General features: G+C 34.1%; 1 protein-coding gene and 1 long non-coding RNA gene across 3 annotated transcripts; one reads left to right on the top strand and one right to left on the bottom strand.

Moving 5' to 3' along the window:
* The first annotated feature begins 27,818 nt into the window (after positions 1 to 27,818).
* Positions 27,819 to 37,048, top strand: LOC120081609. 2 transcript variants are annotated; one of them, XR_005482891.1, is made up of 4 exons: positions 27,819 to 27,936; positions 28,945 to 29,124; positions 35,704 to 36,721; positions 36,876 to 37,048. It is a non-coding gene; the product is annotated as an uncharacterized LOC120081609 (long non-coding RNA). The 2 variants fall into 2 exon arrangements; XR_005482890.1 differs by having other exon boundaries at positions 35,704 to 37,048.
* A 323-nt stretch (positions 37,049 to 37,371) lies between these two features.
* On the bottom strand, positions 37,372 to 41,589 carry LOC120081608 (cytokinin dehydrogenase 6-like). The gene is made up of 5 exons (XM_039036637.1): positions 39,212 to 41,589; positions 38,746 to 38,873; positions 38,395 to 38,655; positions 38,027 to 38,289; positions 37,372 to 37,944 (listed from the first exon to the last, which is right to left on the bottom strand). Exons 1-5 carry the CDS (start codon positions 39,879 to 39,881, stop codon positions 37,623 to 37,625), a joined length of 1,644 nt encoding a protein of 547 aa, XP_038892565.1. The 5' UTR covers positions 39,882 to 41,589; the 3' UTR covers positions 37,372 to 37,622.
* Between the last annotated feature and the right edge of the window lie 26,236 nt (positions 41,590 to 67,825).

The following is a 67,825-nucleotide window of genomic DNA, read 5'->3' as shown; positions in this document are numbered from 1 at the left end:
TATATATATATATATATAATTAATTAATTAATTAATTTTAATTTAATAAAGGGGAGAGTTGCAACTCTCTTCCCCTAATTTCTCATAGCACTTTACGTGCAATGCGTGGTTGGGAATTCATTCATCTGTCTTCCTCCTCTAATTGAGGATCTAAAAAAACAAAAGATTATCTCTGAAGACAATTTTACAGAGAAAAAATTCTTCTTCGTCTTCTCTTCCCTTCTCAATCTCCTTCCTTTCCTCTTTCAAAGAATTGAGCAGGGCCCACACCTCCTGTTCAATTCTAATCCCTAAAGAGAATACTAGAAGGTTCTCAAGTGGTGGTGTTTTAGTTGGGAGATCGGTTCGTGATCTAGATTGTGGGAATCGTGTAGAAGTACTGGGTTTCAAGGGTGTGTATTCTTCTTCTCAATTTCCCTTAAAAAGCATGTTGTAAATGTTAGATATCATGCATAATTTTGTTAATTTTATCATTATAAAATTGTGTTGAAACAAAAAATGTAATCGATCACTACTTCCACATCGAAACCTCAGTCGGTTTCCCTTGAAGGAAAACTCTAAATTGTCAAGGAAGGTAGAATAATAATCTCCAAAGATAGAGAAGTCATCCATGAAAACTTCAATAGACTATTCATGAAACTTAGAAAAAATAGCCATCATGCACATTTGGAATGTTCCTGACACATTGCATAGCCCAAAGGGCATGCGTCATAATGCAAAGGTTCCAAAGGGGCAAGTGAAAGTTATCTTATCTTGATCTTCTAGGGCACTTAGAATCTAATTGTAACCAGAATAACCATCTAGTAAGCAATAGAACTCTTTTCAAAGTCTATCTAACATTTGGTCAATGAAAGGAAGTGAAAAGTGATCTTTCTCTATCATTACATTCAACTTTCTATAGTCCATGCAAATACACCACCCGGTGACTGTCCTAGATGGAATCAACTCGTTGTTTTTGTTGAAGACTACAGTGTGCCTCCTTTCTTTGGCACGCATTGAATTGGGCTAACCCAGCTACTGTCAGAGATGGGGTAAATGACCTTATGTCGAGCCACTTTATAATTTATTTTTTTACCACTTCTTTTATGATAGGTTTGAGCCTGTGTTAGGTTAACAGATCTGGTTTTCCTTATTCCAATCTTATTTTATGCATACAGTATGATGGACTAATTCCTCAAATATCAGTCAACATCCATCCTATGGGTCACATATGCCTCTTTAGTATTTGCAACAAAAGTTTTTCATTAGTATGAGAGAGTCTTGATGAAATAATCACAGGCAAAGTACAATTATTTCCAAGAAAAGCATATTTTAGACGATCATGGAGTATTTTAACCTTAAACATTGGCGACTCCTAGAGAGAATGGGGCGTTGGCTTTGATTGCTACTCGTCCAGGTAGAGTGGTTCGAACTTCTTTGTACTGTCAGAGTGGTTTGAACTTCTATGTACTGTCACTACGGATTGGACCTTACATTTTAGGTCCTGCTTTTCCTGGCTTTCCTCTTCTTCAAGTAATTCAAAAGTTTCAATTGACAGGCACGGTTCCAACTCATCTAAGAAATTTAATATGTTGAATACATTGAATTTGACCTCTTGATCATCTACTCGCATTGTAAGCCCCTTTTGATGTATGTCGCTGAGAACTTTTTCGGTGGACAAAAAGGGAGGCCCAAGAATAATTGGGATATCTTCATCTGCTTCATAATCCAGGATTATGAAGTATGTAGGAAAGATGAACTCATCAACCTTCACGAGTACATCTACAATTTTTCTTTTGGGGTAAGTAATGGATCTATGGGCCAGCTGCAATGTTACCATGGTTGGATTGGCTTCGTCAATTCCTAACTTCTTGAAAATTGACAAGGGCATTAAATTGATACTCATGCCTAAATCGCATAATGCATGCTGATAACAGGCAGAAATGCACGTTATCATAGTGCTAAGTTCTTAAACAATGTTGGATTGCGTTGATGAAATATGTTACTTTGCGTCCATTAAGCATCAATTTCGTAATATTGTGGTCGCATGCAGTCAGCGCATTGGAACAGTTGATTTTTGTATTTTTGTGTAGAATATGTGTTAACGCAATGCAAAGATTGCGATCATAGGAATTCATTGGTCGAGCGTAACTTCACCACAAGGCTTTGCGTTGATCATGCCCGCAAACATTCGCCCGAGAAGGATCGCCACAACTTGGTCAGTGCAACATGGTGGGCGCATCTGGGTGAAAGGCCAATTAAGGGCGATGGGATAGAAAGCTGATGACAGTCGAATCCAAATTAAGTTGACAGCCGATAACGGTCACAAAGTACATTCAGCTTTATCGGTCATAATTATTCGGCGCATCAATCAGGAGATAAAGCTGTCCCATATGTACAACCAGGAGAGAGAAGCTGCCTTTCACTATGGAATGCTCTATAAATACCAAGGGCGTTCTTCAGAGAAGGGGTTAACAAGTTGAACAGTTCGCACGTCTTTGTTCTTAGTTTTCTTTCATTTTATGGTGGACGCGAGGGAGAAAGTTGTGCCGGTAGATCGTTCTGGTAAGCTTGGGAGAGTGCCGAAAGCTCCAAGGACTGAGAGAGAGCCGACGCCATCAAAAGCGAGAGCATCTTTAGATAAGAATAGAGATTTCAGTGTAAAAAGCCTCGGTCAGCAAAGAATTGCTACCAGGCTCTCTACCTTTAACTTCCATTGTCATTTTGTACTCAACTCATTTATAAGAATGAAATTTCTTTCTCTATATCTGTTTACTCTCCGTTATTCACGCATGAGTAGCTAAATCAATTGAATAGGTTGAGAAGCATTTAGCTAGCACAACTAGGGAATCTTCATTGTTTGCGATTATTTTGTTTATGTATGCTTCATTCGTCCATTAGGGATACTCGGGAGGGTAGTCTAAGGACAAGATCTAGGCCTGGGAAGGTTAGGCTAGAATCTAGGCTCGGGAGAGTCAGATTAGAATGCATAATACAAGATATAGGCACTTAGGAATGAGCACTATTTGTTATCAACGCATCGCATGCATCCTAGAGATAGGATATGATTGTATGCGGTCACCTTGCTTTCATGCATTTTGCATCATTGCATAGGACAAGAGTAGAGACTTAGGGATGAGCTCTTTGGACATTTTGTATTTAACACATGCATCCTAGATTTAAGAGCGTCGCATTTACATTGGAAAATGACTTGTTGTGCATGGAAGTAACATGATCGCATAGTTTGAAGCATTCTCAAGTAACGCTAGCTAAAGATCTTCTCAACTCGTTCATCGCATATTCAATGCATCTATCAACGCAACTGTCTTTTCTCAACTTCGCCGCATTTGTTTATTTCTTTTTCATCTATGCAAACAACAAACCCAACTCTTTATTTATTTATCCGGTTACCGCAAAGTCTTTATAAAAATTACCAACGCAATTTGTTTTCACAAGTCCCTGTGTTCAACCCTGGACTTACCAGGAAACTCAAAGAAATTTATACTTGGATTCTGCTGGGAAACTTGAGTGCACAACGCAATTCCATCAACGTATAGCATCCATGATTCCACTTCATAAATATAAGCATCACATGCCCCAGGTCGATTCCTCCAATTGAGCATGGGATTGTAAAGTTATTCGAGTCACATTTCTTTTCAGGGATATTTCTTTTGAATAGCACACTACATTCTTGAGTTAATGCCACGATTTCAGCTTCATTGATTCTTCTTTTCTTTGACAGAATATCTTTTAAAAAATTAACATAACTGGGCTTTTACTCCAACGCTTTTACTAGTGGGATATTGTTATCTAGCTGTTTATAAACGTCTCGAAAAAAGTTGAATTGCTTTTCGTCATCCTTTTTCTGCAAGCGTCGAGGGAAGATTGCAGTTGGACACACATCAGATGTTCCCCTTACATTGGAGGTACTTGCTGGAGAATGGTTTGTAGAGTCAGATGCTCTATCTACTCCAACTCTTTCAGATACGTTGATTTTCTCAAATTATTGCTCAAGTGTGTTTGTTGTTGGATGAGGGCGATAATCTTCTCTTGGTTCTTTTCTTCTATCCTCAGCCAGAGGTCTACCACTTTGCAGTGTCACCACTTGACACTACTCTTTACCATTGTTCTGTTGTCTTGGGGCTTCAGTATTGCTTGGCAAGGCACCCTTTGGCTGGTTCTATGGCTCGTTAGCAATCTGGCCTACTTGTATCTCCAAGTTTCTAATTGATGACGCCTGAATGTTCAACAATGCGTCATTTTGAACTATGTACTCCTTCAACAGAGCTTCAAGTGAAGATGAAGAACTAGACACGTTGGTACCTCTGTTATGAGATTGATGCTATGGTTATTGTTATTGTACGTGCTGGAATCCAAGAGGGTGACCCTACCTATGTTACTGTGGCATATTAGACCGATCTTGGTTTTGCTGATGACCTCCCCAAGAGAAGTTAGGATGGTTTCTCCCTCCTGGGTTGTATGTGCTGGAGAATGAGTTATTCTTCACAAAGCAAAAGGTTTGTGGGTTTTGTGGACAAGCATCAAAGAAATGTGGCTTGTTGCAACCCACATAGCTAATTATGGGTTAACCCAACGCATGGATCTAATGAACAATCTGCATTTAAGTTGCGTTTATGGTTAAATTATTCAACATGTTCGTCATGGCAGCCACTAGGGTTGGCAATGGGGTGGGGCGGGAGCGGGGATGTACATGTTGGGATTGGTGTCCTAATTCTCCCAGAGTCTCGTTATTTTGTAAAGATACACATTGTTCAATGAATAAAATAAGTGTTATTTAATTCTGGCATTTACTCATATCCAATAAACAAAGCTCCTTGGTTATCTTATGTGAACTTAAGCATGTATATGTGATATACAAGTGGATCATGCCTTAAGTGATAACCTAAATTGGTCTGTAGTTTAAGGATTAAGGTGGGATACCTGATCCTAGTGACACTATAGATACGACCCGCTTTGTAGAGGTTTGCAAGTATTGTAAACTACTACAAATGGTAGATCCTGACCATTCGTGTAGAGATGTGGAGTGGGGGTTTCCCATACAAAGAGTTTGTGTAAGACTTGGACCATGAGATGACTAGACTCTGTATATAACGCCGTTGATACTAGAGACTTGCATCTCACCTAAACGACCATAAGTGACACGACTTCAATCCTGAGTGTTTTCTGAACTCCTGCCTTTGAGGGTTGTCCTTTGATTAGTATGGGTGAGAGTGGCCAAATTGCCAAATCAACATGCCTACCTTTTCGGGGACTTGTCTGATCTGGGAGCAGGGAACTCAATCCACAATATGGAATTCACTCCTTTCCCGAAGCAGGTACAAGTAGAGAGATTGCTCTCTTAAGGGCTGATTCCAAGGCTTGAACATAGTGGCCATAACTTCCCTTTAGAAGATAAAACTCAGTCATAGTAAGACTATGATTTATGTTCATTAGAGGGATGAGTGGTACTTCAGGACACAGATGTAACTACAGAGGCATAACGGCTATTGGCCCAGCTGTACTTACTAGCGATCTATGAAGGGTTGTCGCACTGCTGATTGGTTAAGATGGACACATAATATATCTGTAGTGAGAAGAGTTCAGCTGTCGGTCTTTAGTGAAGTGCCTGGCAGTTAACGAGTGGTGGATCCCGTGACTAAAGAGTTTAGTTAGTTATTCACGTACCGTTGGAGCTTCAGATCTACTGGTCCATGAGGTCCCCTTGTTAGCTTAGATTCATGTTGAAGGATCAGTTCTTGGTGTTAACTTGACATGTTCAAATTGACAAGAGGTATTTTGATTATAAGTGATATAATGGATATGATGTATGGGATACATCTAGTGGAGGATTGATGTAAATGATATTTACATTAAACACCATGGAATAGGAAAAGAACTATGGTTTATATGTTTCATGAGATGAAATATTAAACTATAGGTTATAAATATAGTATGATAAGTTGGTTATCATTTATGTTTAGAATAATATTAATTATTAGATAATTAATACTTTTTCTTTTAAATAACCAAAGTAGTGGGTGGTTATTAATCATGGTAACCGTGAGTTTAAAAGGAAATCGGTTTCCTATTTTGAAAAAGAGTTTTTACAGAAGTTTTCAAAAAATTTTGAAAAGAATTTCAGTTTTCTCTCAGGCAAAAAGAAACTCACGGAAGTCGTCAAGTAAATACAGATTTACTAAATGACGGCTAAGCTAAGTAAACGATCGTGCAAGTGCTAGCTAAACGATCATGCAGTGTTTACTAAATGATTGCATAGCTTTCCTAGACGATCGCTGGCCTAAGGTAAACGATTGTGTAAAATCGACCGAGCTAAACGATAGACCTAAATGATCGCATAGCTTTTGCTAAACGATCGCATAGTTTTATTTAAACGATTGGGTTATCGGCCTATATGATAGGTCTCTGACTTCTCCCACTTACTCAGTCGTGTACTCGATCGTTGTTTCCTCAGCTCATCTGCCTTACACCAAGTCTGAACAGAGCCCACCCTTTGGATTCTCACACCGGGAATAGCAAGGTCGCCTGACTCAACTCGACATCGTCGAGGTTTTTCGGAGGCTGTTCGTGTGGTACTGCGGAGGCCATTCGCTATTGCGGAGGAGATCGTGACAAAGGAGATCGTTGAGGACCAGTGCGAAGTGTTCGTGCGGGTTTGCGGTCATGTAAATCGAGCGCTCGTTGTTTGCTGTTGTTCGATCAAGTGTGCATCCGAGTTTTGCTGACGCTTCTACCGTTGTTTATACAGTTTTTTCCATCTGTACATTTGTTGTTTTCATGTTTATTTCTTGTACAATGTATAACTGCTTGTTTTGAAGTCGACTGTAAATGATTTGTTGATTCATGTTGTAATTTGGAATACTCTTGCTTCCGCTTGCTCACGAAAATCATCGTTCTGATTTCCTTCAATTGGTATCAGAGCCAGGTTCTCTGATATTCCAAATTACATTATCTGAATCGAACGGTTTTTTATAGTCGTGGTGGTTTCTGCATTTGTGGTTACTATTCTACATTTATGATGTGAATTTGATGAATGTTTCGGGTTATAAATTTCCTTTTTGTTAAAGCTTTCGTTATTACTATGTATATTGTAGTAATTGTGAAGCCGTAGACTGACTGCGTTTTCTGGCGAAATTAACTTCATTCGAGTCTGTAATTCGAAAAGTTTGAGTTTGTCGAGTCGTTCGTGATGAAGCTTTGGCACATGGTGATGCAGTTCTCAACAAAGAAGAAGATCAAGCGTTGATCGGATCGTGTAGCCTCAGGTTAAACGACGTAGGGATTTTACTAAGCGATCGTTTAGTTTTTTTTCTAGGTGATCATATAGTATTTTCTAAACGATCGTTTAGCTAATGTTAAGCGATGGGGTTAAATCATTTACCAATATCGTGTACGTTGGTTGTGCGATCGCGTAAGGCGCTGGAGGTAGCGCTCGTAGTGGAGCGCCCAGGCGCACGCTAGATGATCGTGTAGTTAGCAAGCTTCATCGCTTAGTTACTACCTATGTGATCGTGCGTATGCGATACGGAGGCACTAGCTTAGTGGTCGCTTAGGCAATGGGGCTTCGCGGCATCGTAGTCGCTTAAACGATCGCAGAAGGTGGGCGTCGTGCTGAGCGCACTGAGCGATCGCATACTTCAGGCTTCATCGCTTAGTAAAGGTACATGATCGTGTAGTAATAGCTAAGCGATCATTTGAATTGTTCTAGACGATCGTATAGGAGATGCTAAACGATCGTTTAACTCTAGGAGCGCTGGTAAGCAATAGAACGAAGGGTTTATTTTATCGTACAGACAATCGCGGGGAGCTTAGTACACGATGGATGGTTGGAGAAGCGATTCTTTGTCAAGCAGTTCAAGACCTGGTTCGCTTATTTGAACCGGAGACTCCTTGTCTTTGTAAAAGTTAGCTTTCCCTTTGTGTTTTAAGGCAATTTTACCCGGTTCATCAACTTTTATTTCTTATACATGTGATGTATGGTTCTTATATGTCAAAGTGTTTGTCATATAGTTAAAAACCCACCTTAGGTTGTGCAATTACTCAGGCATCATATATTATAAATGTTATAATCAAGCATGAAGAAATTACTTGAAAGCATGCACATGCATCATGAAATATAAGAGTTATATTTTGCATGTATTGAGCATTATCATGCATCATCCTTTTATTATAAATGTGAATAGTCTAAGGGTGAATGGAAGCATGTTTTTCTTGTTTCATTGCAGTTTTGTATAAGTATTATATAAAAGAAGTAGCAATGAATGGACAATGCATTAAACATGACACTTAGGCCGTTTATAAGCGTTATGAATGCCTTGCATGTGTTAGCTTCACATTGTGGTTGTTTCCGTTTATAAGTGTTATAAAGGAAATTAGACCTAAAATCAATAATTCAGAGTTACATGCGAACTTAGGGTGAACTCAAGTTTTTTAAAAGGGTTTTAAAATTGAATTAAGATAGACCTAAGCTCAAGTGGTTCTGAAGAGTTTAGTAACCTAGATTAATCTTTTAAAATTGCTTTAATAAGAAATTGGTTGGAATAAAAGATTAAATTTGTTGTAAACCTATCTATAAGGGACCTTTTGTCTAAGGCGAGTTCTAGCTAGGCTGGGGTTCTTAAGTTGACGGAAACGTAACACCCCTATCTGGGAACCTACCTGGAAAGGTGAATTAGATAGATTTTCAACAAGCATACGACAATTTGGTCAAAGACTCCATTAAAGAGTTTAATGGATGATAATCAAAAGTTGTTCAACTATCCAAAGTAAAAGTTACTCTTGGGAAAACCTAAAAGTCACTTAGTTAAAATCCTTAGCCATGTTTTTTTCTAAGTAAACTAAACCCTAGGTTATAAAATACTTAATACGAAGAGGAGGCGTATCAGATATGTCTATGATTCCACTCACATTTCTCCATGTATGTTCACAACATGAGATTCATGCTTGGCCTCGAGATGCCCCATGATGCATCCCCCTTCAAATGGTGTTTGCATGAGTCAGTATCAAGGTGGATGGAGAGAGTATTTATAGTAAGTGGGTGAAGGGTGTGTGCCAACACGTCCTATGGTCTTTGTTTTTGGTTCACACTGTGAGATCATTCTGTATGCCCTCGTGTCACCTTTGATGTGGCCCCCTTCGGATGGGTTTTGTGCAGTTGGTCAATATCAAGATGAACTCCAAAAATGGATAGGGTCGCTTTAGGTTTTGCCCCAATCGGATTTTTTCCCTTCAGATTGGCCTTTTGGGAAGGACCTCTAGGGCTTCAAATGGCGGGTCACACTTACAGGAGATTGTTAAGTAAGTTAATGATCTCTTGGCCAAATCGATGATGGCTAGTCATTATAGGAGCAAGAGTTGTTCTGGTATTAATGACTGGTTGAGAACTTCTCAATTCAGATGAGGAATAACTGACCTCCCTTCGGTGGCTTTTGTCCTAAACCTTTGAAGCGCCATTGCAAAACTAGATGTCACACGGGGTTTATGTTAGTTTTGCTAAAACCTTATTGGATATTGTTTTGTTTTACAATGAGTATTTGCTTAAAACCTAACGTAGGTCAATGTGTTTTTCTTTTCAGCAACTTGTTAGTATTTCCGTTTAAAGCTTTTATAAATGACCAATCTATTACAGTGAAAAGAATTATATGAAACGAATTTCGTGGCAAACGACTTCATCCCACTACTCTCCAAAAGAGGAGACAAGACAGTAAATATGATTTATTAGTCTTGGAGACATGTCTAGTAGAGAATGATGATTCTACCTAAATCCTAGATTCATATGCTACCAATCATGTCAGTTCCACTTATCAAGGATTTAGTTCCTGGCAAACGTTACCACAGGGAGAGATGACTCTTCGAGTCGGTAATGGTGAGGTTGTTTCAGCTGTTGCTGTAGGCAGGCTGAAGTTATTTGTTGACAAAAAACGTTATCTGTTACTGGATAATGTTTTTGTAGTTTCTCATATTAAGAGGAACTTAATCTCGGTTTGTTGTCTCATTGAACAAGGCTATACCATCTTCTTTTCTGAGAATAAAGTGTTTATTTTCAAGAATGGAATGGAGATTGGTTATGGTTCAATGGAAAATAACTTATATGTACTAAGGCCGTTAGTCATTAAAGCCTTGTTTAATACTGAAATGTTCAATACGACAACAACAGCTAAAAGACCAAAGGTTTCTCCAAAGGAAAATGCCCATCTTTGGCATCTAAGGTTAAGTCACATCAACCTCAATAGGATTGAGAAGTTGGTGAAAAGTGGACTTCTAAAGAGTTTAGAAGAAATCTCCTTGTCGGTATATGAATCATGCCTCGAAGGTAATATGACCAAATGACCTTTTACTAGAAAAGGTTACAGAGCCAAGGAAGCCTTGGAGCTTGTACATTCAGACCTCTATGATCCGATGAATGTTAGAGCTCGAGTGGGTATGAATATTTCATCTCTTTCAAGGTTTTGGTATCTCTTCCTAATGCAATGTAAATCTGAAGCTCTTGACAAGTTAAAGGAGTATAAGGCTGAAGTTGAAAACTTGTTAAGTAAGCAGATAAAAACACTACGATCTGATCGTGGTGGAGAGTATATGGACCTCCAATTCCAAAACTATGATAGAACATGGGATTGCGTCCCAACTCTCGGCCCCTGGTACACCTCAGCAGAATGGTGTATCAGAAAGGAGAAACAAGACTTTATTAGACATGGTTCGATCTATAATGAGTTATGCTCATCTTCTAGACTCGTTTTGGGGTTATGTAGTGCAGACTGCATGTTATATTCTGAACAACATTCCCTCGAAAAGTGTTTCTGAAACACCTATTGAGTTATGGAGAGGTCGTACAGGTAGTTTATGCCACTTCAGGATTTGGAGCTGTCCGGCACATGTGCTGGTGACTAACCCAAAGAAGTTGGAACCGCATTCGAAGGTTTGCCTCTTTGTGGGCTACCCCAAGGAAACGAGAGAAGGATACTTCTATGATCCAAGTGAGAACAAAATGTTTGTTTTCACTAATGTTATCTTCTTAGAAGAAGATCTCATGAGGGATCATAAGCCATGAAATAAGCTCGTTTTATGTGAGATCTCAAGTGAGACTGAGACTGTTGAGGGTTCAACAAGAATTGTTCAAAAGGCCGACGGAACAACAAGAGTTGTTGAGGTCGGGACATCTAGTCAACCAGCTCAAAAGTTGAGACTGCCTCGATGTAGTAGGAGGGTTATGAACCCACCGGATCGCTAAGCCCAAAACGTCATTACGATGATGGGGTCGAGCATCCATTGTCTTTTAAGAAAGCAATGGATGATGTTGACAAAGATGAATGGGTTAAGGCCATGAACTAGGAAATGGAGTCTATGTACTTCAACAACGTCTGGGAGCTTGTTGATCCACCTAATGGGTAAGACCTATTGGGTGTAAGTGGATCTATAAGCGAAATAGAGGTGTAGTTGGAAAGGTGCAAACCTTTAAGGCTAGGCTCCTGGCAAAGGGTTAGACCCAAGTTGAGGGAGGTGACGATGAGGAAACTTTCTCACCTGTTGTCATGCTTAAGTCTATCAGGATTCTCCTGTCCATAGCCACATTTTATGATTATGAAATATGGAAAACGGATGTCAAGACTGCCTTTTTGAATGGTAATCTTGAGGAGACCATCTATATGACTCAACCAGAGGGGTTTGTGATTCAAGATCAAGAGCAAAGAGTTTGCAAGCTTAATAGATCCATTTATGGACTAAAACAAGCATCTCGATCTTGGAACATCAGATTTGACTCTGTTGTCAAGTAGTTTGGCTTTGATCAGAACGTTGATGAGCCATGTGTTTACAAGAAGATCATCAACAACTCAATAGCATTCCTGGTACTGTATGTAGATAATATCCTACTCATTGGGGATGATGTAGGTTATCTGACTGACATTAAGAATTGGCTAGCTGTCTAGTTCCAAATGAAAGATTTGGGTGAGGCACAGTATGTTCTAGGGATTCAAATCATTCGGGATCGCAAGAACAAATGGTTAGCCCTATCTTAGGCATCGTACATTGATCAAATGTTGATCAGGTACAGGATGTAGGATTCCAAGAGGGGTTTGTTACCTTTCAAGCATGGAATCATTCTGTCTAAGGATCAATGTCCTAAGACACCTCAAGAGGATAAGAAGATGAGACAGATTCCTTATGCTTCTGTTGTAGAAAGCTTGATGTATGCAATGTTGTGTACTAGACCCGACATTTGCTATGCAGTAGGGATTATCAGTCGGTATCAGTCCAATCCAGGATTTGACAATTGGACGGTGTTCAAGACGATCCTTAAGTATCATTGGAGAACGAGGGACTATATGCTTGTGTATGGAGATAAGGATATGATCCTTACAGAATACATGGACTCTGACTTTCACACCGATCGAGATTCTCCCAAATCGACATCGGGGTCAGTGTTTACTCTAAATGGAGGGGCTGTAGTTTGGCGAAGCATTAAGCAAGGATGTAACGCGAACTCCACTATGGAAGCCAAATCTATAGCGGCTTGTGAAGCAGCTAAAGAGGCTGTTTAGCTGAGGAAGTTCCTTACAGATTTGGAAGTTGTTCCAAATATAGATTTGCCTATCACTCTTTATCGTGATAACAGCGGGGCTGTGGCAAATTCGAAGGAGCCTCGGAGTCATCGTCGAGGTAAGCACATAGAACGGAAATATCACCTGATCAGAGAGATTGTGCGTCACGGTGATGTGATAGTTGAGCAGATCGCATCGGAACACAACGTTGTTGATCCCTGTACAAAAGCCCTCATAGCTAAAGTGTTTAAGGGTCACCTGGAGAGTCTGGGTCTGGGGAACATGTGGTATCTTGCTAGGGCAAGTGGGAGATGATACTGGGGTATGCCCTAGTTTATTGTATATTGTACATTTTTATATTGTGTTGTACATTAGTCTCCCGAGTCATTAGAACAAGTGGGAGATTGTTGGGATTGGTGTCCTAATTCTCCCAGAGTCTCATTGTTTTGTAAAGATACACATTGTTCAATGAATAAAATAAGTGTTATTTAATTCTGGCATTTACTCATATCCAATAAACAAAGCTCCTTGGTTATCTTATGTGAACTTAAGCATGTATATGTGATATACAAGTGGATCATGCCTTAAGTGATAACCTAAATTGGTCTGTAGTATAAGGATTAAGGTGGGATACCTAATCCTAGTGACATTACGGATACGGCTCACTTTGTAGAGGTTTGCAAGTATTGTAAACTACTACAAATGGTAGATCCTGACCATTCGTGTGGAGACGTGGAGTGGGAGTGTCCTATACAAAGAGTTTGTATAAGACCTGGACCACGAGATGACTAGACTCTATATATAATGTCGTTGATACTAGAGACTTGCATTTCACCTAAACAACCATAGCTGACACGACTTCAATCCTGAATGTTTTGTGAACTCCTCCTTTGAGGGCGGTTCTTTGATTAGTATGGGTGAGAGTGGTCAAATTGCCAACTCAACAAGCCTACCTTTTTGGGGACTTGTTTGATCTGGGAGCTGGGAACTCAATCCACAATATGGAATTCATTCCTTTCCCGAAGCAGAGATGTGTAAAGAGATTGCTCCCTTGAGGGCTGATTTGCTTGAACATAGTGGCCACAACTTCTTTTTGGAAGAGAAGACTCAGTCATAGTAGGACTATGATTTATGTTCATTAGAGGGATGAGTGGTACTTAAGGAGACAGATGTAACTACAGAGGCATAACGGTTATTGGCCTAGCTGTACTTACTAGTGATCTGTGAAGGGGTTGTCACACAGTTGATTGGTTAAGATGGACACATATGATTTATGTTCATTAGCCAGTTATTCACGTACCATTGGAGCTTCGGATCTACAGGTCCATGAGGTCCCCTTGGTAGCTTGGATTCATTTTGAAGGATCAATTCTTGGTGTTTATTTGAAATGTTCAAATTGACAAGAGGTATTTTGATTATATGTGATATAATTGGTATGATGTATGAGATACATCTAGTGGAGGATTGATGTAAATGAGATTTACAGTTAATGTAGCAATGGAATAGGAAAGAAACTATGGTTTATATTATGTTCATGAGATGAAATTTAACTATAGGTAATAATATAGGTATGATAAGTTGGTTTATCATTTATATTTATATAATATTAAGTATATTAGATAATTACATACTATTTTTCTTTTAAATAACCAAAAGTAAAGTGGTGGTTATTGATCATGGTAATCAATGAATTTGAAGAAGGAAATCGGTTTCCTATTTTGAAAAAAGAGTTTTTTTACATAGAAGTGTTTCAAAAAAATTTTGAAAAGTAAATTTGAGTTTTCTCTCGCGGAAAAAAGAATACTCACAGAAGTCGTGCAAGTAAATATAGATTTGACTTAAATGACTGGCTAGGCTAGGTAATACGATCGTTAGCAGGGTGCTAGCTAAAAAACGATGCGTGGCAAGTGTTTAACTAAATCAATCGTGCAGTGTTTACTAAACATCGCATAGCTGGTTGCTAAGACGATCATTGGCCCAAGGTAAACGATTTGTCGTGTAGAATCGATCCGAGCTAAAGATCGCATAGTTTTGATCTAAACGGATTGGACATCGGCCCTATACGATAGTCTCCCAAACTTCTCCACTTGCCGCATGTCGTGTACGCGATCGTCTGTTTTCCTCCACTTGTCCTGCCTCACACCAAGTCCAAAAAGAGCCCACCCTCTGGATTCTTCACTGCCGAAGAATACCAAGGTTGCCTGTTGGGTGGTGGTCATGGTAACTCAATTCGACACTGTCTGAGGATTTCCGGAGGCCGGTCTCGTGGTGCGTGGGCAGAGGAGATCATTGTAGGACTGAGCGTGAAGTGTTCGTTGTGGTGTTGCGGTCGTTAGATCGAGCGAACTTGTTGGTTTGCTGTGTGTTTCAATCAAGTTCGCATTGGATGAAGGAGACGCTTTGCCTTGATGTTAGTACACGTTTTTCCTTATGTACATTTTGTTGTTATGTTGTATATTTCTCTGTTACATTTATAACTGCTTGTTTTTGAAGTCGACTGTAAATGATTTTGTTGAGTTTCAATGATTTAAGTTTGGAATAGTTTTTTGCTTTCCGCGCTGCTCACTGAAATCATCGTTCTGATTTTCCTTCAGTACGTCATCGTCCACTCCCGCGGGGATTTTTAATCCCAGTCCTTGCCCCATTTTCCATTTTGAAGAGTCCGGGGTCAAAGGGCGCAGAATCCCCGTTCGGGTGGATCGGTCGTCCTGTTTGGGAAAAATCTCCGCCCAATAGTTTTTTCTTTTTAATTATTTTTTTTTATTTAAAGTCACGTAATTTTTGTTGTATTTCTTTGAAAATGACTACACTTTTAGGTAACAAGTTATTTATTATTATTATTATTATGATTAATTATTTTAATTTAATAATAAAATATTTCCTGTATAGGCCACTAGATAGTGTGTGTCGTTTGTATATCATGTTTCATTCTATAACCTATTCACTATCATTATTATTACATTTAAAAAGTTAAAAGTTAATAATAGTTATGAAAAAATGTTAAAAAAATTAAAAAAAAATAAATAAAAACAGTACCTTGTTATATTAATATATGTATATATAGTGAGTATAGGTAAATATATCTTTCTCACGGTGAGGTTGGGGTCGAGGACGGGGCGAGGATATGCTCCCCATCCTCACCTCATCCTCGGTTCGGGGACCCGTTTTTGGTCCTTGGTTTACCCCATCCTCAGTTAAACCATGGATTCTCTGCCCCAATCGGGGCAGGTACTTGCCTTGCTAGATTGGTCATTGTCTATCATTCTTGTTCTTTGACATTTATCCTCTGATTGTGACTCATCTCCCAATTCCATGTTATGTTTGGCTATGGGATCTAGAATTTCCTTGGCTTCATTATAAGGCTTAATCATGATCCCTCTTGTGACGATTGAATTTGTTGCCATTTGAGAAGGTTTATTCCGGCCAGTGTAGAATTTCTCCATTTGAACAGTGAGAGGTAGCCCGTGGTTCAGACAACTTTTGATGAACCGTTTAAACCTCTCCCACGCATCACTTAAGGTTTCAGAATCTCTTTGTTCGAAGTTCATGATTTCCTTTTGTCGCCTTGTGTTGACAGTTGGAGGGAAAAAAACTTTTGTATAAATTTTTCTACTAACTTTTCCCAAGTAGTCACCTCGCCAGGTTCAAATGAGCTCAGCCCTTGCTTCGCATCATCTCTTAAAGAATAAGGAAACAGAGATAATCTTATTGCTTCAGGTGTGATTCCAAGAATCAAAATGAGTTACATGTCTCCAAGAAGCATTTCAAGTGTGTATTGTTAGCTTGTTTGCTCTGTTGTTATCATGACAATTTATGACGCAATCTTCCAAAAATAAAATTTTTATGAAAGAGCGTTAAGAAAGCATGATCATGATTTTAGCCTAATTTTAAAAGAAAATGTCTCTCATGCATCTTTAAGTCATTGTTTTTGCGAAATTAAAGTCTTGCATGCTTAGAATTGGGTTGTCTGGTTTATACTTCTATTGTCACCCCGAAAAGTCCACCTTTAACTTAGGAGTAACCATGCTTGTCATAGAGCAAAACTAGACAAAGTGGATAAAATAGGGTCTACGGTAAATAAAGAAAAAGAAAGAAAGAAAAAAACACTAGTCGACGTGTTTGCAAAAAAATAGTGTGTGTGTGTGTGTGCATGGATAGAGTTGACCTCCGCCATATCTAGTTAGGGCCCCGTGAGAAAAGAATGGATAGGTTCCCAACGGTTGGGTGTGAAAGTAAGCCCTCTAGATAAAATAAATGCTCTTTATGTTTTGTATATGTGTATTTAGGCACCATTGTCTTAGTATTCCCTCTCTTTGCAAGTTTGATATGTCCGAGGTTGATAATTGAGCCAGTAGGGGAAAACGGGATGAGGACCTTTAAAAACTTTTCTGAGTCGTGCAAGCTTAACTAGTAAAACTCTAAGGTCATTCAGGCATGAATAGATTAAGATCCATTCTTAAACTTGTTCTTTATTGATTGATCATAATTGAATTTCGTTTTTTTATTTCAAATTTCATTCTAATTGACTGCTGAAACTGGAGTAACAACCTTGCAAATTAAGCTAGCTTATCCTTAATTATCTTATATTTTATTTGATTGTGTGCTTTTACATTGCTTAGGACGAGCAAGAATTAAGTTGGGGATATTTGATAGGTCTAAAAAAGAACTATTATTTATAGCTTAATTTGGGCTCGTTATTGGATTTTATGTGTTTATTTTTCTATTTTGTAGGTATTGAGCAATCAAGAGGTAGAATTGGAGGTTTGAAGCTGAACGGGGTTAGTTTGAAGCAATTTGGAGGTGATTTGAGTATCCAGACTTCAAAGGAGTTAAAATTATGAAAATACCATTGTCACGGGGTTGCAACGCTAGCCTGACGCTATAAGGCAGAATGTGCAGCGTTGCAATTCTCCGAACACTATAAGAAAAACCACCTTTCTTAACGTTTACAATTTAAATACTTGACCTTTTTATGAATAAATGTCAAGAAATAGGTGATTTTAAAGAAAAAACGTCAAGAATTGTCTTAAAAAAGCGGAGGTTTCAGAAAATATTGTACTTGACGTTTTAAAAATGTCAAGTTCAATTAATGGTTTCTTGACATTTTTAAAATGTCAAGAATATTAGAATATACAAGGCAGCATTGCAATGCAACGAATTTTGAGGAAAAATGAAAAACGTGTGTGCCTCATGTAAACAACGTTGCAACGCTACAGGTATTGATGAAAAAATAGTGCGCCTCGCAAACAACATTGCAACGTTCTCAATAGTGTTGCAATGCTATAAGACAGATTTAAAAGAAATTTTCTAACCGAACTGCTCGTTTTCCTTTCTTCTCCTTGCAAAATTTATGCAATTCTTCTTGGTTTTTCACTTCCCTTTGATGCATCTTTGTTATTCCATCAATCTTGAAGAGATTCTTCATTGAGGTAAGTAGATTTAGTTTAGATTAGGTTTAATTCTTAATTTTCTTTGTTTGAGACATGAACTTTCAAAGCTAGGGCTTGAGTTTTTTTGGTTTGAGGCTTGAACTTTCAAAGTTAGGGCTAATCTCTTATGTATATTCTTGAATCTCATAATAAATTCTTCTTTAATATTATTCTTGGTTTGAGGCATGAACTTTCAAAGTTAGGGCTTGATTTTATTCCATCAATATTGAATAGATACTTCATTGAAGTAAGTAGATTTAGTTTAGATTAGGTTTAATTATTGATTTTCTTGGTTTTAGGCATGACCTTTCAAAGTTTGGGCTTGATTTTTTTTTTTTTTTTTTTGAGGCTTGAACTTTCAAAGTTAAGGCTTAAACTCTCCTGTATATTCTTGAATCTCGTAATAAATTCTCCTTTTTCATATGATCTTGGTTTGAGGCATGAACTTTCAAAGTTAGGGCTTGATTTTATTCCATCAATCTTGAAGAGATTCTTCATTGAGGTAAGTAGATTTAGTTTAGATTAGGTTTAATTCTTGTTTTCTTGATTTGAGGCATGGACTTTGGTTTAAATGCATCTTTCTTTCTTTATTTGAAGTCATTTGCACTTTTCCTTGTAAGATATTTTACATTGATCTTGATGTGTCGAGCAAAGTTGAGGATATTTGTTTGAAACTTTCTGTTTATATCATTTGTAGGATATTTTGTATGAAGTGGTTCTTTATTGACGTCAAGGTGCTGTTATGAGAAAAGTTCTATCTTTGTAAAAAGTAATTTGTGGACGTTTGAGCTGTTGGGCTTTATTTTATTATGTCTAGTTGCTTTTCCTTCAAGAGGTATGATCTAAAATTAGGTACCATAATACAGTGTCAAAGGTAGTTTTGGATTGGTACATGTGATATTTGTTATGTGGGTAGATGGATAGTTTTAATAGAAGGTTTGGAAATGTATGTTTTGAAACTGTTCATATTTGGTCGACCGTAAGAATTATGTTCCTTATGTTGATTGAAGTGCCCATATGGGTTTGTCCATATTCTTCTAATTAACTTACAAAATCCTTCAGGTAGTTGTAAAGTTTCAATCTATATGTTATAGTTTTTGTATATTATTTCATTGATGTAGGATCTCAAATCGACAAGTTCAAGGTGGGCTATGTTTTTCTTGTGGAGACAGAAACATAGTGAGCGAGATTTTCCTAGAATTACTTCATACAAGATTGATAGGTGTAATTTTTTTTAAATTGTTCTTAGAGGGGATGGGGTTGTTGATTGTACAATAGGAAATGTGTTCACATGAGGGTTGATAGCTGTTATACTTTTGAAATTGTTCATATGGGGTTGATTATAATGTTGGAATTGTTTATATGGGGTTTTCCATATTCTTTTAACTCAGAAATACTTTATGAGGTTGTAATATTGACAATGTTAAAGAAGTGAAGTTTTTATAAAGAGATATCGGTGGAAATTTGGTTGATATATAAGATTGAAAATGCATGTATTGTTTATTTGATTGGTGAATGTATGTCATATATATACCAAATGTGGTTGTTGGATCAAAATACAGGAGAAATTATAGGTAAAAACATCAACATTACATATTTTTTTTAAAAAAAAAATACAAGAAAATTTCTTGACCTTTTTTTCTTGTCAATATATAGAGATTCTTGACATTTTTTCCTTGTCAAGAACACTCATATTCTTGACATTTCAAACATGTCAAGTGTCAGTCTTGACGTTTTTTAAATGTCAAGTGTCACTTTCTTGACTTTTTTAAAATGTAAAGAAAAGTTATTCTTGACATTTAAAAAAATCAAGAAACACTGTTTTTGTAGTAATGGAAGTTTGCACAACGCCAGCTTTGCGACACTGTGATGATTTCTATAAATACCTTCCTTTGTCTTTAGGTCAGAATATGCTGAATTTTGGGGCCGAATTTGATGGAGGATGAAGTTAACCTTCATTCTTCTTCCTTTTCCTTCAAAATCTAGTGTCTTTAGGTTAGTTTTTCTTTATGTTTTGGTTTGTAATAAATGGATTGGATGGTTTATCTCGGATTGTCTATGAATTAAGAGATAACTTCTATCTAATTTCCTTTGAGCAAGAGCCCTATATCTAATTTCTTGAGTTTTCTGTAATTAAATTGTGATGTTCTTCAATTTTATGTTTTCCTTTGAATCTTGATAAATTTAGATTTGCATTTGTGTATTGGACTGATGACCTTATCATGATTGCATATCTCTGCTTTTTAATTTCGAGCTGACACGTTTCCTCGTAGTTCGATTATGCTTGATTTTACCCAGTAACAATGGTTGAATGTGCATGTTTAGGTTTATAGGTTGACCTTGAATCTTTTCATTGCATGTTTAATTTAGATTTGAAGAATAAATTGGTTAATTGAATAAGGTTTTTACTGACTTTTAATCGACGCAATTAAATCCTTATTCTTAATGCATATATTTTTCTAATTTTATATGATTGCTAAGAACCCAGTAGAATTGAGAGCATCTAGTTTAATTAGGGCATGGCCTTTCTGACCTTAATTAATAATTAGGAAGTTTGATTGATTTTGATTTAATTGGATGTCGGCCTTTGTAGAGGTTAGTTAAGTCGAATCAATTTTGTAGTTGTACATGCATAGAATTGAACGTTCATTTAATTATTGATTTTCTTGATAGAAATTGCATAGGATTCTCTCTCTTGCTTTAGAAATTAGATAGACTCCTATTCTAAATTATATTTACCCTTTTTATTTTAATTTCGCACGTTTTATCTCTTCCACACTAAAATCCCCCATTCACCGCTCTAATTAGAAAATTAACTTAACGAAACAAATCGCGCTTCCCTACAGATCGACTCAGACTTACCATTGTTGCTAAGTTTCAATAGTAATAGGAGTAGTTTGATATTATAAAAAGTTTTCTTTTGATCAAGTTTAAGGATTATTAACGACGTAAGTTTCGGGCTCTATCAAAGTGTACCTGTTAATCTCTAAATTTTTCTTGACTTAAATCTATCTTCAACATCTCTGGATGCAAATGCCACACTTATCTTATCTTTAAGATGCACGCGTTAGATAAAATGAATAGATAAACAACATGATTGACTTTATCTCTAAAGTTACTCAATGTCCCCACTCAATGCATTTCACAATTACTTATTTTCTCAAGTTGGTGACTATTTCTACTTAAATCAATTGATCAGATGGATTCAAGCATAAAACTTTAAGTGAACATCAAGAAGTTGAACTTCCCACACATGTAACTTAACATATTGACATTTAGCTCAACCCAACCCACAGTGAATTTAGTTGCTCATGGTGAAGAAAATCAAGTAAGAAAATGAAGAAATGGATGAAATCATGATTGACTTAATAACGATGAAGTGTTTTTACAGAATCCTAGTTCAATCAAGTTGAACAATGAAAGAAAATGTTTAGTAAGGGAGAAAGAAGAGTCAAGTCGTCGGGTTCAATGTCTTGCTCCCTTTAGCCTTTTTTGGTGCTTGTTGTTGGCAACTGAGGTAAGGGCATGATGGAGGTCATGTCTCTCGAGCTCTATCTCTAGAAAACCCCTTGATAAATAGTAGAAAGGCCAGACCTCCTTCTTTTCTTCTTGCAGACGACTGAGAGACTAAGTATATACAATGAAATTCTAACTGCCTAACTTTCTAAATGTGTAACCGTCCAACCCTTTGCTGGTAGGCAGCTTCTCCTTTTATAGGCACTTCAGCTCAGAAACTTGTGATATGATAACATTAAATTTCAAGTCCTGCCTTAGCTGCCTGCTGCTTGAATGTGCTCAGATGCTGCCTGTCAGGTTGCCTATATTTGCAAGTTGAGATTTGATGTTAAATGCACTAGTGAAATGTATTGCTTTGCATCATATGGGGCTCAATGCATCCTCCATGCATTGGCTTCTCTGTAACACTTGGTAAATTTCCTTGATTCTTATGTTATAATGCGTTAATAATGCAGTTTTCATTTAAAAGAATGTATTTTTCTGTGTAGAATGCATATATGTAATTTCATGTGTTTTTCCACTAAAATGAATGTGTTTCTCATTATTTACCCCTAACCATTCTAGAGAGTAACTTGTATGTCTACAAGTTATCCACGACTCTTCCCTTTGAATTGCAATCTCATTATTCATAATATATTTGACTACATTTGAAATAATGATATCCATATTATTGGCTGTCCATAATTGTAAACCCCGAATTCTAAATTTCTTAGACAAGTATGTTTAGCCAAAGGAATGATATATTAAATACCTAATAAGTGAAAATCCATGTTATTTATAGGAGTTGTAGAAAAAGGAAAAGAAAAACATATTAAATAGGGAAGCTCACTAATTGGTGTGGGCTGGAGGCACTAAATATGGGGTGATGTGGCGGTTAATCCTTGAACTTGGGAGGCGGCAGGAAGATTAAAAAGAAGAGGAACTTCGAAAGCTTGGTTTCGGCAATCTACATGAGCAAATTTAGTGAAATCGGTGTCATTTGAAAGCTGAGAGAATCTAGTTTTCGAGGTTGTCTTGCCGGAGAAAGATTGTAGAAGAAGAGGAACAAAAAGTGAGGAATTTGCAGAAGAGGGAGAATCTCAAATTAATTAGGACTCGAGGTGAAGATTGGAAGCTCTAGAACAAACCATAAGGAATATTCGGCTAAAATTTTAAGGTAAGAAAGTAACTCAATTCTAAACAAGTTTGTAGAAGAAAGTTTCTTGAAAAGAGTTATGAATTTTGAATTATGAATTTTTGAAGTTGAAACAGAGAATCTGTGCAGAAGCAGACAGCTGCTTGGGAAGAACAATCAAATAGCTCATCGTAGAGAGCGAGAGCGAGATAAAGGGCATGAGGATCTCGCTCAAGATGATAATCTCACTAATTTTGTGATGAAGATCTTGCTCAAGAAGAAAATCTCGCTAAAATATGAGTTGAATCTCGCTGGTAAGGTGAGTATCGCTAGGATGAAAGTTTGCTAGGAAAAGCTTGATCTTGCTCATGAGGAGGATCTCGCTCATGAAGGATGAATTCACTCATAATGATTATCTCGCTAGCAATGCTGTCTTTGTTGATGAAAGTTTCATTAGTAAATGAACTGTTTGAGGTATTCTGCTAAGAATTCTAAGGAATTTAACCGGGAATTATGTCCTTTCAGGCCAAGCAGAGCTAAGAGAGGCATATAACCCGTTAAGAGCCCCGACAAGCTGTGAGTGACTATGTGATGATTTAATATTTTAATGATCTAGAAACTATGATTTCTTTGAAGTTATTCCTCATGCTAAGTGTTTAAATGAAGTACCAAGCAACGTATGTTTGAAGCTATTCCTCATGCTAAGTAAAGCATGTTTTCCATGGAAATTGACATGATTTAAGTATGTTATCTTGTCCAAATACTTTCAACATGTTTTAGTAACTCCATTTTTATGAAGAACTAGTATGATGGATGAACTAGTATGATGATTTGAGCACTAAGTCTTAGTGTTCAACTAAATGTTTATGACTAGTTATATGACGGATACTAAAGAACAATGAGAAGGTATCCTAAGAATACTGAAGGACAACGAGAAAGTATCCTAGATAAGTACCTAAGAATACTGAAGGACAATGAGAAAGTATCCTAGTTAAGTACCTAAGGTATGACGGTACTCAGTTATGAGTACGTGCACGTAAGTAATACGATGTTGAGGGATTGAGCAAGGTTATTCTCATGTTAAATTTTATGTGATTCCAAGCAATTTATTTCTATGATTGAAAGCATGATCAACACATGATGTTACTAATGTATGAGTTTTCCAAGTATGTTTTCCATGTCTAACGCATGCTAATGGTTTTACAAGCTAGTTCAACACGATTTAAGCCAAATTATTTTACAAAGTATGAAGCATGCGTTAGGGTTAGAACTAAGGTTGAGTGAAGCTTGATGTACTATGTTTAAATACCTAAGATTGTCAAAGTACATGTGTTGGTATTCCTAAACACAATGAAAAGAAATACTGAAGGTAAGAAAGGTATCTGAATAAATGTACTTAATTGACGGTACATAGAAACCTCCACGTGCACGTAGGTAGTTCTGAAGGAGAGGCCGAAGTATGGATCTCCTAGGCCATAACCAGCAAAGAGAGGCCAAAGTATGGGTCTCGTGGCCGATAACAGACATTGGGAGCTAGAGCGATGTATGCTCGTTCTCAACTAGGGAATAATGATGTTTAATGGTGTGTAAGAGTAGTTATCAATGTTAATGGTTAGAGGAAGTTGCTTAAGATGCCCATCGATATATTTAAAGAAATCGACACAAGGATCTCTCCTAGCCATAGTTTAGTATGAAGAGATCGAAGTAGAGGTCTCATCTAGCCATGACTTGGCACTAGGAATTAGAGCTATGAATATTCATTCTCAGCTAAGATTCAGGTTTCAGATACAATGGTTTTAAAGGTTTTATGTACACGTTTGCTTGGTATATTTTAGTTCCAGTATTATGTTTTCGAGCTTTAAGTTTAAGCATGAGATTTATGTTTTTATTAAGTCACTCACTGGGCTTCTAGCTCATGTTTTTAAATGTTTTCCTTTTAGGTAGTGGTCAGTTCCCAAAAGACTTTTTTGCTGCTGCTCTGCCACTCAAAGGAACAGGTTGAAGGAAGCGTATTTGAAGACCTGTATTAGTTAGTACACATGTGTCTGTCTAGAGACTAGTATTCTTGATGGGGCTCACTAAGTTGTAATATTCATGTATAAACAATGCTGCGAAACCCTGTAATATTAATATGTTTAGTTCTGAGTTAATATGTATGTAGTCAAGGTTTGAGCAAAATTTAACAGGTAAGATAGGTAGTAAGTGCCAGCAAAAGGGTTGGTAACTGCTGCTGTCACCATTCCATCCAGGTTAGGAGGGTAATCTGGTGCGGGGTGTAACAATAATCTTTAAATGAGATTGAAACTTTTGACAAAATTATTGGACACTTTTATATAAATCCTTTTGTATCCCTATAATATTATTAATACACTATTAAATAGAGTATATTCCTAATAAATATATTTTAGTGGTATATTATTGTCTTCACTAATAACGTATATCAATAGATAGACACTATTTATAACGTATGTATACCATTGATAGACTAAAAGGCCTTAATCAATAATATACAAACATGTGGGTTCACAGCATATTGACTCGATCTTTTATACTTCTCAAACTTTTTATTTTGCATGAACTTATAATTGTATGATATATTTTCAAAATTGTTATAGAACACAATTACCTTTTTTTTTTTCATACATAGAATAATGGTTAAATTATATAATTTTAGGAATACAATTTTGGTCCTATACTTTAACTCTAGACTTTAAAATTTCAAAATTTAGTCTTATAATTTCAATAAAATTTAATTTTTTTTGACAAAATAAATTTAAATTTAGTCTTATCGTGGTTTTTTAAACAAAAGTCTTATCATGATGGATGTTAATTTTAACAGAAGTTCTTAAAATATTAATAAAAACAATTTCCATTCAATAAAATACAATGAGAATATATTTCTAAAATTTGTAGATGATAGCTTAATAACTGCTAGATTTTAATTAACAATAAATTATCGATACAAAATTTTGTGTCAAAATAACATAATTCTACTAACATATATTATTTTTAAATTCATATTGACATTTTTTTTAGTCTATGGACCAAATATAAATACACTTGAAAGTTTTAAAGAATAAATGTATAATTTAGGTATCGTTTAGTAATCATTTGACTTAGGGTTGGCAAAAATCTTCGTCAGGACAGGGAATCCCTGGTTTGACCAGGGATGAGGATCAAACTGGGGATCTAACTGGGTCTCCATTTGGGGAGAGTGCAGGAAGGAGGAGGGTATCCCCAACCCGTCCCCGACTCTATCCTCGATTAAATTATTTATTTTTTAATATATATATATGTGTGTGTATGTATTAATTACAAATATTCATATATATATATATAATATATATAATTAAAAAAAATGGGGATGGGTCTCCGCAGGGAACCATTTTCCCGATGGGGAATCTCCGTCCCATCTTCGCCTTAAATACCCCTGTGGGGATGGGGATGGGGAGTCCACTAGTCACCCCGGCCCCGTTTGCCAATCCTAATTTGACATTCATCTGGTAATCATTTCGTTTTTTATTTTTAGTTTTTAAAAATTAAGCCTATTTCCTCACATTTCCTTACAATAGTTTGCATTTAGGTACAAAAGTTACATTCCAAATTATATATATATATATATATATGTATATCTGTTTTTAAGTATTCAAATTTTGATTTAATTTTTGAAAATATGGGTAAAAAGTAGACAAGAAAAACAAGAAATCTAGGTAGAAAGAGAGTTTATAAGCTTAATTTTCAAAAACAAAAAACAAAAAATTCAATGGTTATCAAACGACCCTTTGATTTTCAATTTTTACTTTTTGAAAAATAATCTTGTAAACACTTCTTTCTCCTTTAAATTTCTAGTATTGTTATCTACTTTTTATCAACATTTTCAAAACCTAAGAAAAATATTAAAAACTAAAAAAAAAAAAAGTTTTTGTTTTAGAAATTTTGATAAGAACTTAATCTTTGTACTTAAGAAATATGCTAGTCATTGTAAAAAAAAAAATTGAGAGAAAATAGAGTTTTTTAAAAAATAGAAATTAAAAAATGAAATTGTTACCAAAAGAAGCCTTATTAGTTTAACAAAAAAAATTATATGGTATAAAGTTAGTAGTAGAACTTTGAAATTTGAGTCTATTTTGGTTGTTGAATTTTCTAAATTACGGATTTAGTAATTGAGCTTTTAGAAATTTTAAAATTCATAGATTTCAATTTAGAGTTAATTAGATATAAAAATTAAATCCCGTTTGCTAATCATTTGATTTTTTTGTTTTTGAAATTAAACCTATTTTCTTATATTTTCTTACCATGGTTTGCATATATCTTGAATAAAAGATTTGAATTTTTAACCAAAATCCAAAAACAAAAACAAGTTTTTGAAAACTATTTTTTTTTAGTTTTAAAAAATTTGCTTGATTTTTGGAAATATAGGTAAAAAGTAGAGTTTTTTTTAAATTTTTTTTTAATATTTTCTTACAAATGACCCATTCACAAGCGTCTTTATGATTGATGACCCGCCTCTCACAAACGTATGAAGTCTAACCTTTTATTTACGTCAGAGCGCACTATCGTATTTTATAACGTACTGTGTTTGAGATGACCATCTATATCGTAGCCCTAACGTAATAGCCATCTCTATCGTAATCTCTACTTTGTTTTCACCTAGGCATAACAAATCGTGAGATAAATATAATACAACAAAATGTACACATTTCATAGCATATATCGCGTTAGGGACGACCATATGTAGCCCTAACGCGATGACCATCTCTATCGTGATCTTCATTATTTTCAGCCAAAAACATAACAAATTGTGGGAAAATGTGAAAAACATGACAGAAAAATGAAAATCACGATAGACATGAAAATTGCTAGTGCGATACATTATAAAATACAATAATGTACTATGAAGTAAGTAAAAGGTTAAATTTCATATATTTGTAAGAGCGAGTTATTAATCATAAGAACATTTATGAATGAGCATCCCTAGACAAATTCTAAAAAAGTAAATAAGAAAACAATAAATTAAGAGGAGAAAAAAAAGTGTTTATATGTTTAATTTTAAAAAAACTATTAAAAAAAAAAACAATTGGTTCCAGGCTAAGCCTAAATTTATATCAATTAATTTTTAGAAATTTGTAACTTTACAAATACAAAATAAAAATAAAATTTAAATTTAACTGCTGCAAAAGGGTCAAGGGATAGGCTGACACGTGTCACCTATGATTGGAATACGTAGACAGAAGAGGCCTTCTCCCGCGAATTTCTACCGCCAGAAGTTGTGCAAGAAACTCCAATTTCGGATGCAGAGTTCATCGGAGGCCTTTGTCGGCGGCGACAAGTTTTCGCCGTTCAGGTCTTCTTCTCCGACTAGCTCCTTCTTTCTCTTTCTCTTTTGCCAATTGTTCATAGGAATTCTTTTGCATTTGCCTCTTTCTCTTTACTCTGATCTGAATAAGATTCAATCAGTACTCCTTTTATGATTTTATGTCAATGTCAGTTCTCACTCTTGGAAGTTTTGCATTCTAAATGGTTCATGCATCGTTTCCCCCATTTTCCGGTGCTGTTATTACGCTAGTGAACTTCGACGATTGAAATTTAAGAGATCTATGTTGGGTAGATGATGTTTGATTAACGAAAATTTTGAAAATGTAGACGGTGTATTCTATTGGGGAGCTGCTGAGATTGGTTAATTGAATTTGCAAAACTCTGTGGGAGCGAATTTTGTTGGTGAAGTTTTGGAGTCAATGTTATTCCTCCAAATATAGTACGCTCCTTGTGTTGCTTCTTAAAATTTTGATAGTGAAAATTGAGTGTTTCGTTTATTGAGAATCTTTACACAAACCTTAATGTTCAAATTTTAAATGTGGGTCTGATATGTAGTTAGGTTATATGGATTGTCCCTTCGTAAGTTGCATTCACAGTTCCATTAAAATACCTGACCCACCTCGCTTGCATGTATCTCTATAATTACCTTTTTACTGTTGACTACGTTCTCACTTGCAGTATCTAGCTCTCTTACTTGTGTGCATGTTTTCAGTATAATATGGATACATGCAAAAGTCTTTGTTGACATGCTAAATATGTCAGATATTGTAAGTTGTTTGTTGGGTGGAAGTTAAATTAGGGGATTGGCCTGTCGGATCTGGATCTAAACATTGCAGGAATCCAATTCTCAAGTTAATTACTCTAATCTCTCTGAAAATTATCTATGGTTGAATAGCCTGATTCTTGAGGTCAAAATTTTAAGATCTAATCCAAAAAATGAATGATGGTTGGAGTTAATATATATGGTTCCCTTAAAACAATGTTAATCTGCATCTCGATCTGATTAGTAAATAGGTTTTGTATGTCTTCTCATCAGGCGCTTCTTCTTGGATCATAGTTCTTAGTACAAGGTGGATTAGTTTCTTTGAACTCACTGCAGTTCGATTTTGGACCAGAAACCATTCAGAGGATAAGATATACTCCATGGCCTGTATTGTTGTGCTCCTTTGAGGGGAAGAAAAAGTCATGACTACATGGAGGTAAACAGTGGAGAAAGGTAATGTGCATATTCTACTATATTGAGTACATAAATTTATGCTATTTGTCAATGGTCGCCAAAAGGTAGCGGTGAAAAATACTGGAGACAATAACAGTTATTATTGCTTCTTTTTTTTATTTTTTATGTTTTTATTTTTTGAATTGAGGGAAGACATCAGAATTGAAAGGAACTGCTTGTCTGTAGTCTACATGACATCTAATATGAACAGACACACTGAGATTTCATGACTAAAATACCCTCGGGACTATAAATTATCAACAGAGCCCCTTATTTCTACACTTCCCCTCAAGTTGGGGCGTAAATGTCAATCAGACCTAACATGCTAACACATGACTCAAAACTTTGCCTGAGTAACCCTTTGGTGAGAACATCAACAACTTGTTGACTAGATGGAATATATGGAATGCAAATACTGTCATTGTCTAGTTTCTCTTTTATAAAGTGTCTATCAATCTCCACATGTTTCATTCTATCATGTTGCATATGATTATTGGCTATGCTTATAGCCGCTATCACAATAGAGCTTCATAGGTAAAACATTGTCTTGGTGAAGATCGGACAGAACTTTCTTCAACCAGATTTCTTCACAGATTCCCAAACTCATAGCTCTGTATTAAGCTTCAACACTGCTTCTAGCAACAACACTTTGCTTCTTACTTCTCCAAGTAACTAGGTTACCCCATACAAAAGTATAATATACAGAGATACACTTTCTGTCAATAACTAATCTTGCCCAATCAGAGTCGGTATAAGCCTCAATGCATTTCCTGTCAGTTTTCTTGAACATCAGACCTTTACCCAGAGAGCTTTTCAAATATCTCATAATCCAATTCATAGCTTTCATATGTTCTTCGTAGGGTGCCCGCATGAATTGACTAACAACACTGACAGCATAGGAAATATCTGGTCTAGTATGAGATAAGTAAATCAACTTTCCCACTAGATGTTGATACCTCTCTTTATCAATAGGAACTTTGTCAACAGAATCTCCCAATTTCGTATCGAATTCAATAGAAGTGTCAACAAGTCTACATCCAGTCATACCTGTTTTTTTTTAATAGGTCAAAAGTGCATTTCCATTGTGAGACAGAGATCCTTTTCCTTGATCTTGCCACCTCCATTCCAAGGAAATACTTTAGATTCCCTAGATCTTTGATCTCAAACTCGTCAGTCATTTTTTTTTAGCTTGGTGATCTCAGCAGTATCATCTCTTAACAAGACAATATCTTTTACATACACAATTAGAACAACAATTTTCCCAGATACAAACCTTTTTGTAAATAACGTGTGATTAAAGTGTCCCTAAGTGAAACCTTGGGACTTAACAAAGGTAGTAAATCTGTCGAACCACGCTCTCGGGGATTGTTTGAAACCATACAAAGACTTCCTAAGTTTACAAACATGACGATCAAACTGAGCTTCAAAACCTGGAGGAGGTCTCATATAAACCTCTTCTTCTAATTCACCATTCAGAAATGCATTTTTTACATCAAGTTGATAGAGAGGCCAGTCTTTATTAACTACAATAAAAAGAAGGACCCGGATCGTGTTTAACTTTGCTACAGGGGAGAAAGTCTCAGAATAATCTATTCCATAAGTTTAAGTAAACCCTTTTGCTACAAGTTTGGCCTTGTACTCGTCTAGAGTTCCCCATCTGATTTATACTTCAGAGTGAGCACCCACTTGCACCCAACTGTTTTATGCTCTTTAGGAAGAGCTACAAGGTCCCACGTATTATTCTTTTCAACAGCTCTCATTTCTTCCATGACGACAGTCTTCTACTCAGGAATTTCCATCGCCATATGTATGTTTTTCGGTATTGTTGTTGTATCAAGGTTGGCTGTGAACGCCCTGAACTCAAAAGACAAATTACTATTAGATAGAAAGCTATGCATGGGGTACTTGGTGCAGGACCTGATGTCCTTTCTCACTGCAATGGGCATGTCAAGAGAGATATCATAATCCCCTGGTTTGTCTAAATTCTCATCTATAATGGGATTTTGATTACATTTTTCAGCCTGAGGAAGAGTCTCACCCTATTGTGTTTCTGTCGAAGTCTCATCACTGCTTGCAACCCTGTTATTCACTGGAACTAACATATCAGTGTTGTCATTCTCAGCCAAATCAACAATATGATCCTCAACACATAAGTTAGTATTATCAGGGCCAGTAGTACCTTGAGCTTGTGTTGGTTCAGATTCATGGACCGAAGCCGGCGGAGTAGTAAGGGACACCATTTCCTTTTTGAGATTCTTCTTGTAGTAAGTTATCCAAAGGACTTGTTTAGTGGGTAGAACGGTGTCATGGGCACTCAGGATGAGTTCAGGAAGGTCGGTAGGAACTGAAGATGTGGACCAGTTAGTCTTTTCACTAGTACTCCCCCTCTAAAGATGACTAATGGGGAAGAAAGGTTTATCATCAAGGAATGTTATATCCATGGAGATGAGGTATTTTCGAGAAGAAGGGTGGAAGCATTTATAACCTCGCTGGTGAAGGGATACCCAACAAAGCATTTCTAAGCACGAGGGATAAACTTAGTTTGGTTAGGGCCATGACTATGGACAAAGGAAGTGCACCCAAAAACCCAGAGAGGGACATCAGGAATAAGCCACGTGGTAGGGTATGACTCCTTGAGGCATTCATGAGGGCTTTGGAGTTGGAGGACACGGGAAGGCATTCGATTAATAAGATGAGCTGCAGTCAGAATTGCATCCCCCCATAAGTAAGATGGAAGTGAAGTAGACAGCATGAGAGACCGTGCAACCTCGAGGAGGTGACGATTTTTCCTTTCAGCCACCCCATTTTGTTGAGGGGTATAGGCACACGAGCTTTGGTGGACAATGCCTTTAGAGGGTAGAAAATCATGAAGAGTATGATTAAGGAACTCACGACCATTATCACTACGAAGAATAGCAATTCTGGTATTGAACTGAGTCTCAATAATAGTGCAAAATTGTGACCCTAGGCTATTTTGCACGAATGCACACATCACACGACAGAAAACTTTATTGAATAAATAAGAAAGTAAGTATTTCATATATTGAAAATTTAGGTGACCAAGACGAAAATGCCACAACATACAATCTTTTTCTGAAGTTGAAAAATAAGAAGACAACAAACTAGTCATATAACAGTTCCTAGAGGAAGCATCATCATCAAGGAAATAGAGTCCTCTATTGTGCTGAGCAGTGTCAATTGTCTTCCCCAAAAGCTCAAGTCTTGAAAGAAAACATTATCTGGTTAGAAGGCAACTTGACAATTCAAATCTCTAGTTATCTTACTAATAGATAGTAAATTGTAAGATATTTTGGCTACATGCAGCACATTCTGTAAAGTTAAATCATCAAAAGGAGAAAGATGACTCTTGCCCGCAATAGGTGTAAAGGACCCATTTGCAATCCGAATCTTTTTATTACTAACACTCGGAAGATATGACAGAAAATTATCAAAAGATCTAGTCAAATGATTTGTAGTCCTTAATCAAATATCCATGGTTTCTTTCCATTTATGCTGAGGAGATTTAAGGATCGAGAGGTACCTGATTGAGCAACGGCCCCAATAGAAGAGACACCAAGGTCACATTGGCAATTCACATGAGGTTGTGACTAGGAGGCACTCGTAGATTCACTCATAAGAGCCCAATCAGGATTGGGCTTGTCATTGGAGGACGTCTTCTGCCATTCGGTGGTCTATCATGTAACTTTTAACACTAATCTTTCATATGCCAGGGTTTCTTACAATGTTCACACACCGAGGTCTGTTTCCCATTTTGCTTGTCACTATCAGAACCAGATAATTTCGCATTGAAAGCAGCAGAATCAACAGTAGATACAGTTGTGATGTTCATAGCACTAACTCTGTCTTCTTCTAGATGAACCTCAGAACACATTTCCATAAGAGAAGGTATAGGCCTCTATCCCAATATACGACCTCGCATTACATCGAGCTTGGAGTTCAAACCAGCTAGGAAATCATAAACACAATCGACTTCCTCAATCTTGGAATACTGGACACCTCCACAAGGACAATCCCAGATAATTTCACGACATAGGTCCATCTCCTGCCAGATTAGGGACAATTTGATAAAGTATGAAGTGGTATCCATCATCTCTTGTTTGCACTCGTGAGCCTGTTTACATAAAGTGTAAAGACGAGACGCATTCTGTCTCTTAGAATATAATTTCTAAATTGCATCCCAGATATCTCGAGCAGTCGCAACATACAATAACAGTTTCCCTATCTAAGATTCCATACTATTGATCAACAGTGGTAGGAAGTTTTCTCCTTTCCAAATGTGCTCCTGAGGATCTCCTGACTTAGGTCTTGGTATCTCACCAGTTAAATACCCAAACTTGTGATGCTCCTCAAGAGCCATTTCAATGGATTGAGACCAGGAAAAATAATTCTGACCATTCAACTTTTCTCCTGCAATTAACCCTGGGAAATTTCCCATAGATCCAGACAAATAGTTTGTAGCAGTTAAAGCAGGAAAAGAGGTTACCGGATTCTCTGGATACATCGGTAGATTGGAAGGAATGTCAAAATTCACTATACTGGAATTTAAGTTTGTGGAAGCACCTAGGGCTGCCTCAAGAGCAACGATTTGTTGCTGAAAACTTGTCTGAAGATTAGCCAACTGTTGTTGAACCATTAACACCAGAGATAAACCAATCGAACCTTGATGTTCATAACTAGGTAGCGCATATGAGGAAGGCTCGGTGGCTGTAGGTAGGTTGCTTGCGGCTGGAAGGGAAAGGAGCCAGGGATTTCCGACAGCTGCGAGGGGCTTGTTGCCGCGACAGGGGATTTACCTCTATGGTAGGCGGACGACTCACCAATCTTGGCTTCAAGGTGTATGTTTCGGCTACCGACAGCAAGGTTGGAAAGATAAACAGCAGCGGCACTCGGTAACAAGAGAGGAACGTTGGCGGCATTGTCAAAAAGGGCGGCGGTGCTAGGGTTTCCATCAAAGGGTTGTGGCGGCGCTAGAATTGGACGGATATGCAAGGACTGCAGATACCGATCAACGGAAGTTTGGACAACAGTAGCAGCGGCGGTGGTCGGAGGCCCCATCCGTAGCTATGGTGGAAACGGGACTGGTGCAGAACTAAGGTTATCTTGTACCGATTGGTTTTCGACGATAGCAGCTAGGGTTTCGTTACCACTCTCTAATACCATGTTAAAAGATAGAAAATAGAGAACACTAAGTTTACGTGGAAAACCCTAGAACAGGGAGAAAAGACCATGATGAAAAGTCTCTTTATTATTTTAACATAAAATGAAAGTCATTGGAGAAGCCATATTTGTAGGCTCTAGCAAGCCCTAATACAAAAAAGGAAATAAACCTAGGGTACAGTAAAATACTAAAATACCCTCGGGGCTATAAACTATCAACAAAGTCCCATATTTCTAATTGTTTCAACTATTAAAGGTATTTAGTCTGATCCCTGAATTAACGTATCCTGGGACCATGGAGGGGATTGTGACATATTTTACCGAAGACTGGGACAATGATTATGCAAGTCCTGTGCGACATAGGATAAGTGACCCCACAGTTGCAACTGATAAATCCCATAATTTCATCAGTTGCCATACAATTTTCTTTTTTTTTTCACGGTGGCTGTCTTAAGGGTTCTTTCTTTCTTTTATTTATTTATTTTTTAAAATTTTTTTTATGTTGATTGAATAAGTAGCCGCAGAATTGGTCAGACAGATGGGGTTCAGTTCGTCTTTTAGCTTCTTCTCGGAGTTCGCAGTCCAATCTCTTTAAAGATTATTCTATCCTAGATATTTGCCTCAACTGGAATGCTTTTGTTTTTTTCTATATAATCGAGTATTTTAAATCTATTGTAATCTCTGAAATCTCGTTTTGTATTGGATATGATGAGGGTGCTATGAATGTGTCAACTTAGTTGAGATATCCGGGTGCATCTCCTGATCCATAGTGGTTTATTTGGTTCATGTCTCTTTGTATTTTGAGCTTTGCTCTTTTCATTATATCACTGAAAAATTCTGTTCCCATTTTCAAAAAAAAAAAAAAAGGAATAAGTAGCTGTAGAAATGAGAAAGATCATGAACAGGAAACACAGTTATAAATACAAGCACCATCTGCTCAACTTTGGAAGTTAGAAATGATCATCCTGTAACGTCCCTTTCTGAATGTGGATTTTGGAGTCAACCCTCAGGTCCTCACAATTCTTGAGATGAATGGTTGGCGTATATTTTAGATTTAACCTTTTAAAAAACTTCTCTTACATTATGACATGTTAGGCATAGAGATTCAGCACTGCAATCCCCCTGCGTGGCCTTTATTTCTTACGGTGATTCAGCTCAGATCAATGTGTAAAATGCTTCCTCAACGGTTTTAGAGATGTACTGGAGCAGCATCTTTTTAATTGATCAATCTAGTTCTTCATTCCTTTTTGCACTTTTCTGTAGTCAATAAAAGTGCCTCATAAGAAAACAAAGATTAATAACTTGTTAGATTTCAAGAAGAAAAAAAGTTGTGACTATTTGTGAACAATGCACCTATCTGGTTATTTATATACTTCAAAGGCTAACAGATAATGCGTGCAGATAAAGAAGTATATCAATAAGGCACAGTTGGCGACCCTGCAACTGCATCTGGGGTGACTAACAAGACCAAGCTCGTCCACTTGTCAAAATAAAAAACAAAGGATGGCAACAAACTCTTCGTATGGAGGAGCCAAGAGATGCAGTGAAAGAACCCTTTTCAAACTGTGTTTACATCCCTTTTCACGCCTTTATAAGTAGTTCTATATATTCCACCAGATGGTCTTTGGCTTTTTCTTGGAAGAAGGAATAAGAGGCGAGCAACATAACATGAACAACTCTTCTATCGACTAAAGAACTCTACACAAATTAAACACCACACCTCTAAAGCTTCTCTCCCAGTCTCTGGCAAACAAACATTGGATAGTGTTATGGGTGAAGTCAGCTGTAGTTGTCATGGGCCCATTGCCATGTGGGGCCTTCTGGGAGTGACAACTGGACTGGCAAGCAGTGGATTTCACTACAAGGCTTTTTGCGGAGTAGTTCCAAGCCCCAACAAGGAGGACAGCTTACCGAGCTCAGTAAGAACTGTGCCGAGGCAAGTGACCCTTCTCTCCTTACTTCCTGTCGATTCCTTGTATGGTACTGAAGAATGTGCGAGTGAAGAAAGGTCTAAATAGAATGGATTTATCTCACTAATGACATACACAAACTAGCTTGCTTAACTTGACACTACTACAATCTATGTACAGACTTAAGCATCAAAGCTTGATGGGCATAGAACCAGACTGGTGTGAGCTTCTCTTTTGCAGGTCGGTCAGCCCTTCGACTACGTGTACCTGTGATCAAATGTCACCTCAACATATAGATTAATTGGCATTGTCTCTGGCTTGCAAACACTCATCTTAAGAAGCTGATAGACCAAAAAAGATATCCTTTCAGCATATTGGTTTTCCTGGGAGCAGTCCACACATAAAACTGAATTTTTGGATCTTGAGCCTGTAGACTAAATTAACCAATCTGTGGCAGAAGATTCAGCAGGCTGATATATGTAAAATTCTTGAAGGTTTCAGCTTCTAGTGTGAGTAATAGTGATCACATTTCCATTTTAATTAGTGAATGTCACCATTATCAGAATAGTAGTTGGGTTCTTGATGTCGCTTTGCTAAGGAGGGATAAAATATTGTTCTCAATCCATCGTAGCTTTCTACTAATGTGTAGACATTTTTCTACAGAGGGCAAGGTAAAGCAGTTCCACAACCGGGAGAGACACAAGAAAGCTCAAATTTCTTAGAATTAATCGAAGAAGACTGAAAATGCTTACAAGTTTTATACTTGTAGTGAAACTTCTGTAGTTAATTGCTCATGATGACCAGTTGGTATGAAAACGGAAAAGTTTTCTTTACCATGTGTGTGCTCAAAGCACTTTTACTATATGCTAATAGCATGTGTTAGAAGTTAGAGAATGTCACCATCTTGATTCATATTGCATTTTTATACGAGTTCAGTTGAATCTATATTTTTGAGCTGTTTATCAATATTTCACATGCCTATGGGCTGTTTGCACAAGAATGTGAATGCAGAAATGCCATAGATGAATAAAAATTACTTGCTCCCCATTGGTTTACATTGGTAAATTTTCCAAGCAAGGTAGCTTCTGAACTATCCATATCTTATAAAAAAAATGATAATTGACAGTGTCTTTCCTGGATTTATCATGGAAATGTTGTATATTACTACAAAATTGATATATACATGAATACATCTATCATTGCTCCACTGTTCCTCGTCGCTTTCCAAATTTAGTTAATAAATCCATATTTTATTTGACACATTTTTTAATAAAATTTGAATTACCCTGCAGTTACCTTGTTAACCTATACACTAGGGAAAGAAGGCGCAGAATATACTAGTAAATCTACAGCAGACGGCTCCTGCATTTTATGGTGGCTTCTGCGTGTTAGGTTCAAATGTGGGAGCCATCATGACAAGGATTTTGCCTTTTGGAATATTCTTTGACCTGGAGCAAGTATTGCCAAAGGGTCATAAGCTGTTTTTCTCTGTACATATGTTTCCCACATTGGGCCAAAATGGGCCTGCCATTCGTTCCTTGTAGTGTAATGTGGCAAATATTGTTTCACTCCTAGATTGGCTGTTTTACAGAATTCCAGAATTCTCGTGTTCTGAGTTAAGATGTATTCTAAGCTGTCGTTTCCTCTAGAAGAGGGAACTGCAGAGGTTAGAAATGCGACCAGGTAGAAAATTTCCTCCTCTGGAATAACTACAGAAGTTCTATTGTCCCACCTGAAAGACAGAAATAATTGAATTAACATAATGCATATTGCAAGAATATTTTAACCAGTAACTTAGTTAGATAATCCCTTACTTCGATTTGTTTACAGGATAGATTAGGACAGGACCGTTGCTTGTTTCCTTCAGGATATTGCCGAAAACCCCTTCTGCAAATTTTTTAATTTTGCTTTTTGGAATAAGGAGATTCAGCCACGGGTGTGGGACTTCCCACAAGCCTTTTGATTGTAATTTGACGGCTGATACTTGAACTCTGTCGAGGAAATCCACATATGTAACTTCTGATATGAAAAGTGTTGATGGGATATAACTTAACTGAGACAACAAGCGCGTGACTTCCTGCATAGTAAAAGCATGTGCCAAAATCCTCTGAATCATATACCATTTTCCATGTATTATCTGCCATTTGATCATTTTTACATAGATTTAGTGTGGGTACTTTACCTGATCAATAATGTTGTCCTCGGTGTGGTGAAAGTACTTTGCCAATTCTAGGCAGTAAAGAATTTTGCCATCAGAATTGAACTGGCTAGCTTGAACTGGGTCTTGCGGATTGAACGATGATCTCCAATTATTCAAAAGACCAGTTCTGTTTATGATAACAAATCCTTCAATGTAGTCGAATGTATTTTTTGCAGATATCAAGAGCTCCTGCTCTCTGGAAAAAGTAGTGAAGTCTAAGTACAACACTCTTATCCATTTTACCTGTCAACGATAGACGAATTGTGTTAGAACAGTCCTTCCTAGTTACTCTAGGCAAAACGTTCAAAGATTCCTTACAAACAATAACCTTACCATTGTTGGCGCTGGTTCAAGTAGAATTTTTGCTCGTGTTATAATTCCAAACTGGCCTAATCCTCCAAGAACACTATAAAAGAGGTCACTGTTCTGTTCCTTTGAACAGTTTACCACATCTCCTTTTCCTGAATTCAGTTTCACTCCATTTATCAGTTAACATAATGATATGCCAGGTAGCAATTAATTTTTTGACAAGTTTCAACTGTCCTTAATGACTTTATGGTTGGGTGACGAAATAGTAAGAGAACTTGACAACTTAAAATACCACCTATGGCAATGGCGTTAAGGGAAGTCAATAGTTTGCGGTTTATCTTTTCAAGTTCTTCCCCAACTTTTGCTTACCATTCATAATGCAATTATTAACTGCGGATTTCTCTCCCCGTTACTCTTAACATTTTACATGCCCACAGGGGCCAGAGACATGCTCTTGTATATGTATAGTATAATGTATATGGCAACGAACCTGTTACAACCTCCAGCTGATGAACGTTGCTGATCTGAGGGCCATGCCGAAATGCCTGTCCACTGATCCCTGCATTGGATAAAGTACCTCCAACCGTTAGATGTAGGTAATCTGTCCATGATTTTGGTGTTAATCCATATTTCAAGCTCTCGTGCAGGATATTTATCCATAATTCTCCTCCTGAAACATCGATGTATGTGAAGTTTCTGGAATGAACCTGCATTTGAGGGCCCTGAAGTGATTCCATGTTAATCACAACTCCTTGGTGGGCCTGTGCTTGGCCATGAAGCGAGTGACCATGGCCTCTAGCTGCAACTGTGAGCTGTGAACGAGGTCCCATCTTCCAAATATGCTTTATAGTCATGGCGATATCAGAAACTGATGATGGATGCAGTATTGCTGCAGGGTAGAATTGATATCTATTACCAAAATCTCTTGCGGCAAATTGCACTTTATCAAATTCAAAATGCCCGTTGATGGAAAGCATCTTCAGTGAAGAAGGGATGCCGGTGAAGCATAGATTCATCCTAACAGCAATAAAACTCAGGAAGAAAAGAATGAAGCTTCGAATGGAAAGCATGTTGTTTTGTCTGAGGAAGCTAACTGGTGGATATCGTATTTTTCTTTGGGTACAAGTCTCTGAAGTTAAAGATGAAAGGAGCGGTAACATGTTTTTGTTATTTCTAAGGAGAAAAAGCAGAAGAGGTGTAGGAGGGACTAGAAAATGCTGAACTGAAGGTGGATTTAAAGGGAGATTAAGATCATAGTGGCTGAGTCAACTAGACTTCAGTTGGGAGAATACGTATGAAGACTGCCTACTTAGGGAAAGTTTTGGGATTTCCTTTTTGTTTCAATCGTTAAGAAGAGATCATCAGTAATTTGCCAAGTTGAAGAGGAAAGTCACCGGAAAGAAAGATTTCATAGATCTTTGTACTTTTTTAAACAGTCAAAAACTCAACCTTCTTTTTCACGAAAGGCAAACAGTTTGAGAACCTTTCTCTCTCATTAACCTTGTTAAGGATACTTTCCCATTTTTAGAAATGAAAAAGGCAAAGCCTTGGCCGGAAAACGTATTCCTCTGCCTTCCATGACTTGTAGGCATATGCTTGTGTCTCACTGACATTAATGATGAGGTTACTCTCCTTCAATCTTATTATTGTCGGAATTTAACATTGCGTATCTAGTTTCAGATTCAGTCAGAGAGGATACTGGCCCATGTTGATTCATTGGAGACGAAGACAGAAGGATCAGTGGGGCATCAGAGGGTCCATTATACACGTGATATTTAACTGCCTGCATGCTTTTTAGGGAGAAGAGATATGATGGGGATTATGTCGGCCCCGTTTTGGGGCCACTCTTTACAGGTCAAGGAGTAAGAAGAGCGAACATAGGGCTGACAGCTTCGTGGTGGCACTCAACGCCTACTGTTCATCTATCGACTTCCACAGGTTTGAAACCCAAGTTCCCAACAATTTGACAAGTTTGAAAGATTCGATCTGTTTATATTGTTATCTACCATTAAAATAAAATCTCAGTGCAATTATGGCTTTTTCCTTTTCTGTTGCAATTTGTATGTGAGAACCAATGAGAATTTTACAAATTTCAGGGAAAAGCATCTTTCCCCTCTTTCCTTTATGCTGCTACATATGGAAAATTTAAGACTAATTCTCTGGCCCTCAAAAAAAAAAAAAATAGTCAATATCTACATTATGTGGCACCTCTAACGCAGTTTTTCTTTTATGATAAACCTCAAGGACAAATTGGTATGTCTTCTATCTTAGATTGGCTAAGCATTAGGATCCAATCAAAATCTGCCTAATGGTTTTCTTTGACAGCCTTCCTGAATATCTAGAGTTTTTAGCGTGCTGACAACATCTATATCACCCATTCAACTTATTTGACTTGTGGCGTTACAAAAGCGAAGCTCTTTAAGGTTGTTGCAGCTTGTGGGCTTATTGGATTGAAAATGACCTGTTAGTTTTATACGCAAAGGAAATATAAACAGAATCATCTTGAAAACTGCATTTGAGATAGCTTTGTGAGACTTACTTTTTTCCCCTGCTCTTCAGAGCAAAGCCATACCCTTTCTGAGATTATAAAATTAAGCTTGTGATAATTTGGTATGGATATTGCAATCTCTTGCTTTTATCTAAATATTAAGTTTGTAGTGTGAATTCCAGACTTTACACCAACATAAAAGAGTCATCCCATTTGTGGTGAAAAACCTAATTGATGATTACATGTTTTCTAGAAGGAGACCGACCACCAATAAATTAATCTATTTCGACTCTTTAGCCTTAGTGGACTCTTAATTGTGTTGGAGCTCTACCTCTATGCTCCATCCCCACTTTAACACCGACGAATTAAATTACATCATGGGGCATCTCCTGTCCATCTAATGCCTGCACTTTGGGACTGCAAAAATCTCCTTTCATCTGTGTAAAGTTGTTCGATCCAATCACTCCCAACATTGCCATAACATGAAATCTTAGATGAATCTCATAGGATTAATTTTTTTCACTTGCTCTTCTAGTTTTGATCGTATTCTTGTTAAATAATGCTCAACCATTTGAGTAGATACCACCTTGAGGTGATGTCAAGCCAATCAGAATTGTATAGTTAGAGAAGGAAATGGAGAATGCTAAGGTAAGAAGTTGGAAAATGATCACTACCCGAGATCAATTGTGTATAGTTAGAGAAGGAAATGAAGACTAGCCGATCAATTGATGAGTATATTGGCTTTTAGGGCAATGGTCGCCGCCCTTGTTATAATGTGATTAAAACTATAGAAATGGTCTATATGAGATTAGAAGGATTGGTTAGACAAACTTTATGAAATGTGAGTTCTTATCACGTTCCCTATCTATCCCCACTTTTAATAATATTCCTCTTCAGTCATTGTTTGTTTGTCCTCTTTTTATCCTCTTTATAGCCGGAAATCTAAGAGCTATAAGAATCTCTTCCTAATCATTTTTGTCTAAACCTTCTTTTGATTATAAAATATTCGACAAATCTGGAGAGCAAAAACAAAATCTTTAATGCCAACAAAAGCAATGTAAAATATATCATTATCGTAAAAGCCAAGAAACCACACGTAGCCATTCTAAAAAAATGATGTTATAGTATAGTTACAAAATGGACTTTATTTCATGTCACTTGCCAAATGTGCAATTCGAGATGCTGTTCACTTTGTGCTAATCATTCCCATTATGTTAGTGAGGCATCCAATCTTTGTCGTTTTGTTTATTATTTTACTGAATAATTATAATTACTTCCCGGAAGTTTGTGAAATATGCATTTTGAGGGGTCACTTTTGAGGTGTGGAAGGGGAGGCTGGGAAATGAACTGTCTCCCATTACCTTACTAATTTATTTATATATTCCTTTGTTAGTTGCCAAATTATCATTATGTCTTATTCCCAGCTTTAAACATTTGTTAAAGATCCTTCCTCTCTCTCTCCCTCTCTCAATGTGAACAAAGTTGTGGCAAATTATTATCATGTTTTTTTATGGTTTTCTTGTCTAAGTTCACGACCGACTGTTTTTTTTTTTTTTTTTCTTTTTTTCTTTTTTCTGATATGCAAGATCTCACTTTGCAGTGCATAGCTAGGATAGCACTCAAGTTTGGATTTTTGGAGTTACCCCACCGCACCCAGGAATGTGAATCCGTTTTCCACAAAACTAGGTTCTTTAACTTCTTCACTTTGAGAATCATGCTCATTTGTGGATACCATTTTTTTTTCCATTTCAGTACTTATCCATTCATTTAGGACGACTTTGTCGCTTGTTTGTATTGTTTCTATGAGAAATTGAGAATCTTTAGCCTGTGCATTATATTCGTTTGTACGCCCCTCCCAGGATTAACTGATCAATCATAAATTCTGAAGATTAGACATCTTGAACCCACTTTGGTATGTCGTGAAAGTTTTTTTTAGTAATACCTGCTTGCCATAAAAGAACCATTTAAGACTTGGGTGAGATCCAAAAAAATAATATAATATATTATTTAAGTTTAAATACAATTTTGGTCTACATACTTTTGATTTTGGTTTATTTTGACTCCTATATATTTAAAATATTCATTTTGGTCTCTATATTTTCAAAATATTCGTTTTGGTTTTTATACTTTTAAAAGGTGGTCATTCCATTCCCTTCTTTTTTTTTTCTTTTTATTTAATTTTTGAGAGATCAAAGTGGTCATTTTTTTAAAGTTCAATGACCAAATTGAACCAAAGTTGAAAGTGTAGAGATCAAAATGAAAATTTTGAAATTACATGGATCAGAATTAATCAAAGTTAAAAGTACAAAGACCAAAATATTATTTAAATATATTATTTAATAATGTATCAAATGGAATGGAAGAAGTAGGTACTACTATAGTACTAAAAAAATTTTCGTTATTCATCCAAGTTAGGTTATAGTCACACTAGAACTCAAAAGCTTATTTATGTTACCAAGGTACAATAAATTTTGATATCTTCGGTTCATTTCAATTTTCAACACTACTTCTATTTCAAGGGCGTAGAGGTTTAAGGGGAATAAATTCAAACTATGGAGGTTATCTACCTAAGATTTATAATTTACAAGTTATTTTTAGCTATCTAATTAGACAGTTGTCTCATGAGAATAGTCAAAGTGCATGCAAGTGAACTTAAACACTTATGAATAAGAAAAAAAGGGTTGGATGTTGATTTTGATTTACGAGATTTAACCCTTGGGATTGTTGAGTTTGTATTATTCAGAGTTAAGTTGAGGGTATGTTTAATGGGAGTTTGTTGCTTAACTATTTTAGGTTTCAGGTTTGCTAATCTTGTGAGTTTAACTCAAGTCACAAATTCAAGCCTTGGGAACTCACATTATGTACTACATCTCAACTTCTACAAATTATAAGAAATCTGAATTTATATAGAGTGTATATAAATTGAAAATGACAATAATCTTGAATTGATCTCTAGTTTTGTTACAATGTTTCGCGCTTTTTCAAGCTCAAATACAATAGTCTTCTAGAGCTTAAAATGCAAGGTGGAAGAATGTAAAAGTTCCACGTAAAAAAAGGAAAAGCATAGTTGACAAGGGAAGATAAAAAAGAAAACTCTGAACACAAAGATTTTTGTATTTAGATTTAGTAAATTTTATTTTTTAATTAATAAATAATGAAAAAATCAAATTATAATAATTGTTATTTAAAAAGAATTAAAAAGCCCCAAAGCCTAGGGGGTTAGGCTTTAAGACTTCGGTGTGCGCCTAATGTGCGGTGATAGCACCTAGACACGCGTCTCAAAGGACTTTTTAAAACACTGCCCAGGTACAGGAAAATGTCAGCTTAGATAAATTCAATCCTCTTAATTCACCCCTTACCAAGTATATTATAAGAAAACCTTCAAATATAATTATTTGAAAGTGACCCTTCAAACAATGAAAACCCATAATGTAGAAAAGTAGTATCAATTAGCATTAGCTTAAATGCATGCGTTTTAATCCACCCTTTTCTCACCATCTTTGTATTGCTCATCTGTCTCTTTCCTTCCTGCACCAAAATTCTTTCATTTTTCTTCTTTGAAACATCCATTTTGGATCTTGGTTCAATCTTTCTGATAGCTATATTTTTGTTCTATTGTTTATTGTGGCTACACCTTTTCTTGTCACTCTCACAAACTATATGGTTTGATAATATGAACAGTCATCAAACAAATGCATGCATCTAATAATGAGATTTTTGCCTTTTCTTTTTGCCATTTTCTATGTCTTGTGTGTGTGATTATGAAATGTAAATGGTAGATTTTTTTTTTTTTTTTTTTTTTAATGGAATGGAACTGAGCTTTCACCATTGTGGTCCTTTTATGTAAACAAGCTCAAATCTAGGACCAACTTAATAATGGCTGTACTAATCAAAGTGTTTCTTAATGACAAGAAAAGAGATGTTCATACTCTTTGAAAGGTCTGCCCCTTTTGTTTTTCAATTTGTAGTTTAGAACTTGGAATAAGTTTGTGCTTGTAGTTTTGTGAGAAGTTTATTTTATTTTATTTGTGGGGTTTGATGTGAAAGTTAAGTTCTTAAGTGAAAGGAATTGAAAATGCATCTTGTAAAACTTCTCCAGATGTTGCAAATGTATAGACTATGAAGTAATATTCAATTGATGTTTTTTCATTAGAATATTGACTAGCGTTACGTTTAATATTGCCCTTGGTATCTACATTGATGTGACATTATCTTTATAAGACTTAAAACGCTACATAATTTTGCTTTTGTATCGTTTACTTGAAAAACTTTATGCTATTGATGAGGACAATAAGTTAGATTGTTTGTATTATTTAATTGTTCATTTAGATTAATTAGTATTTAGGGTATTTTTAAATATAAAAAAATATTTAAAAATATTTACACTTTATAGCAAAAAGTTCTAAAAGTATAAAACACTTTTAGAACTTTTGCTATAAAATGTAAATATTTTTGGAATTTTTCCATTTATAAGAATTTTCCTTAGTATTTTAGAATGAATTAGTTAATTGTAAAGCTAGATGAACAGCCTCTTTAAGATTGTAATAAGGAGTTTTTGAAATAGAACATTGTTCTTCCTCCTCTAGGTTTCATTGATGGATCAAAATGTTATTCTATGGATACCCTTTCATGGCAACTAAAAATTCATTGGGATGATTTGGGATCGATGAGCAAAACTCTAGGTTTTCAAGAACAAAGAAAGACCTTTATCGCCGGTTTGGTTTATAAGAGGTGAGAATGAAAAATGATATTTTATCATCATGTTTCTTACAAGTTTTCAACATTGGGAACGAGAATACCTTATTCCAAGACATTTCATATTTCCACCCGTAGAGGTTTTTCATAACCACCTAAATAGGTGAGTTTTCTTCATTTTCAATGGTTTTTCTCTCTTTCTTATTTTTTATCTTTTCGTTTTATTTGTTTTACTTCTTTCTTTATACTGTTTAATTTATTTAATTTTTATAAATTTGTTTAATTTAGATTTACAATTGACATATGTAATTAATTTATTAATAATAATGTTAATATAATAATTTATTCTATTATTATGAATTAATATGAAAAATTATAATCTTTTGAAAGAATATGAATAACCATAATTATATTTTTTTAAATCTTTTTTTTATTGGTAATATATATTGACATCATAAATTATTTATTATAATTATTAATTATTTTTTAAATAAATATTAATTAATTAACTAATAATAAAGTAAGTAAGTTAATTTTTTCCATTAAACAATCTTGTACACTTGTACTTCTAGTTTTAATATATAATTATAATTATTTTTCTAAAATTAAAAACATTGTTTGATGATTTAAAATCAATTAGTTTATATCAACTTCTTTTGGGTGTAGATAAGGTTTATAATTGACATTAAACTATTAGCTAGTTAACTCTTCAATTAACAAAACTATAGAAAGAAAAAGAAAGAAAATAGATATTTAAATTAATTATCAATATTTTTTAATAAAAAGTTGATAATATAAATGTGTAATATAAAACATTTAGTTGATAATAAATATATTAAATTAGATGGTGAATGGGTAAATTTAATTCAATTGTACTGGCTTAAAATTAATTTAATAACTTAATGTAATAAAAATAAATTAACAAACAAAAAATTAATTATTGAAATTAATTTTGAGTAATTTTATACTTTATGTAATATCACACATTCCTGGACATCTTATTCTCTTTTCCATATGTAACCAAACATAGTTATCTTTAATTTATAGACATATTATTCTTAGGTATACTTTATTCTCAACCATCTACAAAACCTTGAACCAAACACCATATTAGGGAAGTGCTTGATCTAGGGTTCAGTCTTTTTTTTTTTTTATGGAGAATTTTCAACCTCTTACTAATTACAACTTGAATCTCCTTGTTACTAATAAGTGAAATTTTCTGTAATCCCATTTATGGGTCTTTTATATCTCTATAGATATTTCATTCATCAATGAGATTGTTTTTTATCCCCTCTCTCCAAAAAATGAATATTGTTCTTAGAATGTTTTTCTCAATTTAGGGATGAATTTCTCTTGTGTGGCTATGATTTCGATCTAATGCCTTCTCCTGATGCATCAACAATGTTGTTTTATTATATTGGTGTGGAAATCTTGTTGTCCTTTTGAAAGGAGGAACCAATTTATCATGATTTAAATTGAATTAAGCGCATGACATTAATACTACTACGAATATATACCTTAGTTAACTCTAATCCAATGGGCTCAAGTAATCTAACATTAGGGATTATTATAGATTTAATCCTTTGAAAATTTATTTTCATAAATATTTTAATATTTAGATATTTTTATATAAGAGATTTAATGCTATTTTTGGTTAAAAATACGCTTTGTGGTGAGAAAATTTGAGAGAGAAGTACATTTATTATATACTTTTTCATATTTATGAAGCATTTTTAATATTAGAAAGTGAAAATGCATTTATTATATTCTATTAATTATTTGAGATTTCCCTATATTTTCAATTGAAGAGAAAATGTATTTAATATTATTCTATTTTTCATTTAACACATGTGACGTATCAAGCAACTGATTTTTCTGATAAATTCATGGTTATTTTAAATATATTTTAGAACGTTGTTTTAGATGTTTGCAAATATTCTAACCAATATATGAAATATACCATAGTATGTAAATCAGAAATTGACTTAATGTTTAATATAAATCTCAGTATATATCATAAATTTCTTTTATTACATTATGGGATTTATGTTGAAAATTGAGACATAGGATGCCTTTGAAGCAATGAAAAAATTTATATATTGTGCTATATTTCATATATTGGTTAAACATTTGCAAATATCTAAAACAATGTTTTAAGTTATATTTAAAATAACTAGGAATCCGTTAGAAAAACCAGTTGCTTGATACGTCTAAATGCGTTAAACGAAAAAATAAAATCATATTAAATGTATTTTTTCTCTCTAATTGAAAATGAGAGGAAACCTCAAATAATTAATAGAATATAACAAATGCATCTTCTCTCTCCAACATCGAAGATAATTCCTAAATATGGAAAAATATATCATAAATGCAATTACACTCTCTAATTTTCTCTCTCCAAGATAATTACATGTTGGGGACTAAAAGATAATTGGATCCTAATTTTTATGTAATTAACCAACTTACTTAGACATTTATGTAAATAATAGAAAAGGTTGAGATAATTGAAATAAATGATCTTTATTAAGGTGTTATGTGTTGTTAACGCTAAACTTTATTTAAATATATGAAATGGGTCAAATGAGTTTCCGTACTAAAACATTTATGTATAAATAATAATTGACAATAACTTCCACAATTAATTAGTTTCTTCTTAGCTTGGGTTATTTAATTAATTTAGACATATTTTATATGGAGCAAAAAGATTATTGATTGGTGAGATGTCTTCATCTGCTCATCTCTTATGTCTTTGTCTTTATAAGTCTTTGCAACTTTGAATGGGTAACTTAGTCCTAAGCAATTAACTTGTCCACATAGGAAAAGTGATTGGCAAAATGTCACTTGTGCATGAGTCCAATCCAAGGGCTCTTTTATATATATANGTTGATGTTCTTTTAGGGGTATTTTGATCATCATTCATGGGCTTAACGAGCACAGGTGATCTTGAAGTTGTTTCATATATATATGGAGATTTATTTATTTATTTGCTTCTATAGATGATTTAACTTATTTGATTTTTTTTCAGGTCAAAAAGTCACTTGCTCTGTGCCTGCATCTAAGTGGTGTATTCAAACCACAAAAGCTTGTTTGTTGAGGTAATGCCATGTGCTACCTATATAATGAATTGGGTTTGGTGTGGATCCAATTGCAAAGATTGTGAGTTTGAGATAGACTTTAATGTTGCTTGCTCAAATTGGTTTCTTGAGAATCTTCTCTTGGAAAATCCTTATATCATTTGGATTAATTACAAGGGAGTATCGATGTAAGTTATGAGTTTGTTTGATAATATTCTCGTTTTTTTATTTCTTGATTCATGTTTTATGTTTAAACAGAAACATTATGTAATTGGTGTCTTTAGAATCTTGTCTTTAAAAACCTTTGTATTATTTTGGATTAATTATGGGGAAATAAAGTTGAATCTGATATTCCTAATACAAAGTAGTTTAGATGATCAATAGAGATTACTTTTGTCGCTTACTAGATTGAAATAGTTGAACTCATTCTTTCCTACTAATCATTTTTTTTATTTCGTCAAAACGAGAATGTAACAAAACCTTAATTTTTGGTTTCTAAAATTTCGTTTATATTTCTTCAGACAACGACAATCTAAAATCAAGGGAAAGGGACATCAAATAAATCTATGTAGCCATATGAAGAAGATTAGAGGAATATTGTGGTATAAAAATATGGCTAAAACAAGTGGGCTTGAAACTATTTGAGGAACGTGCCTTTTGTTGTTATTATTTAAATAATGTCTATGAGATATGCATTCAAATGAAGTTTGACCATATATTTAAATCTTGACAATAACAATGAACAAGAAAATGGTTGACACATTTTGACTAAAGTTTTTTTTTTTTTTCCAAATTCCTTCTTAAAAAATTAATCTAGTTGAGGGAAAAAAACCATGTAGGATTGTTCAATGCCTAATCATAGATCATTTAACTTTAAGGTCAAATTTCTCAAGGTTCATCTCCCTTAGATCTCAAATGTACAAAGAAAATACAAAATAATTAGGCCCACTCTAATTGGGTAAAATTGCAATCAGAATCAATAACCCTAATTTTAAATTATAAATAATTATAATAGAATACCTTTGCCAAAAAAACAAAAAAAGAACTATTGAGAGTCCAATTCTATTGTAGTAGCCAAAGTTATATCAATGTTATTATCATTGATTTATATGAACTTTGGTAAGAATCTTTAGATTTAAGTCCTAAAATTTTCATGAATTTTTTTTTTGATGATTAAGATAATCTTTGTAAATAAAATATTTAGTTTAGTTCTTACACTAAGTTTGTTGTTTTTTATAGATATTTTTATTTATATTTTTATATTAATGGAAATGTTGACACGTGATGAAATATAATACCTTGACCACACTAAAAATTTTCAAAGTTATTATTTTTCTTCTTTCTTTTTTGGACTTTAAAAATGAAAAGGCCTAATGGAAAGCATGTGCTGAAATGGAGTAGTGAGTGGTTGATATTGACTTTTTGTTTGATTAAGACAAAATTTTTTAAAAAAAAAAAAAAAAAAAAAAAAAAAAAGGTAAAGCATCGTTGGTTGGTTCAATACTTTTGGTATTTTCAGTAAAAATTAAAACAAAAACATACTAAATTGTATCTTTAACCAAAACCAGAAATATTCATTATTCTTAATTATTACCATTTTAATTATTTCCCTTTTGAATCTATGGAACAGCTCGATGTGAGCTATTCAATCTAATCTTAATTTGTCAAAAAGAATCTCATTAACCACTGGAAAATGTTTACAATATCCCATCTTTATTTATTTATCTTTTTGTTGCAAACTTGTCTCATAGAATGATTTTTAATATTGTGAGCTTATGGTTTTCAAAAGAAGAACAAATTTGGTAATATTAGAAATTATAGATGTTCATTATTAATGTCTATTGGTTATGTGTCATTTATTTATTACTGTTTGTCCATGTGTCTCAAGATTACACACTATTAATATCAATGTAATCCAACTCTTACTTACCAAATTGCCTATAAATAGTGGAATTTTGTCGGTTTTGTAAGACACACATATCGGTGAAAATGTTTACAAATGTCATGCTCTCATTTCCCAAAGTTATGTCCATGTGTCTCAACATTACACATTATTAGTGTCTATGTAAACCACCCCCTACTTACCAAATTACCTACAAATAGTGGCATTTGGTGGGTAATTGGAGAAGTGGAGAATTTAGAGAAATTTCTTATTTTATATTTTGCCAATTTATTTTATTTTATTATTATATTATATTATATTATATTTATTTTAATATTATATTTTATTGGTATCCATGCTCCCGTTATACTCCTCAAGTTCACAACATATTATCAGCACGAGTTCCTATTGTTTTTTCCACTAAAGGTAGGTCATAAAAGTATGTCATTTTTTCCTATTCGCTATAATTAATAAATTAAATGTTATTTTACATATTTAATATTTATTAAATTTCTAATATAAATACAATATTTTATGATATTGTCATGACAAATCTCACAAAATTGAATTTGTCACCCTTGATATTAATGACAATAATTATTTGTCATGACCACTTGATGTCGAAATTCAGCTTGATGCTATGAATCTTGGAGAGCCTATTAAAGAAGGAAATACAACATCCAGTTAGGACAAATTAAAAGTTATGATTTTCCTTCGTCATCATCTCCACAAGGGATTGAAAATGGAGTATCTTACAATAAAAGATCCTCGTAGCTTGTGGAAAAATTTGAAAGAGATGTATGATCATAAAAAAATAGTTATTCATCCTAAGTGATTAAAACTCCACATTATTTAAAATCAGTTCGAAATTGTTGTTATGCTGAGAGAAAATTACTGATGTTGATATGTTAGAGAATACATTTTCTACATTTCAAATTTCGAATATGCTTCTGCAGCACCAATATCAAGATAAAAGTTTTAAACAGTATTCTGAACTAATTTCATGTCTTCTCGTGGTCGAACAAAATAACGAGTTATTAATGAAAATCATGAATCTCAACCAACTAGGACAATACCATTCCCTAAAGTGAATGTTATGTATTTTAATAATAATCGTAGTCGAGGTCGTGGTCGTGGCAAAGGAAGAAATAATTATTATTTTCATGGTGGTGGTTCTAATCATTCAAATTTCAAAAGAACCACACAAAATGATGATCACACATGGAAAGTTCCATAAGATAAGAGTTCAAAAAGTGTTGAAAATAAAAATGCTTCCGATGTAGAATGATTGGGCATTGGTCACGTACCTATCATACGTCAAAACACTTAGTTGATTTCTATCAAGCATCCCTAAAAGAAAAGAAGAAAAATGTGGAAGCAAATTTTATATACTAGGATAATGATATATTTAACCCATCCCATATGACAAATTTGGATGTGCTGAAAAGAAAAACGACGAGATTGATGGAACACCAAGTGTTTCCTTTGACTTTGAAAATATCTGGACTTAATGTTTTTTTATTCATCTCCATGTTTTTTCTCTCTTGGTAAATGTTAACCTTTCTATATTCCAAATGTTATTTTTCTTATTATAATTATTTTCTTTTAGTAAAGAAACCTGGATCATTTTCGTATGTTTGGTGACTTAAAAATGAGTAAAGAAGATCTATGTCCGGTATATAATGCAACTACACATATAATACTTACAAGTAAAAAATATTTTTCCAAACTGACAATGCTGAAAGCAAAAGTCAATACAATATCAAGTTCTGCAAACCTAATTGAAGGGTTTGCAAAGCAAATATTATTTTCCCTAGAGAAACAAAATTTACAATTGACAATGCATTGTTCTCTTGTTAATCAAAGAAAAATCTACTTAGTTTTAAAGATATACGTTGCAATGTTTATCATATTGAGACTAATAGAAAGAATAACATGGAGTATCTTTATATCATATCTACTATCTCATATGAAAAAAATATACTGGAAGAGTTGTTTGCTTTATCTTCTGGATTATCTTATACTCATATACGAGTATTTGAAACATATGAAACAATGGACCTAAAGTTCATGAATCCATATATATTTGCTAATTTGACAGATTGGGTCATCCAGGGTCTATAATGATGAAAAGAATTATTGAGAATTCAAATAACAATCCATTGAAGATTCAAAAGATTCTTCAATCTAATGAATTATCATGTGATGCTTACTCTCAAGGCAAATTAATCACTAAACTATCATAAGTCAAAGTGGGGACTAAATCACTTGCATTTTTAGAACGAATTCATGGTGATATATGTGGACCTATTAACCCACCAAGTGGACCATTTATATATTCATGGTATTAATAGACGCATCCAACTGATGGTCACACGTGTGCTTATTATCAAGTCGAAATCTTACATTTTCAAGATTACTTGCTCAAATAATTATGTTAAGAGCACAATTTCTTGATTAAACAATTAAGACTATTTGTCTTGATAATGTTGGTGTCACAAGCTTTTGATAATTATTGTATGTCAATTGGGATAACTGTTGAACATCTTGTAGCTCATGTTCATACAATGGTATAGCATAATCATTCATAAAACATTTGTTGTTAATTGCTAGACCATTGTTTATGAGAGCTAAGTTTCCTACATCTATATAGGAACATGCTATTTTGCATGCAACGTCACTTGTACGCATTATGCTAGTATCTTATCATAAGTACTCGCCATTACAATTAGTCTATAACCATGAGCCAAATATTTCCCATATGAGAATTTTTTTTTTTTTTTTATGTATAGTATATGTTCCAATTGCTCCACCACAACGTACTAAGTGATAGAAAGTACAAGCATGCAACAGAAGCAATCAAAATCAATAAACACTCTAATTACACTTAATTTGAGTTTTAAAAGCATGCAAAAATAGTTTTTCCATATAAAAAGGTTTCATAACTTGTACCTTTGATGAATCCTCCAAATCCGAGCTGCTCTCCACGAATTTTGAGCTTCAAATCTACAGTGAACCGCCAACAGATATTCTCTATATTCTCAGCCTTAGATTTGAGTGGTAGAACTCTAATTTGAAGTGAATTGAATAAGGAATAGGTGAGGGTTTGAGAGATGGAAAAAACTTTTCGTAGAAATTCAGAATTTCTAGCATTCAATCAACTCAATCTTAGAAATTTCAAGCTTTTTATGTGTCCAATACATGTAGCCATTGAATTAATTAGCCAAATGACACTTCAATTTGGCATGAAAAATCAGCTAGGTGTTATGTTTAAGATGAAGCCACCAAACACTTCAATATGTGGATTTTTCCACTACCACATTTAATTTTCAATTTCAATTTCAATTTTAATTAATTCAAAATTAATTAAATTCAAATTCAAAATTTAATTTATGAAATTGAATAAAAATGAAAATTAATTTGATTTTAATTAATCAAATAATAATTTAATATCAAATATTAAATTAATAAAACACCATATTTTAGACATTGATCCTATTCATGTAATCAATATCTAAATCAATATTTAAATATTATAAACTCTCCAATTTCATTTAATTTCGATAAATTAAACATTAATTATATCAAATATAATTATGTAAACCCTAGTTTGAAATCGACAATTCAAATTCAAACCCTAATTTGCAATTTGAACACTTCAAATTAAACCCCTAAATTCAATTTGAATACTTCAAATTAAAATTAAATTTGAACACTTCAAATTGAAAACTTAATTTTGATTTTGAACATTTCAAAATCATTTAATTCACTAATCCAAGGTGTTCATGTTTTACGAGCTAGTAGGGGGACCGCATGGACCTACAGATCATGAGCTCCAACGATTTGAGATCAATTGGCTAAACTCTTTAAACCGAATTAATCAATATTCGTTAACTACCGAGATACGCCACTGTAGCTCGATAGTTGCACTCTTCTCACTGTATATATATTTCTGTCCACTTGATTTAACCATAATTAGTAAGTTGACCCTTCACAAGTTGTTTGTAATAATGGTTGGTTCAAATGTTGTTTTACCCCCGAAATTACATCTTACTCCTTAAGTTCCACTGATCCTCTAATGAACAATTGGTTTTTGATTAAATCATTAAACCGAATCCTTCTCGGACCAATGAGAGGGTAGGGCCCCTTGTTCAAAACCTGGATCCAGTACTTAAGAGAACGACCTTTCTTCTATCCCTAAATCGGGTAGGTGTGAATTCCGTCTTACACCCTATGTCCCCAGCTATCTACCTGATCTTACTCTTGAAATGGGAGGCTAATTGAGTCGGCGCTGTCAAACCAACCCTCACGTATGAAAATCTAAGAATAATCTTGAATAAACAGGAGTTCATAGTTAGCTTAGGATTATGTTCGAGTTACCTAAGTCATCTATTCAAAACAGTCAGTCTTAAACAGTAAAGAACATTATAAAGTAAGAGTGATCTATTTCTTAGTCCGATATAATATAAACTCGTTGAATAGGACGCCCTCACTCCTCATGTCTCCACATGAACGATTCAGGATCACATCGTTTGTACTATTTACAAAGCGGGCCACATCTGATAGTGTTATCAGAATAAAATACCCAACCTTATTCATATAATATAGATTGTTTTGGCTATTTACTTGACCTTGATCCATTTTTATGTCTCCACATAAAGTTCGAGTATTCATATAATAATCATGGATCTTTTAGTTTATTGGATTTAGTCTTTACAAGTGCAATTTATATATTCAACAACTTTATTGAATAAAATGTCAAATAACATCTTTATTGATAATGGAAAATGTTTAACTTTACAAACTGCGAGTTTTAGGACATACAACCTAACATTAAGATGGGTCCTCAAAGGAGGTTAAGAATATATATTGGATATGATTCCCCATCAATGATCAAATATCTTGAACCCCTGATGGGTAATGTCTTTACGCATAACTTGTTGATTGTCATTTTAATGAGACAAAATTTCCAACATTAAGGAAAGAAATTAAGAATTTGAAAAAAGAAATTACATGGAATGTATCGTTATTGTCTCATTTAGATCCCCGTATAGATCAATGTGAACTTGAAGTTTAGAAGATAAGTCATTTGCAAAATATAGCAAATCAGTTACCATATGCATTTATAGATGCAAAGAAAGTAACTAAGTCACATATACTGACTGCAAATGTTTCATCGAACATTGATATCCCAACATAACAAGTTGTCACTAATGAGTCTGGAACACGGCAGAAGCGTGGTAGACTAGTAGGTTCCAAAGATAAAAATCCTCGAAAAAGAAAAATAATTGATAGTCAAGAAGACTCGGTTGAGGATGTAAATATCCATGAATAAATCCTTGACATGACTGGCGGGGAAGGTGAAATATTTAAAGATAATAATGAGATTTCAATAAACTATGACATGACAGGAAAAAGATGGAACCGAACTCATGTAGTTATTGAAAACATTTTTGCGTATAATATTGCTCTTGATATTATATCTGAAATGAGGATTCTGAACCAAAATCTGTTGAAGAATGTCGACATAGAAAAGATTGGCTTCAATGAAAAGAAGCAATGGAGGCAAAATCAAACTCACTTTCAAAACATCTGGTTTTTAGATTAGTAGTTCAAACACCAAAAGGTATCAAACCTGTGGGATACAAATGGGTATTTTTTAGAACAAAATGAAAATAGTGAGGTCACAAAATATAAAGCAAGACAACTTACACAAGGTTTTTCACAAAGACTTGGTATTGATTATGAGGAGACGTATTTTCCGGTGATGGATACAATTACACTAAGATATTTAATTGATCTGATTGTGTATGAAAGTCTAGATATGCATCTTATGGATGTAGTCACGGTTAGGGTTGGCAAAAATCTTCGCAAGGTCGGGTCCTCGCAAGTCCTCGCCCCGATCGAGGCGAGAAATCCTTGGTTTGACCAGGGATGGGGTCAAACCAAGGATAAAAAACGAGTCCCCGAGTGGGGATGGGGCGAGGACAGAGATGGTATCCCCGCCTCGTCCCCATCCCTGCACCCCGCCCCAAATATTAATAATTTTTAATTGTTATTATTATTATTATTATTATTATTATTATTATTTATATATAAATAAGCTACTACTGTTTATTCTTTTAACTTTTTTTTTTTACTTTTTTAAAAATTTATTTCATAATATAATTTATATAAATTTTTTATTAAATCTATAATATTTTTAATTATTAATTTAAATAAATAAAATAGTAATAATACTACTTTGTTATATAAATATCTGAAATTTGAATATAAATACCAAAATTTAATTATTTTAAATAATAAATTAATTAAAAATATTAATATAAACGGGGACCTGATCCCTGAATGGGGATTCCCCGACCCCGATCCCAATTCTCCAAAATGGGAAATGGGGTGGGGACGGGGATTATAAATCCCCACGGGGATGGGGACGGGGACGGAGAGTGCATCCCCAACCCGCCCCACTCTGTTACCAATCCTAGTCACAGTATATTTATATAGATATCTTGATAATGATATTTATATGAGAATCGCATAATGATTTAAGGTACCCAAAACATATAAATCAAATTCCCGGGAATTATATTCAATAAAGTTACAAAGGTCGCTATATGGATTGAAACAATAAGGACGAATGTGATACAATCACCTGAGTGGATATCTGTTGAAAGAATGATATCAAAATAATCTAATATGTCCATGTGTTTTTTATAAAGAAATTACTAAGATATTTAATTGATACAATTACACTAAGATATTTAATTGATCTAATTGTGTATGAAAGTCTAGATATGCATCTTATGGATGTAGTCACAGTTAGGATTGGCAAAAATTCCCGCAAGGTTGGGTCCTCGCCCCGATCGAGGCACCCCCCCCCCCCCCCCCCCCCAATTACCAATCCTAAATCAAATTCTTGAGAATTATATTCAATAAAGTTACAAAGGTCACTATATGGATTGAAACAATCAAGACGAATGTGGTACAATCGCCTGAGTGGATATTTGTTGAAAGAAGGATATCAAAATAATCTAATATGTCCATGTGTTTTTATAAAGAAATCACAATCAGGATTTGTTATTATAATTATATACGTTGATGACTTAAATATAATTGAGACTCCTGAAGTCTATAGTAGATTTGATCCAGGGTAGATCATGTTTAAGTGATAACCTAAATGATCTGTAGTAGATGGATAAGGCTAGATACCTTATCCTTGTGACACTACGAGTATGACCCGTTTTATAGATGTTACAATTGTTGTAAAGTGCTACAAATGATTTGATCCTAATCATTTGTGTAGAGACATGTAAGCGGAGATATTTTATACAAAGGAGTTTGTATAAGACCGGACCACAAAATGTTTAGTCTCATTATATAACGCCATTCATAATTGAGACTTACATTTCACTAGGATGACCATAGGTAATATGACCTGAATCCTGAGTGAGTTGTGAACTCCTGCCTATGAAGGCAATCCTTTGATTTGTATGGGTGAGAGTGACTAGATCGACGACTCAACAAGCCTATCATTTGGGGATTCATCTAATTAGGGAGCTAGGAATACAGCTACACAAGAAGAAATTCACTCCTTACCCAATGTCGGGGCAAGTAGATAAATTGCTCTCTTAAAAGCTGATTCCGAGACTTTAACAATGTGGCGTCGCATCCTCTCCTGGCCTGAGAGGGGTTTAATCATAGTTAGACTATGATTTATTGTTCATTAAAGGGATCAATGGTACTTAAGAAGTTAGATGTAACTATAGGGGCAAAACAGTAATTTGGCCCAACTGTACTTACGAGCACTTTGTGAAGGGTCGTTGTACTGTTGATTGGGTATATCCAATAGGCACAAAAATATATCTGTAGTGCGAAGAGTGAAGTTGTCGGTCCTTAGTGTAGTGTTCGATAGTTAACAGATTGTGAATAATTTAATTAATGAGGTCCCCTTGGTAGTTCGATAGGATTTAATGAGAATCAGTTTTTGGATTAATTTGAATTGTCTAAATTAATTAAGGGAATTAATTATATATGATATAATTAATTAAATTTTAATTATATATGATATGATTATTATAATATTAAGTATTTATTTGAGAGAGTTTACCTATTTGAATATGATTCAAATATTAATTATATAAATTGGATTCATATGGTTAAATGTAATATAAATGTGATTTATATCAAAAGTCATTTGTGTGAGAGAGGAAACTATAGGTTATATTGTATATGATATAATATTAAAACTATAGGTTATATATTATATTTGATGTAACATACATCTTAATATATATATATGATAAGGTAGTTATTATATGAATATATATTAAATTATTTATTAATTAAATTAATTTATTTATTTTGAAAATTATTTTTGGGAGGGAGTTGTAACGTCTTTTATCTCCACATCACGTAAGTGGGAGTCCGTTTTTGGCTTCTTCTTCCTGCATAAAAAGAAAAAAGATATACAAAATAGAGACTTCTTGGTCAGTGTTTTTTTGCTTATGAATCTTCCTCTTCCTCTCTTTCCCCTTTCTCTCAATTCCCTCATTAAAATTTAAAATAGTCAGAGTCACCATCCTCTTGGATCTCACCCAGAGAATACCGCAGATTCCATCATAGGGGTGCCCATTTTGGAGATCGAAGGTTTTTACATGAAGTTTTGGTCTTCAAAGGTAAGGATTCCAAACCCCCCCCCCCCCCCCCCCCCCCCCCCCCCCCCCCCCCCCCCCCCCCCCCCCCTCTTTTTTCTGCGTATATTATCAATAGCATGCTGTAATTTTTGTGAATTGCATAATATCCTTTTGTTTGCCGTAAAATTTTTCTATTCTGTAAAATTATGAAAAATTGGGACGATCCATCTCTTCCGCTCAAGATCCCTTCATAGGATTTCTTCAAACAAAACATGTATATTTCAAATCAAATGAGGATATATTAAAGGAGATAGAGCAAAGCATATTTCACCAAACCTTTTCTATACTCGTGATCTTAAAGAAAATGATGACATCACTATACAACAAATTTGTTTGAATGATAACCTAATAGGCTTATTTACAAAATCATCACCAACTGCAATCTTTGAAAAATTAGTACACAACATTGGAATGCGGTGACTCAGAGATCTCAAGTAATGTTTCAATGAGGGGAGTAAATATACTGTATTCTTTTGAAGAGTATCAAATTATATGAAATATGTACTATTTTTCCTTCGCTAGGATTTTTTTCCAGTGAATTTTTTTCTAGTAAGGTTTTAACGAGATATATTTCATATATAATGAGCATTTAAGGAGAATATTATAAATATGTTAAATTAGGTGTAATGTAGATGCCTATTATTAGTGTCCATTGGCTATGTGTCACTTATCTATTACCCCATGTGTTGTCTATGTGTCTCAAAATTACACATTATTAGTGTCCATGTAATCTACCTCCTACTTGCCAAATTGCCTATATAAATAGTGGTATTTGGTGGGTTTTGGAAGACACATTGGGCAAAATCCATGAAAATTAGAGAAAGTGGAGAATTTAGAGAAATTTTTTATTTTTTATTTTGCTAATTTGTTTTATTTTGTTTCTTTATACATTATGCTTAATTTATTTTAATATTATATTATATTAGTATCCATATTCTCATTGCGCTCCTCAAGTTCACAACAAAAATAGATTTTTCTAAGCCCATACAATTTAAGTAACAAATTCGAAAAATGGGAAAGAAATCAATTCTGACTCTAAACTTATCAAGTTGTATCAATTTCGATTCTGGACTTTTAATTTCATCAAATTTGACACTAAACTTAAGTAAGTGTTGCAATTTTTATCCTCAATTCATTTTTTGCTAATTCACTTACCAATTTTTATTAATAAAAAATAGTGTAAACTTTTTTATAAACCCATTAATTTCAATAAAATAATGTTATACACATGATTATTTTGATGAATGCACAAATTAATCCTTGAATAACTTTGTTAAAATTCACAGATTTCCATTGAATATTTAGCTCTATTGTCCTTTTGTTTTATAATTTTATTTAATTTTATATTATATATAGGGGATTTTCAAAAATAGAAAGATAACGGAAACTATTTACACAAAAGAGAAAAATTTTAATCTTTTTTTATAGAGGTTGATCTGTACGTGTTTGTCAATTTTTTTTTTATTATTATTTCTGTAAATAGTTTGACACATTTTCTATTTGTAAAAATTTCCCTTTTACATATTCTATAAATCATTGAACGCATGAAAGAGTTATTTTTTAACAATATTTGGAGCAAGAATTTTTTAAAGGATTAAAATTGAACCAGTTTAAGGTTTAGGGTTAATATTGTAACACTTGTTTATTGAAATTTATGGTCAAAATTGACAGAATTGGAAAAGAGGTCAAAATTGATTTTTTTACATTAAAAAAAAAAAAAAAACTAACCAAATATTAGAGGTGTACATGAGTTGGTTGAATTGGGTTGAGGATGTTTTTTGGACCAATCAGAAAATTCGGATTGGTTGGGTTGGCAACCCAAAAGACCCATGTAAAGTCTCCAATCCAACTCTTAAAATTTGGATTGAGTTGAATTGAGTTCTCTGTTTATAACTTATTTTTCTTTATTTATTTAAAATACGTAAATTTATGATATTTATTGTTAATAATTAAATTCTCATAAAATTCAAATGTTAAATACCAAACATATAGGATATTTATTGCAAAGTTTAAACAAAGACAAACATTATAACAATTTTAAAAGAAAAATATTAAAAATTCACAAACTCATCCATCCAAAGTAGTCAAACTTTTTTAAAAAAGGATAAAGATATCTATACATTTCTTATTAATATATGTGTTAGGGATGCTAGCTGATTCGGTTTTGTTAGTTTTGGGACCAACCAAGAATCAAACCAAATCAATTGGTTTTACAAAAAATGGATTCAAACCAATATCCAACAAAGAACATAACTAATGGATTGGATTTATTTGGATCGGTTTATTATTGTTTTGGTTCTCAATTTTTGACATTTTATTTTTTTCTTTCAAATTTTTATTTTTATTTCTAATTTTTGTTTGAATGGATCCCTTTTCGCTAATTTAAAATTAAAATTAGGCCTATTTCTTTTTTTATAAACTGAAGTTTGGCACTTTTTCTAAATAAAAAGCATATATACTCCATAATAATCGGTCTTCTTCAAAATAACAAATATATGTTCACCATAATAATTAAAATACTAAAAGATATCTAATTAAGAGTATATATATATTTTGTACGGTTTGGTTTTGATTGGTTTTTCTAATAAAGAACTAATCCAAACCAATATTTTTTGTTTTCTCTCCATACAAACCAAAATGTCTAATTTTATATTAAAAAACCAAACCAAACCATTGGATTAGTTTGGATTTTCAGTTTTTGGGTTTATTGTTGCACTCCTAATATATGTAATTCGATTTGGGATGGATCAACCCAAATTTTTTTAGCAACACGAGACCATCCCAACTCAACAAAAATAGAAAAAATATAACCAACCCAACTCTTAAGAACAAAACTAACCCAACATGACCTTTATAGTTTGAATGGGGTAGTCTGGTTGTCTAGGTTGTCGGATCTTTTGAACACCTCTACCAAATATGTCACCGTTGCTATATATATTTTAAGTTGTAAACTTGAGGAGCATAATGGGAACACATATACCAATAAAATATAATATAATATAATAATAAAATAAATAAATATTAAAATAAATTAAACATAATACATAAATAAACAAAATAAAATAAATTAGCAAAATATAAATAGAAATTTCTAAATTCTCCACTTTGTCCAATTTTCATGGAATTTGTCCAATGTGTGTGTCTTACAATCTCCACCAAATTCATCTATTTATAGACAAAATGGCAAGTAGGAGGATGAGTATTTACAAGACACATGACAACAAACATAGGTGGTAGAGGGAGTGACATTTGCCTTTTGACACTAAGAATGGATATCTATTTTACACATACTTTGTAATATTTATAATATTCCCCTTTAGATACCCATTATATATATATAATATGTCTCGTTAAAACCTTACTAGAAAAAAACTCATTGGAAAAAAAATCCTAATGAAGGAAAAAGAGTATATATTTCATATAATCTAATGCTTTTAAAATAATAAATTATTTTTATTTCCCCTCAAGGAAATATAACTTGAGATCTCTAATGTTATACACCAATTTCTCAAAGGTTGTGGTTGGTAATGATTTTGTAAATAAATCTCTCAAGTTATCATTTGAACAAATTTGTTGTACAGTGATGTCACCATTTTTTTCAAGATCATGAGTGTAAAAAAGTTTTGGTGAAATATGTTTTGTTCTATCTCTTTTAATATATCCTCCTTTGATTTGGGATATGTATGTTGTGTTGTCTTCGTATAATATCGTTGGGAGATTTTTACTAGAAGAGAAACCACATGTTCCACGAATGTGTTGAATCATTAATCTTAACCATACATATTCTCGACTGGCCTTGTGAATTGCAAGATTTTCAGTATGATTTGAGGAAGTGGTTGTTATGGTTTATTTCACTGATTGTCATGATATAGCAATTTCTCCACATGTGAACAGATAATCTGTTTGTGATCTAGCTTTGTGTGGATTAGATAAATATCCAGAATCTGCATAAGCAATTAGATCAAAATTTGATTTATTTGAATAAAACAAACCAATGTCAATCATTTCTCGGAGATAACGGAGTATATGCTTAATTCCGTTCCAACATCTTTTTATTGGAGAAGAACTATACCTTGCTAATAGATTTACTGAAAATGCAATATTTAATCTTATATTATTAGTAAGATACATAAGTGCACCGATTGTACTAAGATAAGGTACTTCAGAACCAAGAAGTTCTTCATTATCATCTTGCGGTCGAAATATATCTTTCGTCGCATCTAGTGAACAAACTTCCATTGGAATGTTTAATGGATGTGCTTTGTCCATATAAAATCTTTTCAAAACTTTTCCTGTATAAGTTGATTGATGAACAAATGTCCCATATGCTAAATACTCAGTTTGCAAACCAAGGCAAAATTTTATTTTTCCGAGATCTTTCATCTCAAATTCTTTCTTAAGATATTCTATTGCATTTGAAAGCTCTTTAGAAGTTTCAATTATATTTAAATCATCAACATATACGGTTATAATAGCAAATCCTTATTGTGCTTTTCTATGAAGCATAAATACTTCATGTGAGGCAAAGAATCAGTATCAGACACGTATCGGATACTAATACTTTCAGATACTTTCCAGATACATATCTGACATGCGATTTGATGTATCTATACTTTCAGATATTTTTTAGATACATATCTGACACGCGATTTGACATATCTATTTATATGCGTACTTTTCTTTAAAAGAAAAAAGACAAGTAACTCATTTAATCTTTTCGAATCTAAAATTAGACAACCTATTTAAAAAGCTCACTACTCGAGTCCAAAACTAAAATAAAAAAAATAAATAATGGACCAAACCCTAGACTAGAATCATCTAATCTCCATCTTCACATTTGAGTCCCCACAAAGTCCACCAAAATATAAACCATTTAGATATCTTCAACAATAAGTTCTTTGTTTATCTTCATACTTCTCTCTCTAATCTTCTTCTTCTTCTGGACAATATGAGTCATTTTTCTATTACATTTTATTAACTATTGTACTTCAACATCTTAGATGTTGCTTTTTTTGTATTGTATTTTAGTGTTTGTATTCTATTTTGTGTTATTGTTATTAACTTGTATGCTAAATTTATCTATATCCTATATTTTTTTAAAGAAAAATAATGTATCTTCAACATATCAGTATCCTCATTTTTTTTAGAAACATATATGTTAAAAAAAATATAAAAAAAATGACGTATCCTTAGACGTATCCGTATCTTAGTTTTTTAGAAATTGACGAATCGCCGTATCCGATCGTATCTGTATCGTGTAGCCGTATCTGTGTCTGTGCTTTATAGGTGCTTTCTTTATATAAACACATTGACATATTGGATTGTTTTGATATCCTTCTTTCAACAATCATTCAGACGATTGTACCACATTCGTCCCGACTATTCAATCCATATATAGAGATCTCTGTAACTTTATTGAATACAATTCCTGAGAATTTGATTTATATGTTTCAAGTATTTTAAATCCTTCTAGGATTCTCATATAAATATCATTATTAAGAAATCTATATAAATATACTATGACTATATCCATAAGATACATATCCAGACTTTCATATATAATCAGACCAATTAAATATCTTAGTGTAATTGCATCCAACACTAGAGAATACGTATCCTTATAATCAATACCAGGTCTTTGTGAAAAACCTGTGCAACTAGTCTTGCTTTATATATTGTGACCTTATTATTTTCATTTTCCCCCCCACAAATACTAATTTGTATACACAGGTTTGACACCTTCTGATGTTTGGACTATTGGTCTAAACGTTTTGAAAGTGAGTTTAATTCTGCTTCGATTGTTTCTTTTTGTTGAAGCCAATCTTTTCTATGTCTACATTCTTCAACAGCTTTTGGTTTAGAATCCTCATTTTTAGATATAATATCAAGAACAACATTATACGCAAAAATATTGTCAATAACTACATGAGTTCGATCCCATCTTTTTTCTGTCATGACATAGTTTATTAAAATCCCATCATTATCTTTATGTATTCAACCTTCTAGTCATGTCATGAATTTCTTCATGGGTATTTATATCTTCAACCAAGTCTTCTTGACTATTAATTATTTTTCATTTTTGATGATTTTTATTTTTGGAACCCACTGGTCTACCACGCTTCTGCCGCATTCTAGACTCATTAGTGACAACTTGCTATGTTGGGATATCAATTTCAATTAAACATTTGTAATTTGTATATATGACTTAGTTACTTTCTTTGCATCTACAAATGCATCTGGTAATTGATTTGCTATATATTGCAAATGAATTATCTTCTGAATTTCAAGTTCACATTGATCTATATGGGGATCCAAATAAGACAATAACAATGCATTTCATGTAATTTTTCAAATTCTTAATTTGTCCCTCTAATGTTGGAAAATTTGTCTCATTAAATTATAATCAACAAATAAAATACATCACCCGTTAGGGGTTCAAGATATTTAATAATTGATGGGGAATTATATCCAATATATATTCCTAATCTCCTTTGAGGATCCATCTTAGTACGTTGTGGTGGAGAAATAGAACATATACTACACATACAAAAATTCTCATATGGAAAATATTTTGCTCATGACCATAAACTAATTGTAATGACGAGTACTTATGATAAGATACTGGTCTAATGCGTACAAGTGATGTTGCATGCAAAACAACATGTCCCCATATAGATGTAGGAAATTTAGCTCTCATAAGCAATGGTCTAGCAATAAACTGCAAACATTTTATGAATGATTCTGTTAAATCATTTTGTATATGAACATGAGCTACATGATATTAACATTTATCCCAATTGACATACAATAATTATCAAAAGCTTGGGGTGTAAATTCACTAACATTAGAAGAATGATCTTAATTGTATAATCAGGAAATTGTACTTTTAAATTAATTATTTGAGCAAGCAATCTTGCAAATGCAAGATTTCGATTTGATAATAAGCACATGTGTGACTATCTACTGGATGCGTCTATTAATACCACAAAATATCTAAATGGTCCACTCAGTGGGTTAATAGGTCCACATATATCACCATTAATTCGTTCTAAAAATGCAGGTGATTTAGTCCCCACTTTGACTGGTGATGGTCTAATGATTAATTTGTCTTGAGAGCAAGCATCACATGATAATTCATTAGATTGAAGAATCTTCTAGCTATTCAATGGTTGTCCATTTGAATTCTCAGTAATTCTTCTCATCATTATAGACCCTGGATGACCTAATTTGTCATGCCAAATTGTAAATATGTTTGGATTCATGAATTTCAAGTCCATTGTTGCATATGTTTCAATTACTCGTATATGAGTGTAATATAATCTAGAAGATAAAGTAGACAACTCTTCCAGTATACGTTTTTCATATGAGACAGTAGATATGATATAAAAATGTTCTATATTATTCTTTCTATTAGTCTCAATATGATAACCATTACAACGTATATCTTTAAAACTAAGTAGATTTTTCTTTGATTGACTAGAGAACAAAGCATTGCCAATTGTAAATTCTGTTCCTCTTTTCAAAATAATATTTGTTTTTCCAAACCCTTCAATTAAGTTTACAGAACCTGATATTGTATTGATTTTTGCTTTTAGCATTATCAGTTTGGAAAAATATTTTCTACTTGTAAGTATTGTATGTGTAGTTGCACTGTCTGCCAGGCAAATCTTCTTTACTCATTTTTTAGTCACCCAACATATGAAAATGATTCAGGTTTCTTTATTAAAAGAAAATAATTACAATAAGAAAAACAACATTTGGAACATACAAAGGTTAACATTTATTAAGAGGAAATAAAAACATGAAGATGAAAAAAAAAACAACATTAAATCTAGATATTTTCAAAGTCAAAGGAAGTAACATCAATTCTGCCGATTGTCTCTTCAAAAGATTCAAAAAAGTCCACCACATCAAAATTTGCTTCCACATTTTTCTCTTTTTCCTTCAAGGATGTTTGATAGAGATCAACTAAGTGTTTTGACGTACAATAGGTACGTGACTAATGCTCAATCATTCCACATTATAAACATTTATTTTCAACACTTTTTGAACTTTTATCTTGGGGAGCTTTTCCTTTGTGATAATCATTTTGTGTGATTTTTTCGAAATTTGAATGATTAGAACGACCACAACGAAAATAATAATTATTTCTTCCTCTGCCACAGTCACAATCTTGACCACGATCACGACCTCAACCACGATTATTATTAAAATTTACAACATTCACTTCAAAGAATGATGTCATTCCGGTTGGTCGAGATTCATGATTTTT

The sequence above is a fragment of the Benincasa hispida genome, chromosome 7 (assembly GCF_009727055.1).
Source record: "Benincasa hispida cultivar B227 chromosome 7, ASM972705v1, whole genome shotgun sequence".
Lineage (NCBI taxonomy): Eukaryota > Viridiplantae > Streptophyta > Magnoliopsida > Cucurbitales > Cucurbitaceae > Benincasa > Benincasa hispida.
This window is presented reverse-complemented; position numbering and strand designations above follow the sequence as displayed.

Excerpts from the sequence above, each read along its gene's own strand:
- LOC120081608 (XM_039036637.1), bottom strand. The coding sequence starts at position 39,881 with ATGTTACCGCTCCTTTCATCTTTAACTTCAGAGACTTGTACCCAAAGA. Across the intron at positions 38,874-39,211 it reads TCAGCTGGAGGTTGTAACAG|GAAAAGGAGATGTGGTAAAC; the intron begins GTTCGTTGCCAT and ends AACTGAATTCAG. Across the intron at positions 38,656-38,745 it reads TTGAACCAGCGCCAACAATG|GTAAAATGGATAAGAGTGTT; the intron begins GTAAGGTTATTG and ends TATCGTTGACAG.